Source organism: Ruditapes philippinarum, unplaced genomic scaffold (assembly GCF_026571515.1).
Source record: "Ruditapes philippinarum isolate M1 unplaced genomic scaffold, ASM2657151v2 ctg7914_1_1_1_1, whole genome shotgun sequence".
NCBI lineage: Eukaryota > Metazoa > Mollusca > Bivalvia > Venerida > Veneridae > Ruditapes > Ruditapes philippinarum.
In genome coordinates, this window is record NW_026857104.1 from 52740 (window position 1) to 124828 (window position 72089).

A 72089-nucleotide genomic window follows, 5' to 3' on the forward strand; every position below is an offset into this window, starting at 1 on the left:
ATAAGATTTTGAAGAGTTTTGAACTTGACCTCGAACCGACAAAACACCTCGCGACATATTTCCAGGATTTTCAGTCACTGCATCCACTAGAATCAGTTACTAATACTTTAATCTCTATTATATTCTTTCCTGTGACGCATATACGGTTAGATGATCTCAACTGCACCTTTATATACTAACAACAACAACGGGGGGGGAGGGAAATATATATATATATAGATTTAGAGTATTAGAAGTGGTCTTCCGGTCAAAACTAGGATCACAGAACGCTACAAAATAGTAAATTTTTTAACCTTTCTAGGGCTGCAGTTTGATACTATATCCTGGAAATATGTCAGTGAGGTGTTAATATGATGAGATATATAGATATATGGTCAAAACTTAGGTCACGGCTAAATCGATGGAACTTGTTAACACTTAGTGAATATATATTTTCTTCGACTCTCTCAGATGCTCTCTCTTCACTGACTTCTCATAGGACTTAGGTGTGGTATTTCATTGTACTTCAAATTTCTTATATAATAGAAGTTATATAATTTGCGAGAAATAAATTTATAATGAATTGTATAATACATTTTTATATTGCCCATATTCGGACATATATAATGTGATAACCTGATATCTGTCGATTCACTCCTCCTTCAACTCGACTCTACTGAATAGGGTTAGAGGGTCTTTAACACACAATGACGCACCTACCCACATAGAGTTCTCGTAACCAGAGTAGGGCACTTCGGCCCTTGTTAAACAATAGAAAAATAACAATTAGAACATGGCCCTTATTCAATTTGGCCGACATGTCCGATACTTTCGTAGATAACTTAAGTTCTTTGTGCCCACAGTATTACTAAGACTTCTCATATGATGATTGTCCTCATATTTAGGATTTAATATAGAGTCACAAGGAATCCATTACCCAAACTGAAATGGTTCTGATAAATATATAGGCCAATATTATTATATATATAATATGTGTTATCCTCATATTGGGTGATGGCACCCCTATTGATTTTGGGGTCACAAGTGTTAAGTCCGTCAAAGGATCACATTACTTAGAACTGATACTGGAGGCATAACTTTCAGTTATATTCAGCCCATGTTTTCAACTTCATAGCGATGTTTCGTCATCTGGGCAGACGATAAAGTTCCTATATATGGTCAAGGTATATATATCTTGATAAAGTTTCCGTAGCATAACTTAGTTCATAAACAGTGATTTCATATTTACATGGGATTAATTGAGTCCATATTGTGGTGTGAAGTACCCTATTGATATATTTGGGTCTACATCAATTACTGAAAACAGTTTTCTGGAGCTTAAACATATAGTTCCATTTCGCCCACAAACATATCAAGGTATGATATGTTCTATTAATATATTGTTAGTATATGTACCCTTATATATTGGAATTCTGGGTCTATAGGTATAATATATATAGAATACATTACAGTCGTTCAACATATTATAATAGAGGAGGATATAGTAGATAGACTCCTATCGTATTTTTGGGTTACATATATACAAATTACTAATAATTTAAAACTGAACACGTTCTCCGAACATTAACATTTACTTTCTATGGGCACATTATTCAAACCTTCATAGAGATTATTGTCCATATTCCGATAATAGGGCGCAAAAAGTGTCAGGTTACTGATTAATTACCTTATATATAAATATATCTGAAACAAGTTATATATAACAGAACATAACTTTAGTTCCATTTGCCACAGTGTAATAATATGAAAAATAGGGGCGACACCTATTGATTTGGGATCACAAGGTTTACTCATATTTAATTCAGCATAACTTAAGTTTTCTATCTGGCCCATATATTTTATTTAATCTTGCAATATGTTGAATATTGCCATTTGAAAGGAAATATCTTTATATATTCTCAGTCTTACAAAATGAAATCATCCTTATCTAAAACAAACACTTTCGGCTATATATCGCTCATAGAATAAAAGGTGTTGTCAAATACATGTGAGAAGATTTTTTGCAAATTATTTTACAGATATACTATTTGCTTCTTTAATATATGATTTTAATCATTACACAGCGCTTTGCGAAGATATATATAAACCTCTAATTTGGAATATATATTTATGTGTTTATACCTGTAGTCCAAGGGGTTACACTGTTTTGCGACGACGAGAGGCCTGGTATGTTCAATCTCTCGTTACAGGCATTCTTAAGATATTGTTATATATATTATTGTTTAAGACTCAAATAAACATTGAATTTGAATTCTATGTGTTGTAATATAGCCTGAAGAGATTATATACTCTCGCTCACTCCACACTGGAGAGGACACAGCATTCGTGGCAGCCATCCAAACAATTGGTTTATTATCTTACAACTCACTTCTCTTGGACCAGTCTGTAGACCCAAACAAATAAGCAAGCGCCTATCTTGCTTTGATTTTCGTAATTGACTTTGTTATTTATCATGGATTAACTCTATATTTAAAACATCCAATATCTTTTAAGGTCATGTATCTTTCATGTACATATATATGCTCAATATATATATGACTCATGTATGTATGTATGAAGGAAATTGTATATTTTATAATATATGATTATCAATATAATTGGCTGTTAACTTTGATAAATATCGAGAGATTACATTTTACTACTTGGCAAAACACCTTTTGACAGACATTCTATATATTAGACTGACCCTTATATATATATAGCATGTATGTCATAAGGTTCTATGTATATTTTGCTTAAGCTTGTCATAATTGTTATTTTATGTACTCCGGATTTTGATTATATTTCGGACAAATCAACACTTGTGACGCACCAGCAATCGTTCAGAAATTCTAGAAATTAACCTTGACCCTTTAAAATGGCTGAGCACTCACATGATTGAATTTTGGATTATATGTTTCTGAACTGTTATATATTTATTGAAGATTCATACGTTGGAATAAACACAAGTCGACTTTTTTATACATTAAAAAGACAGAACTGAATATTTTTTTTATTTTTTTATTTTTTGTTTATAAAGATGTTAGTTTAATATCTAGTTTATACTTGTTTGATTTTAGAAAAAAGTGAAAGAAGTTTAGTGTTGCCCCTGTCTGGCGGTGGCTCTTGTTGTGTCACCTGCTACACAGTAGCTGCAACTTGCTATTGACTTTCATTAGGCGACTGTGATGCCATTCTCCCATAATTGAAGCACTTTAATTTGGTTCACAAAAACTGAAAAATCTGACTTTAGTAAACAACGTTTTCTATGATTTGCTTTTAATGTTCAATACCTTGGACAGATTGTGTGGAAGTTTAACACACACCATTCGCTCCATTTGTATACTGAAAGCTTTTGAAGTTACGTAACTTGAATTACATTGTTACAGACATATATACGCACAGGAATTGCTTGAAAGTATTGTTTTTACTACATATTTTTAAATCATATATATAATACTCATTTAAAGAATCATGGCATTGTATAAGTGAAGACAATGGTTTGCCTTTAGCAAAAATTATTGCTTATATGCCAAATCCTTACCTTCTGATAAAACTTGTATATCGCTTTGTAATTTTGTAATATAATAAAGATTGAATTTAGTATTGCCAGACAGCAGAGCACACAAATACTGCTATAAAAGTAAGTGCTATATTTTGATGAGAAAAATAGAAGCGACAACGAAATATATAGCATATCTTTATATTAAATCGGTGTGAATAACACGTTATCCTATTACAAACTTCGGTCTGTGCAAGCAAATTTTACAATCAAAAACAAGTCCTTATGATCTGTTAGTTACTTGCGTGAGAGCATTAGGTGAATAATATATATATCAAACATCACGGAGTTATAGAGTGTACTCAAATTATTTTACACTCTATTAAAATACTTAAGAAGCTATTATTAAATTTGGATATCTTCACAAAAACATCATATATATGGACGACACTAGTATTAATTCAAATCACATCAACAGTATAATTTAGTGAGAAGTGCAGGAATAAGAATATTGTATTACGGACCTTGGTCTCATGGAAAATGATGAGCATCAGATGTATTTAGTTATTTCTGCAATAGTATATGTACTCTGAGTTTTGTCAGTCTATGTTTTTATTTCACTATTTATTTTGCCTTATTTTGCTACTCATTTTTATCACTCTCTAGAGGTTATGTTTTGTAATTGTTATATGTTAGCCATTGTAGTTTTCTACAGTCGCCGCGCTAGATCATACTAGCGCCTTAAACTCGCTGAGGGTCACTTTTGACTAAGAATTACCGAGACTACAATGACAAATCCCCAATAATGTTTACAACCAAAATTTGACCATCTTCCAGCACCAGATATAATCCTATGGGTTCACGACAGTAGCACCTTATTTAGGAAAATTGATAGGGTCTATAGAGTGAAGTCATTAACGATGTCCAACTGACACCCTGATACTTCTACATTTTCTTCACTAGAGCTTTTTCTTTATGAGTGGTGATGAATTGCAACTATTTTGTCGCTGAATTTGTATTTCTCTTTAAAATGAGTTTTGTTCTTTTCTCCTCTCTGCTTTTGTTCTATCTGTAGTAGTCAGTGTTTAATATGACAAGCCAATTTCTAAAAGTAAGAAGATAAAGTGTTATTTATATTATAAATTTATTAACCTTGATACATGACATGCGATGAATACTTAATACTCTCATAGATATCATGAAATTAATTATCTATATTATTATAACAAATATAAAGTGAATTATAACATCCAATATGTATTACTTCCATTACATTTAATATCTTTGTAATTGATATGATAATGCTAGTAAGTTCATAAGTCTTATATTTAGTATAATGTAAGTGACATAATGATACATTTTGGTATTTTTAATAGATAGTAAAAAAACTTTGAAAAAATCATGATCCTCAAACATGTATACTATAATTGTCTAATAGTTTCTGATGTGAACTAATATTCTCGATATATGTTTGTAACGGAAAGCTGCAGTTCCTTACAACAACGCAATACATTTATTTCCTAGTTATAGTACTTCTCAGTTATTGAGTGGGACACCTGCATTTCGTACTCATCTTTATAGATGTATAGAAACACTAACTGTAGGAACAGTTTGAGTTGATAAACAAGCTGGAATTCTGATTCATGTTATTTATCAGGATGCTGAGAATGAAGAGCGATGATAGAGATATTCCTCTGCCGTAAGCTAATTGTCCTTTGAGAAACATTTGATAAAAAACTCTGGTGACACACTTCTTGTGTTCTCACGCATATAGAAATATGTGTGTTCCATGTTTGAAACAACAAATCATTTCTATTTCAAATATACTTAACTTAACTTATAGGATAAAGTACATATATGAAACATCAGATTATGAGTTCTCAAAATAATTAATATTGTTCCGCGTAACAAATGTTTTAAACAGATAAAAAAAAAAAATATAGCATCAACTTGCCGACCTACATTGTTTGACTATCTTGGTTTGCTGAAAATTAATGCTTGCAACTCAATTTTTCATCAGTAAAAGTTATAGTTCTTCTTGTAAGTAACATAATAGTGAAAATATCGTTATCCAAATCAAAAACAGTGGTTGCCAAAAATAAAGTAGAAGTGATTGCCAATTACCTCCAGTTGCCCAATTGTATCATTAAAAGTCAATTAAAATGTTGCATGCATACACTCCTAGTGACGTATCATTTGGAGCGGTGATAGCAAAAAAGTCACACCGTCAATTGAAACCGTATACTGTACTGAAATTCGGGTGATCGTTTTGTTACGGAAAAATTAGTTGTTATGGAAACATAGTGAAATTAGAGACTTCTACGGATCACAGTTATCACATTTTTGTGCAAACCGACATCTCATTTTGGTTGTCTTTTCATTTAAAGAAATACAAAACAATATTTCAAAATTTTTATTTGATTGGTAGATTTCATGTATATTAAAAAGTATAAAACGCCCGGTTACTTGGAGGCATAGCATTTTAAACACGACATTTGAATTATTTACAATAAAGCGGGTTTGTGTTAAAATGTATCATCGCAGGAGTCTTATTTATCAATTTTATTTCAAATATAGTCTTCTTGATATTGTTTTGAGTACAAATTTTAAAAAGAATATAAACCTATATATCTCAAGATTGTACATTCCCAGTTTTAAAATCGTTACGGTACCATAGTTGCATTTCGGAGACGGCAGCATTTAAAGAAAAATCATGGAAAATAAGGGTTTCTATTTCTTGAACTTCTTATGTTATTGCCTGAATCAATTATTCAATACTGTATTGACTTTTTAGGCAAAAACTTGTTGGAAAACATGGAAATGGATTATCTTTTTCATCAATCTTTAACTTTAATATTGGTCAAGCGACAGCGATTTTTTTACAGTTACTATTGCAATTTTTCAGTTTAACACGAAAATGAAAAGCGACGAGGAGCATCCACGCTACAAAATTTACAGTTAAGCTGCTGAGAACATTCCAGTGGTACTTTTTTTAAATGTTTGTCACAAAATGTTTTAAAGCGTTGTCTGTACATTTTTTACTACGATTTTATAAGTGTGGAAGACAGGAATTATTAAAAAGTTGCTTTATAATGTATACATGGAGGAAATGAGCTGATTGTGACTTGAGATCACTCGTTGTCTAAAAAGAGAGATACGGCAGGGAGGTCCTTAATGACCTGCTATGGAAAGAAAATGTTGTCTTTTCAAATTATTGTCGGCAGTGTGACATTGATTAAATGACTAAGTATGATTCAGAGAAATGATAATTCCTTTTTAGGTAGTGCTATGAGTAGCTTAATTTAACTATTATTATACATTTGCTTTAATTATTGAAAAATATAGAAAAGAAGATACAGAGTCGAAACTTCGTTTGCTTGAAGTCAGAGGGCTTGTGCAAATTTGTTTGAGAGATTGGTATAAGTTCGAGCCAAACGAGGTTGAACTATCATTACATTGAACATAGGCCTAATAATTTATAATGTTTATTATGGGATAAATTTTATTTCAAACAAACAATGAATTAATAAAATATTTTATAAAAAAAAACAACATTTTACAGCAGCAGTTGTTATTAAAACCGTCCAGGTAAATGTCATTCTTTATTGACTTTTGCACTTCATATGTTTTTATATAAAGATATTATATATGATTTTTATAGCAGGAATGAATGAAATATTTGTATCTGCAGTTTATTTAATTTAGCCATATATTATGGTATTTGTTATTTCTTTTATTCCTTACCCATAAACGGCACAAAAAAAACAATTACATCATTCTCATACTTAAATGATCGGCTTAATAAAAACCTTGTTATTTTAAAGGTTCGCAATTAACTCAAATTGACTGTTTATACTCCTATACGATCACAGAAGATTGGTATATTAACTACATCTGTTGTGCCGGCTGACTGTCATGACTTAGTTAGATGAACCATCCACTCCAGCTACCTTATGTTGTCTGTTATAGTAGATTTAACCGTAAAGTAGGTTAATTCACTATAAATACATCCTGTGACGGACAAGCATGGCTATTCTGTCGGAATCTGAGTAGTCCGAGAGATGATTGTGTTCGAGCGATCCGAAGTAGAACAATATATATCATATGACACAGTGATGCCGACACTGGGCAATGAGTTCGAGCGAAGGGAGATATTCAAGACATCTGAGTTCAAGCGAATGAAGTTTAATTGTATTTATGAAAAATAACTGTAACAGTATTTTTAAATTTAATAAAGCTATGTAATTGTCTAAATTTTTTATCAAGTAAGAATACTTTTCTTTTGAATCAATTATAACATTATGGCCTTTGTACACACCTGACTTTGACCCCCATATTTACTAGATGGAAACTACTGCCTAATTGCAAAGCTCATCTGTAAAGAAACAAAAAATAGTCTATAGTTGAACTTCTATGAGTCGAAAAATAAAAGTCCCAATTTTTTACCCATATATTTCTTTTAAAAACCTATATATGAGTCGGAATTATGTGTCAATTTTTTTTTTGTGGTCTGTACTCAACAAATCAAGTACAATTTACCACAGATCAGTTGAATTCCTTTGAATATTTTGACACATTTTTCATGAGGCATTTTTCACACTTTTCCGCCATGAGGATGATTTCCGATCAACTTTTGTGAAAGGTGAAAATTACACAGCTGTGTGTTCTGACAGCCTTTGTATGCTTTAATAATTGATACAATTCACATTGTTCTAGTGTTATTTGAATGTAAACATTAAGAACAGCTTTCATTTTGAGAACTTGACAGCATTATATGATAATCACACAGTATATATATTTGCTATAAGCTTGTTCAGTTATCGCCCAATTCTTTGGTTACGCCTTTTATAACTTGCTTGTTAAAATCAATGGCTTGTAAATTTTGTCATTAAATTGAGAATGATTTATGAGTCGGAGTCCCAATGTGTCAAAGTTTTATGCAAGTCCTTCAACTTTGATTTACTTATGTTCTACTGTACCAGAGTGTCCTAATATTTAGTCTTATGTGGTTGCATAACATTTTGTCACAAATGCAATCTTGTTTTTTTATAGTGAGGAGAGTGCAAAGGCATTTCAAAACTGGACCAAGTATGATGATGCACAGGAGACTTTCTGTGAGATAGATGGTAATATTTTCATTCATATGATTTTTTACATTTCATTATATTCCCTGCCCTCTGCACAACAAAATTGATGCTTGCTGATTTGAATTTAATTGCTTAAACATTCTTTTATAAACCAAGCAAGTTCAAAGGGGAAGTAACAATGGTAAAAAACACTTATTTAGCAATTTATTAGGAGTTTATGACATCTCGACCCCTTGACACCTCGACCCCCAAGACATCTCAACCCCTGACACTTAGACCCCTAAGACACTTAGAACCCTTAAATATACCGAACATTTCGACCCCTTAATTAATGTATTGTTATATTTGGAAAGACCATGCGTTTTTTAAAATAAAACACAAAGTAATGAGGTTAGAACATTTTCAGCCGTTTATTAATAATTTATGTATATTATTTACAAAAACAGTAACACAAATAAATATACATGTACACACATTACATTTAAATAACAATACATAGAATACGCAGACACTATCACTATTTCTATATACATGCATGTAATTATTAGAATATTTACAATAAATACACTTTTTATACCCCCCACAACAAAGTTGTAAGGGGGGTATACTGGAATCAGCTTGTCCGTCTGGACGTCTGTCTGCACTACCGAAAAGGGATAGAGGGCCATCTAACTGTAAACAGAACAAAAGAGAACAATAGAGTTCATTCCGTAACAATAGAGTAAGGGGCCATTGGCCCTCTATTAAACAAAAGAAAATAACAAAAGAAATGGCCCTTTATTCCATTTGGCCCGGACGTCCGTCCGTCGGTTTTTCCTTGTCCGCCCAATAACTTGAGGTTCCTTTTGCTCACAGTCTTCATATTTGGCATGGAGGTCAGTCATGATTAGCAGATGACCCCTATTGATTTTGAGGTCACTGGGTTAAAGGTCAAGGTCACAGGGAGCTTGATTAAAAAAAGCTTGTCCGCCAAATAACTTGAGATTCCCTTGACCCACAGTCTTTATACTTGGCATGGAGGTTAGTCATGATTAGTAGATGACCCCTATTGATTTTGAAGTCACTGGTTCTAAGGTCAAGATCACAAGGACCTTGACTAAAAAAGCTTCTCCTCCCAATAACTTGAGATTCCTTTGACCCATAGTCTTCATATTTGGCATGAAGGTTAGTCATGATTAGTAGATGATCCCTATTGGTTTTGAGGTCACTGGGTCAAAGGTCAAGGTCACAGGGATTTTTAGCTCACCTGTCACAAAGTGACAGGGTGAGCTTTTGTGATCGCTTTTCGTCCGGCGTCTGTCCGTCCGTCCCTAAACTTTTACTTTAAATGACATCTCCTCATAAACCACTAAGCCAATTTCATCCAAACTTCACAGGAATGTTCCTTTGGTGGTCATCTTTAAAAATTGTTCAAAGAATTTAATTCCATGCAGAACTCTGGTTGCCATGGCAACCGCAAGAAAAAACTTCTTCTTTTAAAATACCATAAGAGCTAGAGCTTAGATATTTGGCATGAAACATCTTCTAGTGAGTGTCTACCAAGTTTGTTCAAATAAAAGCCCTGGGGTCAAAATTGGCCCCGCCCCAGGGGGTCATTGATTCTCATCGCCAAGAAAATTTTGGACTTGTGAGAGGCTGTAAATGACCCCAGATTGATCATAAGGTAACGTGTAACCAACGCTGAGAAGCATTTGACTCTATCTTAATCCATTGAGAAGTTGCAGCACTTTGAAATCAATTTTGATGGAAAAAATCAACGCAAAATAGTGATTTTTGGCAATTTTGAGATGTCCCCTCGTTGCCATGGTAACAGAAAATTTAAGCCTGAGCATGTTGTTGCAAGGGCAATGGTCCAGTCAACATTTGTGCCAAGTTTGATTAGTGTTGAAGCAGTTTTTAGCTCGACTATTCGAAGAATATGAGAGCTATTGTAGTCGCCCCGGCGTCGGCGTCCGCGTCGGCGTCTGCGTTGGTTAAAGTTTTTTGTAAAGTCAAATATCTCAATTATTACTTGAGATATTCAATTGAAACTTACAATACTTATTTATAGTAACAAGGTACATCAGATAGACAAGTTTGATAACTCTGCCTACAATATTGACAGAATTATGCCCCTTTTTAACTTAGAAATTTTGGTTAAAGTTTTTTTGTAAAAGTCAAATATCTCAATTATTGCTTGAGATATTCAATTGAAACTTACAATACTTATTTATAGTAACAAGGTACATCAGATTGGCAAGTTGGATAACTCTGCCTACAATATTGACAGAATTATGCCCCTTTTTAACTTAGAAATTTTGGTTAAAGTTTTTTGTAAAGTCAAATATCTCAATTATTCCTTGAGATATTCAATTGAAACTTACAATACTCATTTATAGTAACAAGGTACATCAGATTGACAAGTTTGATAACTCTGCCTACAATATTGACAGAATTTTGCCCCTTTGGAACTTAGAAATTTTGGTGAAAGTTTTTTTGTAAAGTCAAATATCTCAATTATTGCTTGAGATATTCAATTGAAAATTAAAATGCTTTTTTATAGTAACAATGTACATCAGTTTGCAAAATTGCATAACTCTGCCTGCAATATTTGCAGAATTATTTGCCCCTTTGAAACTTAGAAATTTTGGTTAAAGGTTAAAGGTCTTCAAAGATATTTACTTGAAACTTTACACATGCACTTAGGGTCATAATTGGAGGGTCATTATTGTATGTCACTGACCAAGTTCCATAACTCTATCTTGCATTAAGGCTGATTCATATCCCCTTTTCTACTTAGTCTCTTGGTTAATGTTTACATGCAAGTTTTACATATCTCCATTACTATTAAAGATATTTATTTAAAACTTCACATATGCATTTAGGGTCATAATTGTAGGTCACTGACAAAGATCCATAATTCTATCTTGCATTTAGGCTGATTTTTCTCCCCTTTTTCAACTTAGAAATTCATTTGTAAGCTGTTATCTCAATAACTACTGAAGGGTTTGTGCCTTTTTTGGGACAATTTTATGCATTCATAATAATAAAGCAGTGATTTACTTGATAAAACATCTTAATAACAAGCCTTTGTACCTTTTCTGTCAAATTTATGTATTCATAGGTAATTAGTATTATTATACTCAATAAAACACCCTTGTGACATTACCTTCCGAATAGTCAAGCCAATACTGTTTAATTAGACTCTCTCTAAGGCCTATAACAAGAATTTATAAAAAAAAATAGCCCTTTTGTAAACTTAAAAAATTTAACAATATCAAGGCTCTTTTACTATCAACACTTAGAATAGTCGAGCGTGCTGTCCTACAGACAGCTCTTGTTATAGTATTATAGCAATTTGAACTTGTAACGGGAGACTTTTCAATGAAAACAGCCATTTTTCACAAAATGCTCATGAAGTAATGGGTTAAAGAACCCAAAGAGCTAGAGCTAAGATATTTAGCATGAAACATGTTCTAATGGGTGTCTACCAAGTTTGTTCAAATAAAAGCCCTGGGGTCAAAATTGGCCCCGCCCCAGGGGTCATTGATTTTCCCTATATGCATATAGTAAAAACTTAAAAAATCTTCTTTTAAAGAACTCAAAGAGCTATGGCTAAGATATTGAGCATCAAACATGTTCTAATAGGTGTCTACCAAGTTTGTTCAAATAAAAGCCCTGGGGTCAAAATTGGCCCCGCCCCAGGGGGTCATTGATTGTCCCTATATGCATATAGTAAAAACTTAAAAAATCTTCTTTTAAAGAACCAAAAGAGTTAGAGCTAAGATATTTAGCATGAAACATGTTCTAATAAGTGTCTACCAAGTTTGTTCAAATAAAAGCCCTGGGGTCAAAATTGGCCCCGCCCCGGGGGTCATTGATTTTCCCTATATGCATATAGTAAAAACTTAAAAAATCTTCTTTTAAAGAACTCAAAGAGCTATGGCTAAGATATTTAGCATCAAACATGTTCTAATAGGTGTCTACCAAGTTTGTTCAAATAAAAGCCCTGGGGTCAAAATTGGCACCGCCCCGGGGGTCATTGATTTTCCTTATATGTGTATAGCAAAAACTTAAAATATCTTCTTTGAAAAAACCCAAATAGCTAGAGTTAAGATATTAAGCATGAAACATCTTTTAGTGAGTGGCTACAAAGTTTGTTCAAATAAAAGACCTGGGGTCAAAATTGGCCCCGCCCCGGGGGTCATTGCTTTTCTTTATATGTGTATAGCAAAAACTTAAAATCTTCTTTGAAAAAACCCAAATAGCTAGAGTTTAGATATTAAGCATGAAACATCTTCTAGTAAGTGTCTACAAAGTTTGTTCAAATAAAAGCCCTGGGGTCAAAACTGGCCCGGCCCCAGGGGTGTCATTGTTTTTAACTACATTTTGTATATGTGTATAGTAAAAACTGAAAAAAAATCTTCTTTTAAAAAGCCCAATGAGCTAGAGCTTAGATGTTTAGCATGAAACATCTTCTTATGGGTGTCTACCAAGTTTGTTCAAATAAAAGCCCTGGGGTCAAAATTGGCCCCGCCCCAGGGGGTCATTGATTTTCCCTGTATGCATATAGTAATTAAAAATCTTCTTTTAAAGAACTCAAAGAGCTAGAGCTAAGATATTTAGCATGAAACATGTTCTAATAGGTGTCTACCAAGTTTGTTCAAATAAAAGTCCTGGGGCCAAAATTGGCCCTGCCCCGGGGTCATTGATTTTCCTAATATGTGTATAGCAAAAACTTAAAAAATCTTCTTTGAAAAAACCCAAATAGCTAGAGTTTAGATATATAGCATGAAACATCTTCTAGTGAGTGTCTACAAAGTTTGATCAAATAAAAGCCCTGGGGTCAAAATTGGCCCTGCCCCTGGGTCATTGATTTTCCTTATATGTGTATAGCAAAAACTTAAAATCTTCTTTTAAAAAAACCCAAATAGCTAGAGTTTAGATCTTAATTATGAAACATCTTCTAGTAAGTGTCTACAAAGTCTGTTTAAATAAAAGCCCTGGGGTCAAAACTGGCCCCGCCCCAGGGGTGTCATTGTTTTTAACTATATGTGTATAGTAAAAACTTAAAAAAATCTTCTTTTAAAAAGCCCAATGAGCTAGAGCTTAGATGTTTAGCATGAAACATCTTCTTATGGGTGTGTGGTGTGTGGGGGGGGGGGGGGCTATATACAGGTGAGGGCCATCATGGCCCTCAGGGCCATCATGGCCCTCTTGTTTTGTTTTTATGAGCTTATTTTGCTTATGGACGTTGGTCCAGGTGGTGTTTATGATCTGATTTGCCTCATAAACATCAAAAGTTGGTACGTCCCGAAATCTTGTGAATGCAACTCCTCTTAAACCGGATGGCAGATTTTGCTTAAACTTACATGGATGAACAACCTTAATGTGTAGATGTTAGTAAAGGAAGGAATTTTCGCTGCAACCAAATTTAACAGAATTATGGCCCTTTGTTGATTTTTTCATTATATACTATGTAGAAATTTTGTGAATGCAACTCCTCTTAAACCGGATGGCAGATTTTGCTTAAACTTCCAGTGATTAACAACCTTAATGTGTAGTTGGTAGTAAAGGAAGGAATTTTTGCTGCGACCAAATTTAACAGAATTATGGCCCTTTGTTGATTTTTAGTTTTCAACTTGTGGCACATGTAGTCCAAAAAATATTTGACCTAGAGTCATAAGATTGACACAACATTGGCGTGTGGGGGCATCCGTGTCCTATGGACACATTTCTAGTTCTTCAAACAATTTATGCCATAAATATGTCCTGTCTATCTTATCGAAGCATTTCTAATAATCTATAAAAATGCAATACAGTTTATCACCAGAGTTAAGTACTTTTGATATTACAGAATGTAAGATAAATATGCAGTCTACAATAGATTTTCCTTTCTGACAACCATATTGGTTCTTGCAGATCTGACCACTTGACATGAGCCTATTTAGTAGGATTTGGGAATATATTTTTGCCAAGATATTTATAACTATAATGCCGCGGTAGTTTTAAAACACTAAGCCAGTTAAAATTTATTAGTATGTATTTACAAAATTAAATTGGTCGCGCGGCTGCGCCGTGTCTGACCAATTTAATTTTGTAAATATGTACTAATAAACTTTAACCTATACTAAAGTCATGTTTTTATTGATAATACATGTATTATTCTAAAGACTGATAATTTAATTAGCATCGGCAGGTGCTGCCGATGTTAATCCTATTATGTGTCACTGAATAAACACATACATAGAGGATATTCAAGTTTTTTCTATAAATACATGATTTATTTTCATCGAGTGGTATGAAAATAAATATTTCATGAGTGGCGGTAGCCACGAGTGAAATATGGTAATTTTCATGCCACAAGATGAAAATAAATCATGTATTTATAGAAAAAAACTTGAATTTTCTGTTTATTATATACATTTTTCCCTTTCTGGACATTAAAATTTCCTTTCCCTAAAATTTTGAGTACTGGCAGAATTTAAAAGAAAGTAGTCCGGCAAGACACCAGTGAAAATACGGAAAATATGTTTCACTGCAGTGAAAAATAAATTTTTACAGTGAAAATACGGAAAATGAAAATACGCATTTTATTTCATCAATATTTCTCAATATTTCATTTAAAAGTATATAATAAATAGAGGATATTCAAGTTTTTTCTATAAATACATGATTTATTTTCATCGAGTGGTATGAAAATAAATATTTCATGAGTGGCGGTAGCCACGAGTGAAATATGGTAATTTTCATGACACAAGATGAAAATAAATCATGTATTTATAGAAAAAACTTGAATTTTCTGTTTATTATATACATTTTTATCTTTTTTGACATTAAAATTTGAAAGACTTTCCCTTAAAGTATGTGTACTGGCAGAATTTAAAAGAAAGTAGTCCGGCAAGACACCAGTGAAAATACGGAAAATATGTTTCACTGCAGTGAAAAATAAATTTTTACAGTGAAAATACGGAAAATGAAAATACGCATTTTATTTCATCAATATTTCTCAATATTTCATTTATAAGTATATAATAAATGTATTTATGTATTGATTATTTTACAGCACGCACCGGTGTTTATCCTATTACATGTCACTGATTAAACACATACATGTATGACGTTAAACCAGCATATGGGAGATGTATGATGATAACTTACTAAAGTCATTTTCATTGTTTAAGTCAAAATTTGTATGAAAGTGATTAAATGTGTATCAAAAATAAATCCTTTATTATTATATTTTTATGCCACCGCAGCATCTGCGATGCGGTGGCATATAGCGATTCACCTGTGTGTGTGTGTGTGTGTGTGTTTGTTTGTTTGTGTGTGTGTGTGTTATATAGATTATATAGTGAACTTAAAAAATCTTCTTGTGAAAAACCACTTGTCCAATTTCAACCAAACTTGGCAGGATTGTTCCTTGGGTGAAGGGCTTCCAAAGTTGTTCAAAGAATTTCATTCCATGCAGAAATCTGGTTGCCATGGCAACCAAAAGGAATTATAAGAATAAATTTAAAAAATCTTCTTGTAAAGACCCAAAAGGCCTAGAGCTTAGATATTTTGCATAAGGCATTGTCTGGTAGACCTCTAACAAGATTGTTCAAATTTTAGCCCTGGGGTCAAAATTGGCCCCGCCCCGGGGGTCATTGATTTTCACTATGTACATATAGTAAAAACTTAAAATACCGTCTTGTAAAAACCCAAAAGGCCTAGAGCTTAGATATTTTGCATAAGGCATCATCTGGTAGACCCTTACCAAGATTGTTCAAATTATAGCCCTTGGGTCAAAATCGGGCCCGCCCCGGGGTCATTTGATTTTCGCTATATGTACATATAGTAAAAACTAAAAACACCTTCTTGTAAAGACCCAAAAGGCCTAGAGCTTAGATATTTTGCATAAGGCATTGTCTGGTAGACCTCTACCCAGATTGTTCAAATCATAGCCCTGGGGTCAAAATCAACCCCGTCCCAGGGGTCATTGGTTTTCCTTATATGTATATAGTAAAAACTTAAAAAAAATTCTTCTAGCAATTGACAAATGCTAGAGGTTAGATATTCTGCATGAAACATTGTGTTGTAAACCTCTAGCAAGATTGTTCAAATTATAGCCCTGGGTCAAAATTACCCCCGCCCTGGGGGTCATTGATTTCAATATATACATATAGTGAAAAATAAAAAAAATCTTATTGTCTGAAGGTACAAGGCTTAGATCTAGCTTTAATATTTGTTAAATAATATCATCATATGAAAGGTACTCTACCAAAGATGTTCAAATTTTGCCTCTTGTGTCAAAATAAGCCCCGCCCCTGGGAGCCATAGGTTCATCTTATATGTATATAGTTAAAACTTAAAAAATCATCTTCTCTAAATTGACAAAGGATAAAGTTAAGATATTTTGCATGAAACATTATGTAGTGAACCTCTAGCAAGATTGTTCAAATTTTAGCCCTGGGGTCAAAATTGGTTCCGCCCTGGGGGTCATTGATTTTCATTATGTACATATAGTGAAAAAAAAAAATTTGTCTGAAGTCCAAGGCATAGAGCTTTGATGTTTGATATATAATATCATCTATAGGTCCTCTACCAAAGTTTTTTTCAAATGTCAAAAATTGGCCCTGCCCGGGGGCAGTGATTCTCATTATGTACACGTAGTAAAAACAGAAAATAAAACAAATGTTTTCTGAATGGGAGAAAGCTATAGCTTAGATATTTGACTTGAAATGTTGTTTGGTGGACCTGTATCAAGATTGTTATTAAACCCTTGGGTCAAAATTATGCCTTGCCCAAGGGGACAGTGACCTACTTTCTTGTCCTTTGATGTACAGCAATGACATTTTGACCATGTGCACAGTTTTAGTTGTAAAATTGAACTTTGACCTAGATTTTGATGATGTGACCTACTTTCTTGTCCTTTGATGTAAATTTGAACCATGCGGTGGCATAGCATTTTTCTCAAATGCAATCTTGTTTTTTTTTGATATATACAGTTTGAAGCACGCTCATTCTAATTTTCACCGTTGCAAAAACAAATTTTAATTGTTTTTGTAGTAAGTCATATATATTTTTAGCTCACCTGTCACAAAGTGACAGGGTGAGCTTTTGTGATTGCTTTTCGTCCGGCGTCCAGCCGGCGTCGTCCATCAGTCGTCCAGCGTCCGTAAACTTTTACTATAAATGACATCTCCTCATAAACCACTAATTAAGCCAATTTCATCCAAACTTCACAGGAATGTTCCCTTGGTGGTCACCTTTGAAACTTGTTCAAAGAATTTAATTCCATGCAGAACTCTGGTTGCCATGGCAACCAAAAGAAAAAACTTTAAATATCTTCTTCTAAAAAGCCCAAAGAGCTAGAGCTTAGATATTTGGCATGAAACATCTTCTAGTGAGTGACTACCAAGTTTGTTCAAATAAAAGCCCTGGGGTCAAAATTGGCCCCGCCCAAGGCGGTCATTGATTTTCCCTATATGCATATAGTAAAAACTTAAAAATCTTCTTTTTTAGAACCTAAAGAGCTAGAGCTAAGATATTTGGCATGAAACATCTTCTAATGGGTGTCTACCAAGTTTGCTCAAATAAAAGCCCTGGGGTCAAAATTGGCCCCGCCACAGGGGGGTCATTGATTTTCCCTATATGCATATAGTAAAAACTTAAAAATCTTCTTTTAAAGAACCCAAAGAGCTAGAGCTAAGATATTTAGCACGAAATATCTTCTAATGGATGTCTACCAAGTTTGTTCAAATAAGAGGTCTGGGGTCAAAATTGGCCCCGCCCCAGGGGTTATTGATTTTCCTTTTATGTGTATAGCAAAAACTTAAAAAATCTTTTTTGAAAAAACCCAAATAGCTAGAGTTTAGATACTAAGCATGAAACATCTTCTAGTGAGTGTCTACAAAGTTTGTTCAAATAAAAGCCCTGGGGTCAAAATTGGCCCGCCATGTGTATAGCAAAAACTTAAAAATCTTCTTTGAAAAACCCGAATAGCTAGAGTTTAGATATAAAGCAAGAAAAAATTTCTAGTAAGTGTCTACAAAGATTGTTCAAATAAAAGCCCTGGGGTCAAAACTGGCCCTGCCCCAGGTGAGTCATTGTTTTTAACTATGTGTGTAAAGAAAAAACTTGAAAAAAATCTTCTTTTAAAAAACCCAACGAGCTAGACCTTAGATGTTTAGCATGAAACATCTTCTAATGGGTGTCTACCAAGTTTGTTCAAATAAAAGCCTGGGGGTTTAAACTGGCCCCGGGGGCCTATATACAGGTGAGCGACTTCAGGGCCATCATTGCCCTCTTGTTTGTAAATATCTGACAGACCAAGTCAATAAATATATCTTCAACTATATCATTAACCTATAATTACTGATAGTTTTTTAGCTCGACTTTTTTTTGAAAAAAAAAGTAGAGGTATTGTTATAGTCTCAGCGGCGTTGCCGTTGCCGTCCGCAAACTTGTACCTGGATCATAACTTTTTTATTTCTTGGTGTATTGTCTTCATACTTGGCCACAACAACCCTTGGGACAAGACCTTTCAGTAGACCACACTAACCTTGACCTTCAACCATAAATGACATTGACCTTCAAGGTCAAAAGTTGCATATATTGGCCATGACTAAGTAAGTTATGAATGGAGGACACAACAATTCTATGGATAAGATAAAACAAAGATTAATCACTCTTATTTCACCTTTACACTTAAGGTCAAATTAATGAATTTTGCTACATTTGTCTGTTACTTTGATTTGATTTATACTTGGACAAAAGAACACTTGTAACAAAACTGACATGTTGGGTAATAATTATTATTATTATGCCCCTCTTCAAAGAAGTGGAGGTATATTGCTTTGCATTTGTCTGTTTCTCGGTCCATCATTCTATAGACCAAATGGTTTCTGATCAATAACTAAAGACCTCTTAGGCCTAGGAACTTCAAACTTGGTATGAGGATTGTTCATGACCAGTAGATGACCCCTATGGATTTTGGGGTCAATTGGTCAAAGGTCAAGGACAGATTTCTGATCAATAACTAAGAACTCTTAGGCCTAGGAACTTCAAACTTGGTATGGAGATTGGTCTTGGCAAGTAGATGACCCCTATTTATTTTGGTGTCAAGGGTCAAGGTCGAGTTCACATTGACCTTACAGGTAAAAACAGTTTCCAATCAATATTTTGACAACCCATGGGCTGTTGGCCCTCAAACTTTGTAGGTACCTTGGTCTTGGCAAGCAGATGATCCCTTTTTATTTTGGGGTCAATGAATCAAAGGTTAAGGTCACATTGACCTTGTAGGTAAATAGGTTTCCAATTAATAATATGACAACCCATCGGCTGTTGGCCCTCAAACTTCGTAGGTGGATAATGGTCCTGGCCAGTAAATGATCCCTATTGATTTTGGGGTCAATGGTCAAGGTCACATTGACCTTGTAGTTTAAAATGGATTCCAATCAATAACTTGACAACCCATGGGCCCTGGCCCTCAAGCTTCATAGGTGCATTGGTCTTTAAAACTGGTAAACTTTAGGAAAAGATATCAATTACGTTTCATTCATACAAAAGGAAATTAAAAACAGGTTGTTCTCAATACAAACAAAGAAATTTTCTGAGTAACGCTTTGATTTGCGACAATAAATAGCTACCACTATACGATTTATGTGACAATGATTATGCAAGGTCATGCCCCGTGGCGTGTATTAGATTGATACCGAGCACATATTACACATGTATGTTGACATGTTGCCTTGTTCCGGTCAGACCCCTTATTTCAGACTTATGGTCTTTGATTAGTTATGCAGTATGCATATAGAGCAATAATCGTTTCCGTGCTATTTCTCTGCAGATCAATAAAACATTATGGAAACAATCAATACTTAAAGGAGATGCACATATTGTCCTCTTGTTTCGGTCAGACCCTTTAACTTACAGTAATGGCCCTTGATTTGTTATGCAGTAGGCATATAGAGCAATAATCATTTCTGTGCCATTTCTTTTCAAGTACTGGCTGGAATTCAACGAAACTTAATAGGAACCATCAATACTAAGAGGAGAAGCACATACCATCGCCTTGTTCTGGTCAGACTCATAAGACGAATTATGGCCCTTGATTAGTTATGTAGTATGCATATTGAGCAATAGTCATTTCCACACTTTTTCTCATGGCAACAACTGGCTGAAACTCAACTAAACTTTTTTTTTTTTTTTTTTGAGGCCCCAACTGGGTAACCCGGTTTATTCACCCCGTAATAGGTATGACAGGCTCAGGGTCATCCCCCACATACCTTACATTATTTATACATGTACATTGTATATCACATTGTAATATTTACAAACAAAATATCATAATATACCTTAAATTTTATCATATTAACATTATAATTAAAGCATACAAATAGTCTATTTTACACATGTATGTAAGTTATTTAAAAAACGAAAAACAAAAGAGAACCTAACATAAATATAGACTGTCAGTGTAATTTATTCGATTAACAATCTTACAATTTGCCATCTTTTAATTTCAGTGTCAGTCAAAATGGTATTTTTGTAAATAGTCAAGGCTAATTTAAGGCTATTTTTTAAGCCATTACATGCGGGTAACATTTTTTTTCTCTTAGACAAATATAATAATTATGTATTTTTTCAATTCTAAAAACAATATATCATATTTGAAGTCCTTATCTTCAGACCCTAAAATAAAAGATTTACAGTTGAAAATATTGTCAAAATTATGTATGTTACTTTGCAAATATTGAAATAGAAACTGAATTTTTTGACATACAGCCATCGCCCATGATTCCTGTCGGTAAGCGCTTATAATTCAAGCGCTGTGTATGGTGTTACGTCATTAAATTGTTTAAATGAGGAATCAACAGGAATCACAAAATCCTGAGTTGATTTACGCTCAAGTTGAAATTGTAATGTTATCACATTCAGAAATGTTAAATTCTTCCCAATTTTCTTCTGATAGAAATTTATTTAGGAATGTGAAATATATTATTCATAAGATTGCGTATTCAGTAACTTATGAAAGAACATGAACTATGCCATTTTCTCGTGCAATTGTTTGCCTACAATAAGGCCAAATAGATTGAATAAGATATATTTGGATATTCCTATGAAATTGTCGAAGAAAAAAGTTGTTTTCGCATATTTAATCTTCACCTTAAACAAAGAAAACTATCTGTGGTCTAAGTCAGATAGATCGCCAGTTGGATGCAGAGCTGCATTACTGGTACTGGTACTGCAGTACGTACTGCAGCGATTTTGCAAGTACTGGTACTGAATACTGAATTAACTCTTACAAAATTTTGCTACTACTGGTACTGCATTACTGTCTTAAAAAGTGGTACTGCTACTGCATTACCCAGTACTTTTTGTTTTGATAAAAATTTAAAAATAACATCAATTTTTCTTCATAAAATAAAAGCTGTAAATTACATTAACTATATTTTATTTTTGTGAAAAAGAAAGTTATCAAATTTAAAGATAAATTTGGCTGCAATGTTCCTTTAAATGTTAACATAGTATTCATCATAAAAAAGCACCAAAGACTTTTTAAGTAAATTTAAATTAAGATAAACAGACTCAAATAACTCTTTACCCTAAAATATCCTTATTAAAATCTTTTATTACTTCGTATTTACTAGTAAAAGAGCAAAATAAACACTAATTAATTTCTTCTATTCTATAAAATCCCATTTGAAGTGAAAAAAGTGATATTGTTAGCACCATAAAAAGTTGTTATTTACTTTGGTATAAATTGAACAGAGGTGTCAAGGTGTGAAAGGCAACAAAAGACTGTTGTGTTTTAAATGAAAGATGTTTGCATTGTATTTATACAGTTGACTGGTTACTAAACAATTAGATATGACAAGTCAAGTCAAGTCAAGTAAATTTTATTTATAAGTCGGATACATCAACAATAAACATAAGCTCTGATGAGCTTTTTACACCGACTACAATAATATAAAACACGTGTTTAAGATATGATAAATGACAAAAATGGTTATGATAAAATAAGACAAATAGCATTGCATTAACAAATAGAGTATACAAACAGCACTGTACTAGCATTCATCAATAGCATACAAAAGTAAGAGGTAATACATATTAGATCTAATAAAAAAACCATTAATATACATACTAAAAGTTAAGATCACACATCACAGCTTATATAAGACACATAAACATTTAAGCAGAGGAACATCAGGCATACATACACACAATAAAATGCATTGCATTGACAAACCAACTTATAAAAAGAGCAAATTATATATAAATAAATAAAACATGGTTTGGACTAAGCAATAGAAAGACAAGGTTAAAATATGCATAATGAACATCAATCCTGACATTAACATACACACAAACATTCAAGTTATACCTGTATATAAAAGATGATACATAGCACATAAAAATAGAAAGATAAATCTATTACATAAAAGCACACGTTATGTAAAAGCACACAAAAGCAGTCATATCAAGCACAGTGATAAAACAAATGCAAGCAAAAGTAACTAAAAAATTGAAACATCCAGCATGTCGCTGCCAACATTTTTTTTTTTTCTTTTTGATGAGTACAGGAGCAGTTCTCCCCTTGCCAAGTATTTATCAATGATCTAAAATGGTTAAAAGATGAAGTTTGTCTAAAATTATCTGGAAGTTGATTCCAAAGTTTGGCAGCGGCATACCGGAAAGATTTCTTACCATATCTGTCAGTTCTTGGTAAGGTACCTCAACAATATTGGTGTGTCTAAAATTATATTTCGAATTGTTTAAGATGTAGTAAAATCATTTAAATAAACAGGAGACATATCATTTAGAATTTTATATGTTTCTAAAGCAATTGCCTTTAATCTCCTAACTTTCAAAGAAATAAGGCCAGACTTTTCAAGTAGTTGATCATAGTTACTGTTAAAATCATCATAAATAAATCTCAAAGCTCTTTCCTGAATTTTTTCTATTTTCCTAGTGTTTGATTCATTGGTAAAATGCCAAGTAAGAGGACAATAATTAAAGTTTGACATGACAAAAGAGTAGTATATTGTGAGTCTGCTTAACCTATTAAGATGTTTACCAATTCTCTTTAGTACATTCAGTTGTTTAGAGGCTTTCCTACATATATTTGACACATGTGAATTAAAATTTAACATAAAATCTAAGTTTACACCAAGCAGCTTTACTTCATCATCACATGATATTTCTATATTTTTGAATTTAAAATTAATTTTCTGCTGGTGGGTTTTCTTCCCAAGAGCTATTGCCTGGAACTTCTCAGGGTTAGCCTTCATTTGATTTTTTGAGAACCAGTCTATCAAAGTTAAACTATCTTTTTCTAAAGTGCTAACCAAGTCTGTTTTACAAGTGCTTGAGTAAGAAAGAGTGTTATCATCCGCATAATTATACAGTTGACTTTTATTTATGAAAAAGAAAATGTCGTTTATAAAAATTATTAAACAAAATCGGTCCAAGTATTGAGCCTTGTGGGACGCCTTTAATTATGTTTTGATAATCACTACATATATTTCCTATCTTAACACATTGTTGCCTATTAGACAGATAACTTTTAATAAGATTGAGTGATTGTTCAGACATACCATAAAATTTCATTTTAAGTAATAATAAATCATGAGGCAAGCAGTCGAAGGCTTTTGAGAGATCCATTAGGATAGCTGCCAGATACTGGTTTTTATCCAAGAAATACTTCCAGTCTTCAACAATTTTTAAAAGAGCTGTATTGCAACCATAACCAGGTCTAAAAGCACTAAGAAAGGGATTAAAAATGTTATCAAAATGTGACATCAATTGTTCATAAATGGCTCTCTCAAAAACCTTAGACATTACAGGTAAAAGACTGACTGGTCTGTAATTGCTCTTGTCTAAAATACTATTTTTCTTATGAATGGGTACAACTTGAGCTTTTTTCATATTATCTGGAAATAACGATACTTGTATGCATCTATTTATCATATCTGTTAGTGGTTGGGTAATAACAGGAGAGGCAATTTTTAACATTTTAACTGAAATACTATCATAGCCTGTAGCCTTTTTGATACTCATATTTCCTATTTGTTTTTTGACAAAATTTTCAGAAACAGGTTTAAAAACTAGTTCATCAGATATATTAGATGTTTCCTTGATTTTACTTACACTTACATGACTATCATTACAAGGTACATTGCTATCACCAATATTTTTTGCAACATTTATATAAAAATCATTAAAAACATTACTAATTTCTTCCTGATCAGATAAAAGAACATCATTTTCACATAGTACAAAGTTTTTTTGGCAAGTAGTACCTTTGTTGGTTAAAAACGGTTTTATAGTCTTCCAAAAATCAGACTGTTTACATCCTCCAGAGCATCTGTCCAAAAAATAATTTTTAATTGATTGTTTCTTGATTTTAGTGACTAGGTTTCTTGATTGTCTGTAATTTTCCCAGTTAACACTATTTCTATTTCTAAGATACTTATTAAACAACATTTTCTTTTTATAAATAGATTTTCTCAAAGTAGAGTTCATGTAAGGGGCAGGCTGTAGAGGCTTTTTTCTTTGTTTAATTAAAGAGCATGTTTGTCAAAGGTTTTTGTCATTAACAATGAAAATTTTTCAGAAACTTGATCTAGATTTTCCTCTGTATTTATAAAAGATAGATCTGAATTTCTAAAATCATTTAAAAAGTCATCTTCATTAAAATTCTTAAAACTTCTATAGCTAATCCATCTAGCTTTATAGGTGGGTACAGTCAAATTTAAAGTAAAACCTATCAAATTGTGGCAGTCACTTATGCCGCAGTTAAAATTCATAATATTAGAACATTTGTTTGGCATATTGGTAAATATAACATCTAGTAAACTAGGAGCATGATTTGCAGGATAGCATGTAGGTGATTTTATCATATTTGTTAAATCAAAACTGTCACAAAGTTCAGTTATATTTGTACATTTATCTACATGAATATATGTTGTAAATATTGTTGGTAAAAAGTATGTTAAAACTATAAAGTTGTAAATATGTTATGTTAACTTTAAAGCAGCACGCCGCCAGATTCATCCTAATTTTCATGAAAATTTTGAAAATGTATTTAAAGGTAAAATATTGTTAAATGAACAAAGAAAGTACTTGACACATTACAATCGGCACTTAAAATCCACGTAAATTACCAAAAAGAGGTCAAAACATGCATAAATATGGTGATAAATACTACAAAATACAGTCATTTATTGCACATAAGATATAAATTATCACTTGAATCTTTAATTTGTTTACTTTTCTCAAAGTTTTAGTAATTTTTTTCCAAGTTTAATTTTCTTGGAATATTTTGGGTCATCTGGAGGCATGCAGCTTTAAAGTAGATTATGATTTTATTTCTTTGCTGAATAATATTTGCAATTATTTGATTGACTCTGTATCTATTCAAACTTTGATGAATATATAAAAGTAATGGTACTGATACTTAATTACTTCACCAAAAAAAGTACTGGTACTGCAGTACCAAGCTAAAATCTAGTACTGGTACTGGTAATGGTACTGCATAATTTGCCAAGTACTGGTACTGGTACTTAAGTACTACACCCTTAGTACTGATGCAGCTCTGGTTGGATGTGAGATTTATCAACTGGTACTCATGATCTATCCTATACATAATCTAGTATTTTCACCAATGTACCTATTTTTAATGAAACCAGTTTGATCTTTTGACACTAAAATATCTAAAACACTTAAGTCTGTTTGCTATACTACCTGAGGCTAATTTATATATAATACATTTAATAAAGTAATCGGTCTCCAGTTTTTAGCTCACCTGACCACAAATAGGTCAAGGTGAGGTATAGTGATGGGGCTATGTCTGGCGTCTGTCGTCCTGCGTCTTTCGACGTCAACAATTTGGTTGTTAACAGTCTAGCAGTCACAGTTTTGATTGGATCATTGTCAAACTTTGACAGAATGTTTGTCTCAATGAAATACAGATCGAGTTCGAAGATGGGTCATCTCCAGTCAAAAACTAGGTCACAGGACCTAAAAATAGAAAAAGCTTGTTAACACTCTACTTGCTGCAGTTTTGATCCAAATATTCTGGAAATTTGTCAGGAACGTTGTTTTGATGATTTCTAGGTCAAGTTCGAAGATGGGTCATCTCCGGTCAAAAACTAGGTCACAGGAGCTAAAAATAGAAAAAGCTTGTTAACACTCTAGTGGCTGCAGTTTGATCAAAATATTCTAGAAATTTGTCAGGAAGGTTATTTTAATGATTTCTAGGTCAAGTTCGAAGATGGGTCATCTCCGGTTAAAAACTAGGTCACAGGAGCTAAAAATAGAAAAAGTTTGTTAACACTCTAGTGGCTGCAGTTTTGATCCAAATATCCTGGAAATTTGTCAAGAAGGTTGTTTGAATGATTTCTGGGTCAAGTTCCAAAATGGGTTATCTCCTGTGAAAAACTAGGTCACAGGAGCTAAAAATAGAAAAAGCTTGTTAACACTCTAGTAGGTGCAGTTTTGATCCAGATATTCTGGAAATTTGTCAGGAAGGTTGTTTTGATGATTTCTAGATCAAGTTCGAAGATGGGTCATCTCCGGTCAAAAACTAGGTCACAGGAGCTAAAAATAAAAAAAAGCTTGTTAACACTCTTGTGTCTGCAGTTTTGATCCAAATATTCTGGAAATTTGTCAAGAAGGTTGTTTTGATCATTTCTAGGTCACGTTTGAAGATGGGTCATCTCCAGTCAAAAATAAGGTCACAGGAGCTAAAAATAGAAAAAGCTTGTTAACACTCCAGTGGCTGAAGTTTTGATCCAAATATCCTGGAAATTTGTCAGAAAGGTTGTTTTGATAATTTCTAGGTCAAGTTCGAAGATTGGTTATCTCCGGTCAAAAACTAGGTCACAAGAGCTAAAAATAGAAAAAGCTTGTTAACACTCTAGTAGCTGCAGTTTTGATCCAGATATTCTGGAAATTTGTCAGGAAGGTTGTTTTGATGATTTCTAGATCAAGTTCAAAGATGGGTCATCTACGGTCAAAAACTAGGTCACAGGAGCTAAAAATAGATAAAGCTTGTTAACATTCTACTGGCTGCAGTTTTGATTCAAATATTCTGAAAAGGACTAGATTCGCTTATGCATGAAATATGCCTAAATATTTTGTATTTTATAAAACTTCAAATTTTCAAGAAATGAAACAATTTTCTGGAAGAACACCTTTAGCTTGTTGATATAAATGAAAAACAGTAAAGATAATACGTCTGTTCCGTGCAATAAAATACGCTTGAAGTAAGGGCTAAAAGCCGTTTTCCGGTATTTTGTATCAGTTTTCGACGATAAATTGAAAAATTTGAATAGGGCACAGGTCTCGACCAAAAAACAAAATAAGTCATTGTCATTGTGAGTATTTATAATTTACAAAAACGTATCAATAATTTTGGTCGAGGCCTGTGCCCTTTACGAAAATTTATATTTTCCTTCCCTTGGTGTCTGTGCAAAAGCAAATCGAATGCATAGAAGATCAAAGATTTAAGCTGTATTTTTATAAATTTTTACTTGTTTTTGCGGTCAAGCATTGAGATCGAAAGCAATTATCATTAGTCAAATAAAATATGTCTTCTTTTCTGTCATGTTTTGTTAACTTATTGAATGAAAAGTGAAAATCCAGGCGATGATGACAACGACGACGACAACAACAACAAAGCCATTGTTTACACTTTACCTAGTAAATCTATACTACTGTAACGCTGACAGGGTTTAAAACAGTCAAACGTTTGTTTGTTTATTTTGTGAGCATTTATTCTCGGATCTAGGAATGTATTCCAGTCCAGATATGACTTTGTGATAACCGTGACAGGGAGTTTCCAAGTAAGTATAATTTTATCCATGAAATTGTCGAAATCAATTGTGTTTCGTCTGCATAATTTATAAAGTCGAACATTATCCAAGTAGAACTCAGTATTAAATAGTTATAAAAAAGTGTGAAGGTAATGTATATATTTATCAGGTAATTGCCAGAATAACAAACTGAAATATGTGTCGAAAGAGATAGAATACTTAATTTAAAGCATCCAATCCGTTTACTTTTATTTAGTCACGTATCGACTTTAAGTAGTAATTGTAAAACATTTTGATTTCAGTTGTGGTGATGGCGTAGTGGTCTAAGTGCCGGGCGCATGCATGTTTTATATGACTGATCAGATCCGGCTAGTGGTTCGACCCCTGAACAAGGTACATTTTTTTTCGTAATTATTAAATGACAGATTATTATTTAAATAATTGTTTATTAAATAAGTGAAAAAAATTATTAAGTATTAAATGAGAGTTTATTATTTAAATCATTATTTATTTCATGAGTGAAAAAAATAATTAAATTAAAAGTTTAATTATTGTTAGTTAATAAAACCAAAATACAAGAGGAAATATTTTTATTTTTTCTGTCAAATCATTGATGTACTAAGTATTTTTTTCAGGATGCCTGGATCGGGTCCAAAGTTTTATGCCTGTGCAGTGTGCAAGAAAAGAACTAAACCAAAAGAAAGAAGACACATAAGGAAACCTATAAGAAAATATCTTCAAAAACGGTTATTTGTTGATGTTAAAGACAATGAAATAATTTGTAACAAATGTAGACATAAATACTATGCATTAGAATCATCATCTTTTACAAGAAAAGACAGCAACCATTCAGATCCAGATTATGTTCCATCTGTTTCAACTTCTCAATTAAAAGGAACCAAAACACCGACTAGTCCACCATCGGTATCATTAAATATAAAAACTACCAGTAAAACACATTCAAGATGTTTAGTCTGCAAGAGACCAGGGCCAAAATTAGTTGTTCTGTCTTCAGAGGCCAGATTCAATGTGTTTATACAACAGAACGTACTCATACCTGCTGGTTCTAGGTGCTGTCCAGTACACATACATGAAGGCCTGCTTTGTTCAGATTCCTTAGAGAATGTGCCGATAATAGAAACAGCATTTCTAAACAGGACATCTGTCCTAAAACTTATAAAACATTTAAGAGAAATATGCTGCTGCAAACAAAACAAATTGAATTTTGATGTCTTAAACGACGTAGAATATGGAAACTTAACAGGGCTTTCACGTTCTCAGTTTGATGATGTGTTTCGTCATGTTGCCGACAAAATTTATAACTCTCCATCACGTTCTTCCAGAACAACTCTAGGAATTTTTCTCCTGAAGATGAAATCGGCTTGTCTAATAAGCTATTGTCTACTCTATTTGGAATTAGCAAGTCAAGTGTACGGAGAGCGATTGTTGCCACAAAACATGCGATGATGAGAGGATTTGTGCCGTTATATCTTGGTTTTGAAAGCATAACAAGGGAAGATATTATCAACCATCACACTAGACCGTTAGCCAAGTCCCTTTTTGATGCAAATGATGGGAAAGTTATTTTAGTTCTTGATGGAACTTATGTTTATATTCAGAAAAGTAATAATTTTAGCTTTCAAAGACGTTCATATTCAATGCACAAAGGTCGTCCATTAGTGAAGCCCATGGTTATTGTTACAACAACCGGATACTTTGTTACAGTGATGGGCCCTTATTTTGCTGATTCAAAGAACAATGATGCTTCTATCCTGAATCATATGTTGAAAACAAATACTGAAGAGATAAGGGACTTTATTCAGGAGGATGATATTTTTGTTGTCGATAGAGGTTTCCGTGATTCTCTTGAACTTTTACAAGATTTAGGCATTAGGGTGGAAATGCCTTCATTTCTATCCAAGGGACAAAAACAGATGACTTGTGATGATGCAAACAATAGTAGATTTGTAACCAAGGTATTCTGTTTTGAAAATAAATGTACTTTATAAATGTATTTTATCTTCAGATTTATAAGTAAAGACTGTATTATATTAGATCTACATAGATAACACAGTTTATCTTAAGTCTTAATGTTTAATAAAAACAATGACTGCTTACCAAGTTATTATGTGATAATCGTTTAAGATTGATTTCCATTAATATCTATTAATATAACTAGATATTAAAAATGGTGTTGGTTCTACTGAAGTGAATGTATTTTGACATTTTAAAGCAATACTTTGGTTCTATGCTTTTAAGAATTTCACATATATGCGCACTGATATCAAACTGAATATACAGTTATGTTATTTGTTGTTCTTCGTCTTTTACAGATTCGCTGGGTTGTAGAATCGGCAAATGCCCGGATTAAAAGTTGGAAATATTTTAATCATGTTCTCCCAACTAATCAAATTCCATACATTGGTGACTACATAAGAATAGTTTGCGCAATATGCAACAAGTATTTTAAACCACTTTGCAATGCTGATAGTGATGACGATTCACGTTTGGCCTCAAAGATGCGTGCATTATCATCAAACGCAAACATATTAAAATCTTATGTTGAAGATAATAATCTTGAAAGAAGATCAGCTTTATGGAAACCTGTGGACGACTCATCATTGCAAAGTTTTCCAAGGTTTAACGAAGAACAGTTGAGATCGTTGACGTGTGGCGTATATCAACTTAAAATGTCATCAAGTTATATACAGGAACATTTAGATGGAAACTGTGAAATCCATGTCCACAATGATGATTCTGATTTGATCCGGGTACGGATCCAAAGTCGGCACACGTCATCCAGGAAATATCTGTTATGGATAAGATTTTCTGCTGCAGATATTGAAGCTTGGTATTGCAAATGTCGTGCTGGAGAACGTGTTGTTGGTATGTGCTCACATATTGCCTCTGTTGTGTGGTATTTAAGTTATGCAAGGCATTTACAATGTCAGAAGTTTGGTGTACACAACTGGGGAGAGTATCTTGCAGATGCTGGCAAAATACCAGAGACAATAGATGAAACTGACTCTGATACAGACGTCAGTGTTATAGAAGAATAGTGGACTTTGAACACTTTGTTGTTTACATTCTGCTTATTTCGCAGGGCTCTGCAACAATTAAACTGCAGTGAAGTAATAATTGTAAGATTTTTCTTTCACAAATGGATTGTTATAACAGTGGAAGTACAATTAATCCTTGTAATAATTAATTGTAATTTACTTACGTTATTGATTTAAACATATTTTATTGCTCTTTTTGTACACATTTATAACGTTATATTATCATAATATAAACACAAAAGTAGCAAAACGGTTGAAACACGAGTTCTTACAACATCAGCAAACGGTTTTCCCTGATATATTGAATTATCTTATAATAATAATAATGATAATAATAATAAGACAGTTACAAACCAAATCGAATGATAGTACTTGTGTTATTGATGTAATGTATTTACATATAATTATATTGTATTTATATATATGTATTTAAGAAAATAGTATACAACAATGACGGCTTCATAACATTATAGTGACCAATCTGACTGAAGCGGAAGGCTAATGTCCGTGCTAATGTCTGTTTGATGTTTCGGGCTGACTGGGAGGTCAGTAAAATGCTAAGAGTTGTTTTGAGTTATTTCTTATTTAATATAACTTCATTGTAAAAGTTGGAAATCATATTGTTTAAATCACAAACAATCTTTTAAAATGCAATGAAAATTATTGGCATTCAGCTTATATTACGTGCGCTTTTTTTTATTTTTCACACCGTAACACATTATAATACTCCTCGCTCAGACGGTAATTTTTTTTTCAGACCGATGACGTCATCGTGAATAAAGGCCCCTTTATGTACCCGAAATGCAATACTTTCATTTTTATTTCTCAAAATATTTTTTAGTTTCAAACAAGTTACTCATTGGTCTTCTTCTTCTGTTACTTTTAGGCAATAAGTACATATATAATAACTTAGTAATTTGTAAGGAAGTCAAAATATTACTTGTTTTCATTACGTTGTTTTCATTGCTAAATTAATGACATATTAGTACATTTACCAGTCTTTTGTTTAGGTAACAAGCATCAAATATGCTCAAACCATTATTTAAAACGTATACAAACATCTTTGATCTTTTTAAAAAAGGTAAATATTATTCATTTCTGAGTCATACTGTGCCTTTTAAAAGCCGCTGACGTAAGGCATGATATTGATAAGATAAAATCGATAGAATAATACCATAGATACCCTAGACAGGTGAAATACTTTATATATTGACAATCGCTTAACATAATATTGATTTGTTAGTGTTTCATTTCCACAATACATAGTATTCTTTTTTTGAAACATAAGGCTAGTCATTAGTTATTATGAAAATTATCGAGGTTGTTGCTGTATTTAAGAAGAGATTAGAGATTAGACAAGTTTAGATTTTTAAATGTTATGATGAATGAGATTGTAATAAAATATTGGTTGTGTCCTAAACATGCTGTAATTTTTTATTTGATATTTTTCTAGATATTTGAATATTGATAGTTTTAAGTGGCAAAATGCAATGATTTTGTTACTGCGTTATTTAGAATGTCTTGAATGATATAAAATATGTTTAACTTTTTACTCTAACTTTTCGGCCTTTTCCGTCATTCTTCGGATAAGACTACGTGTATTTATGAAACATTGTCGACATGTTCCGATTGATGTAATATCTGTGTCTGCATCTAAAGTGATTCTATGTTTGCTTAAAAAGAAGTTTAAGCTAATTGTGTATTTATTATATTTTAGTTGTACTGACTATATATTTAAAAAAAACACATCAAAGTTTATTGCCGTAAACTATTTATATGCAGAAGACTTATACATGTAAATTCTATTGCATATTTTTGAAAATCTTTGTGGTCGTTAAATGTAAATTGATTTTCTTCAGAATAAAAGATGGACACTATCCATGCAATAGTTTCATGCAGCAGTAATTTGAATGTCACACCTGTTATAAAGTATGCTAGATTGTTTATTTTGTATGACCGGCATTTTTGTTTCGTTTCGTTTATAGTTCTGTATTCAATTTGTTAGATGATGAAACATGTCAGTTTACGTAGCTGTTATACTAAGTAAATGATTCAGCGTGTAACATAACTTTATCACATAACACATGCCGCTTTTGCTGTTACATTAAAATAGTATTGCACGACAGGGCGTATATTTTGATGTGACATCCTTTGCGTTATACGATCATAGCGTAAAGACGCATGAAATGATAGCGTTACACTATAAGTGCGTCAATGAAAAAGTATTACTCTTTTTACTGTAAACAATTTTTATCTTTGACATGTGATAATTTAAATAGATTATTATGACATAAACATGTAAATAAAATTATTCATTTAATACCTCCAGTCATTGAAATATATTACGTAAACTGGACGAGTTTGTTTTCATTTATGTTTCACTCATTTTAAAGTGAATATTGTGTTTTTATAATATTGTAGTAAATAAAAGAAGCAATTCTTTTTTATCTCCATAACTAAAAAGAGATTTGTGAGTCATATACCAGCGTTTCATATTACAAATATTAATATGACGTTACGGCGTCGTTGATTGACGTTGCAATTTTGACGTCAAAATACGTTACAATGGGGTCAAGTATAGAGCCTAAAAAATTGACAAATTGGAAAAAATTATACAAAAATCAACAAAAACCTACTTGGGACATATTTTTATGTCATATGCTCAAGTTTTATCGAAATTAAAAATTAGGCCGATTTTCACTATATTTGAACATACTCCTTTGTCAGGAAGGTAACGTTTTGATGAATTCTAGGTCAAGTTCGAAGATGGATCATCTCAGGTAAAAAACTAGGTCACAGGAGCTAAAAATAGAAAAAGCTTGTTAACACTCTACTTATTGCAGTTTTGATCCAAATATTCTGGAAATTTGTCAGGAAGGTTGTTTTGATGATTTCTAGGTCAAGTTCGAAGATGGGTCATCTCCGGTCAAAAACTAGGTCACAGGAGCTAAAAGTAGAAAAAGCTTGTTAACACTCTAGTGGCTGCAGTTTTGATCCAAGTATTCTGGAAATTTGTCAGGAAGGTTGTTTTGATGATTTCTAGGTCAAGTTCGAAGATGGGTCATCTCCGGTCAAAAACTAGGTCACAGAAGCTAAAAATAGAAAAATCTTTATAATACTGTAGTGGCTCCAGTTTTGATCCAAATATTCTGGAAATTTGTCAGAAAGGTTGTTGTGTCAAGTTCGAATATTGGTCATCTCCATTCAAAAATTAGGTCGCATTGCCCAAAAATGGAAAGCCTTTTTAACATACTAGAGGTCACATTTTTGACTCAATTGTCATCAAACTTGGTCAGGATGCTTGTCTAAGACATTGCTTTGATGCGGTTGATGGGTCAGGGGAGCGATCCAGGGGCATCATGGCCTTCTTGTTTAAAAAATGTTAAGGTTTATTTTGTTTTGGAATGCATGTTATTGTTCCTAATTTTTGATTTCTAGAAAATGAATTAACCTTATATGCATAATTAATAGCTTTCACCACAAAATGTCCAATTCTATTCCAAAAAGTTTTGAAGAAAATTACTGTAAATCCATCACACCCAGGGCTTTTATCACTTTTCAAATTTTTTAATGTAAAGGAGACTTTATCAAATGAAAGGAGACCTTCAAGCTTGAGTGGAGTGATTTACTATCAGACAGCATATTAATATCACAATCTCTCAATTCTCTATCAATATTACAATCATTCAAAGTTACATTTTTGTATAAGTTTTCATAATAAGCACTAGTTATACCCCCAAAAACGAAGTTTGGGGGGGTATATAGGAGTCACCCGGTGGTCGGTCGGTCGGTCGGTCCAGACGTCCGTTGCATTTTCCTTGTCCGGAGCATAACTTGAAAACTAATGATTGGAATTCAATATAACTACACACAATGATCAAGCACATTGAGAGGAAGTGCAGTGCACAAGAACCATAACTCTATCTTGACTAATTACAGAGTTATTGCCCTTTGTTACTTTTCCTTGTCCGGGGCATAACTTGAAAACTACTGGTTGGAATTCAAAACAACTTCATACAATTGTCAAACACAATAAGGGGAAGTGCAGTGCACAAGAACCATAACTCTATCTAAATTAATTACAGAGTTATTGCCCTTTGTTACTTTTCCATTCCTTTCTTTTGTCCGGACCATAACTTGAAGACTAACGGTTGGAATTCAATATTACTACATACAATGGTCAAGCACATTGAGAGGAAGTGCAGTGCACAAGAACCATAACTCTATCTTGACTAATTACAGAGTTATTGCCCTTTGTTTATTTTCCTTGTCCGGGGCATAACTTGAAAATTACAAGATGGAATTCAAAACAACTTCATACAATTGTCAAACACAATAAGGGGAAGTGCAGTGCACAAGAACCATAACTCTATCTAAAGTAATTACAGAGTTATTGCCCTTTGTTACTTTTCCATTGTTTTCTTTTGTCCGGAGCATAACTTGAAGACTAATTGTAGGAATTCATTATAACTTAATACAATGGTCAAGCACATTGAGAGGAAGTGCAGTGCACAAGAACCACAACTCCATCTTGACTTATTACAGAGTTATTGCCCTTTGTTACTTTTCTGTGTCCGGGGGATAACTTGAAAACTACTGGTTGGAATTTAAAAACAACTTCATACAATTGTCAAACACAACAAGGGGAAGTGAAGTGCACAAGAACCATAACTCTATCTAAAGTAATTACAGAGTTATTGCCCTTTGTTACTTTTCTTGTCCGGGGCATAACTTGAAAACTACTGGATGGAATTCAAAAACAACTTCATACAATTGTCAAACACAATAAGGGGAAGTGCAGTGCACAAGAACCATAACTCTATCTAAAGTAATTACATAGTTTTTGCCCTTTGTTACTTTTCTATTGCTTTCTTTTGTCCGGACCAAACTTGTAGACTAATTGATGGAATTCATTATAACTTAATACAATGGTCAAGCACATTGAGAGGAAGTGCAGTGCACAAGAACCATAACTCTATCTTGACTAATTACAGAGTTATTGCCCTTTGTTTATTTTCCTTGTCCGGGGCATAACTTGAAAATTACAAGATGGAATTCAAAACAACTTCATACAATTGTCAAACACAATAAGGGGAAGTGCAGTGCACAAGAACCATAACTCTATCTAAAGTAATTACAGAGTTATTGCCCTTTGTTACTTTTCCATTGTTTTCTTTTGTCCGGAGCATAACTTGAAGACTAATTGTAGGAATTCATTATAACTTAATACAATGGTCAAGCACATTGAGAGGAAGTGCAGTGCACAAGAACCACAACTCCATCTTGACTTATTACAGAGTTATTGCCCTTTGTTACTTTTCTGTGTCGGGGGGATAACTTGAAAACTACTGGTTGGAATTTAAAACAACTTCATACAATTGTCAAACACAACAAGGGGAAGTGAAGTGCACAAGAACCATAACTCTATCTAAAGTAATTACAGAGTTATTGCCCTTTGTTACTTTTCTTGTCCGGGGCATAACTTGAAAACTACTGGATGGAATTCAAAACAACTTCATACAATTGTCAAACACAATAAGGGGAAGTGCAGTGCACAAGAACCATAACTCTATCTAAAGTAATTACATAGTTTTTGCCCTTTGTTACTTTTCTATTGCTTTCTTTTGTCCGGACCAAACTTGTAGACTAATTGATGGAATTCATTATAACTTAATACAATGGTCAAGCACATTGAGAGGAAGTGCAGTGCACAAGAACTATAACTCCATCTTGACTTATTACAGAGTTACTGCCTTTTGTTACTTTTCCTTGTCCAGAGCATAATTTGAAAACTACTGTTCGAAATTCAATACAACTTCATACAGTTGTCAAGGACATTAAAAGGAAGTGCAGTGCACAAGAGCCATAACTCCATTTTGACAAAATAAAGAGTTACTGCCCTTTGATACTTTTCCTTGTCCGGAGCATAACTTAAAACATACTGGTTGGAATTCAAAACAACTTCATACAATGGTCAAGCACAATAAGAGGAAGTGCAGTGCACAAGAACTATAACTCCATCTTCAGTATTTATAGAGTTATTGCCCTTTGTTTCTTTTCCTTGTCTTTCTGGACTTATTACAGAGTAATTCAATAAATCTTCATCAATGGCCAACCACATTGAAAGGAAATGCAACATACAAGAACCACAACCATCTTTAATTGCCCACAACCATAACTCTATATTTCAATTCTTTTACAAGGTATTCTGTTACTAGTAACATCCTCATTTTTTAAGTACATTTTAAGTACATCCTTTTGATCATAAATAAAAGTTCCATCATCAAGTTCCAGAAAAGGTATTGTCTTAGCTGAACAATGTGATTTCTCTAAATTTAAAAAGTAATTAGAAGGTTTTTCTCCAGATTCAATCCATTGTGACCTTGACCTAATCATAGCACCCTTTATTTTATTGTTTCTTAATTCAGTCAATTCGTTTTGTAAATGTAGAAAGTTGTCTTTATTATCCTTTGTCAAGTTTTGTTCTAGAAAAATAATTTCTTTAAATAATTTTTTTCATATGTATTTCTTTCTTTAGCCTTAAAAGAGCTATAAGAAATGGATTTACCTCTAATTTCCATTAAAAGTGTCTCTAAAAATAGTTCATCATTAATAACAAAGTCTATATCTCTATTGTTTATAATCAAAACATAATCTACATTGTATACAGGTAAACAATATTGCGATTTTATTTCATCTATTTTCTTATTAATGATATCAAGGAATTCATTGTGTCGTGTAAAAGAGCATTATTAAAGTTCCATAAACCTTTTCCATGATTAACCGGAATAAAACAAAAATCCAAATATATCATTGAATGATCACATCTATAACTAGCATCAATGTCACATTTACGTACAAACTGATATAAATTTTTTGTTATAAGAAAAAAATCTAATCTACCTTGCTGTATTGGGTTGGTGCGTCTCCATGTATATTTTTTTATATCACCATGTAACTCTCTAAAAGGATCAGTACATTGTTGTTTGTTTATTGTAAGTTAGAGTAAGACTCTTCAATAATACTGAGTAAAAAATTTCTAGCCTTCACATTATTATTTTTTGATTTACAATTATAGTAGTCCAGGTCTTGATTTTGAACAAGATTATAATCTCCACAAATTATTAGAGAGTCAATTTCGTCAGAACAATTTAATATATCAAAAATATTTCTAAAGAAACTAGGACTATCTGTATTTGGTGCATATATATTAACTAATGTAAAATTTATGGAATCCAATGAAATACCTAACGTAGAGTCATCAGTTTTAACAAAATTTATTTTAAAATCTAAATCTTTTCTACATAAAATGGCCACACCTTTTGCATTAGATTTACAATAACTAAAATAACATAAGCCATTCCATTCAGAATAAATTTTCGTTTCAAATTCTTTAATAAAATGTGTTTCTTGCAGACAAAGTAATTATCAGCATATTTTGTATGAAATAGATTAAAAACATCACGCCTCTTGATGCTGTCATTTAAATCACGGCAATTTTAAGAGAAAATTTTAAGATTACTCATTATTTTACAAAAAAACATTCATCATTATATCTACGATACATATAAACATTACACTTGACTAAGTTAAATATATATACCCAGTGGGACAGTTTAAACAAACATACAGACCTCAAAAACATAGTGTAATATGGTGGCATATAAAAATTAATTACACTTACTGCAAAAAATAAGAAAAAAAAAGATAGTAAAAGCTGTGTTAAGGTATTACCATCCTTATGCATTACCTCCGCTTTGAAGAGTATTCAAATAGGCTAGAACTACTGTTAACTACATTGAAAATGAGGGCCGTGGGTTCAATCCCCGGAAGGGTCAACTTTTTTTTTTCTTTCTTTTTTTCTTTTAACATTATTTATGTATCTCTCATGTCCCATTTGGAAAGAAAAGTGTTTAATTTTGATTTTTTAATTTATATAGGTATTTATTGGCTAAATTATGCTAAATCTAGTAATAAATATGGTACCTGATATTTTCAAAGTGTAATAAAATTAAAACTAGACGGTAAAAGTATTTCATATTTTACAAGACCAACAATATACTTCTTTAAAAATTTAGGGAAACTTTGAAAACAGGCACTCATTTGGGTAAATTTTAAGGATTTTTTAAATTAGGCTCCCTAAGTAGGAAAATTGTCAGACACGTGGTAAAAATGGGTGGGGTAGGGTAACATTTTTATACAGATTTCATAAATTTTAAGTAGAAACCATAATTTTGCTTATTTGGATTGTTAGCTGAATGGTACTATTTGTTTCTTACCAAAAATTAATGGGAAAACATTTTTCATTAGAATGTTATTGCAGATTATTTAAAGGTTCCTCATTTCCAAAACAAGGCCCTCATAAGAAAGTGGCTATAACTTGATTTCCGTACGGTAAACTTTGGTTAAATTTTGCATACACTTGTACTTTAAGGTATATATCTGACCTATGATGTCAATTTTTTAGTTCCTTATAGTGCCCATTAGGGTGGTAATACCTTAAATATAAATGAATGGTGCAAAAATATGTTACTGTATTTTCTTTTCATTTATATCAATATTTTTTTCTCACTTTTTTTAATAATAAATGTGCCGGAAACCATAAGCATTCACCGTGATGAATTAAATTGCATCTTTCAGTATTTTTTTATTACAATAATAAAATAAACTAAATAACCACCGGACTGGGAATGGGGCCCTGAAATCAAGCAGAGCACCTCCCTGGCAACGTAAAATGCAAGCACTTTTCCTCTCTGCCAAAGAAGGGCGCCCCCAGGGTGCCAGGGACAATACTAGCCACCCTCTTAATCAGTATATTGATAAGATAGGAGGCTGGAGATGTCCCTGACCCCATATCCAGCAAAGGATGTGATAATAGAGTAATCAGTTTAAGGCACTTTTAATACAGGGAAAAAAATAAAATACAACAAAAAAAAAACAACCAAAAGACAAAAAAAACAACAATAAAGCATACAAAAAGATGTGTGTCAATGAAAAGTTCCAAGATAATGGCAAGAAAAAGTAATTATCTAATAATAATCATTGTAAGGGAGGCAATTGAAATTGCTGTATGACCATTGCAATTATTTAAGATAAGTAACTGTATGCTTACATAAAATGCATATACAAACATATTATATTGTTTAAACATTATTTATATTCTTTATTTCTACTTTTATCATTTATTAATAAACATATTATATTAACAAGTTATTATACATAAACAGCTTTACTACGCCATAAAACAAAATAGTTACACAGTAACAAAAGAAAACAATACAAACAATATTATACTTTCCAAAATCATTCACCAAACATTATAACATAACAACATTAACACATATCCACCACATAAAGATAATGCACCACAGTAACACACTTCCATACTTAACACAGTACTACAATACCAACACATACACAATAGTATACTCTCCCATACTTATACAAACTAATTAACATATACAGTAATTATCCACAATGGCGATTCACACATATTAAAATATATAAAATTCTAGATCAGAGTAGACAATAAATTCCTACATTACAGTAAAGTAATAGTCTAAGTAAATCTGAAATGGTTCAAGGGAGGAAACTTTTGTTATGAAATGAAGAATATTATATTCTTTTTATGTCCCTTGAACTTTGATTGGTATCACATAAAAATTGTAAACATTTGACTGTAATTGAAGGATCAATTATAATTCAAGTATTATTATAATAAATATGTTACTAATTATAGTTTCAATATATTTTCTTAGGTATGTCATCAGCCATCAGAGCTTATGGCTAATGTAAATCATTTCTCATTTCTATATATATCAAATGCAAAAATAATATAAGGTACAATCCAATAATTGATCATTTTAATTATATATATAATAATATATATATTATGGATCAGAACAGTTTATGCATTGGAAAGTTTCTCAAAAAAAATCACTTAAGCTAATGCATTAGATCTTTATGAATCTTTCACAAGTAATCTTTATGAATCTTTCACGAGTAATCTTTATGAATCTTTCACAAGTAAGCTTATTTACTCAACTAAACTTTATGGGAACCATCAGTACCAAGAGAGATGTACATGTTGACTTGTGCCGCTCAGACTCAACACAGATGGCCCTTGATTAGTTATGCAGTATGCATATAGAGCAATAATCATTTCCGTGCTCCTTCTCTGCAACTACTGGCTGGAATTCAGTGAAACTTTATTGGAACAATAAATACCAAGAGATGTGCATCATTGCCTTGTTCCTGTCAGAGCCTTCAAAACAGAGTTATGGCCCTTCATAAGTTTTTCAGTATGCATAGAGAGCAATATTGCTATTTCTTTTCATCTTCTGGATTGTTTTCAACAAGACTTTATGGGAATCATTAATAAGAAAAGGAAATTTGCATGCCATGATAAATTTACATAAATAAAGCCTTATGTCTCCAGTTGTTGTGTTAGTAATAACCACTACTCGGCAGGGGATATAAATTCAACGAATTTGCTTGTTATACCCCCGCACAACAAAGTTGTAAGGGGGGTATACTGGAATCAGCTTGTCCGTCCGTCCGGCCGTCCGTCCGTCCGTCGGTTTTTTCTTGTCCGCCCAATAACTTAAGATTCCTTTGACCCTTAGTCTTCATATTTGGCATGGAGGTTAGTCATGATTAGTAGATGACCCCTATTGATTTTGAGGTCACTAGGTCAAAGGTCAAGGTCACAGGGGCCTTGACTTCAAAAAGCTTGTTCGCCCAATAACTTAAGATTCCTTTGACCCTTAGTCTTCATATTTGGCATGGAGGTTAGTCATGATTAGTAGATGACCCCTATTGATTTTGAGGTCACTAGGTCAAAGGTCAAGGTCACAGGGGCCTTGACTTCAAAAAGCTTGTCCGCCCATTAACTTAAGATTCCTTTGACCCTTAGTCTTCATATTTGGCATGGAGGTTAGTCATGATTAGTAGATGACCCCTATTGATTTTGAGGTCACTAGGTCAAAGGTCAAGGTCACAGGGGCCTTGACTTCAAAAAGCTTGTCCGCCCAATAACTTAAGATTCCTTTGACCTACAGTCGTCATATTTGGCATGGAGGTTAGTCATGATTAGTAGATGACCCCTATTGATTTTGAGGTCACCAGGTCAAAGGTCAAGGTCACAGGGGCCTTGACTTCAAAAAGCTTGTCCGCCCAATAACTTAAGATTCCTTTGACCCACAGTCTTCATATTTGACATGGATGTTGATCATGATTAGTAGATGACCCCTTTTGATTTTGAGGTCACCAGGTCAAAGGTCAAGGTCACAGGGACTTTTACTTCAAAAACTTTGTCTGCCCAATAACTTTAGATTCCTTTGACCCACAGTCTTCATATTTGACATGGATGTTGATCATGATTAGTAGATGACCCCTTTTGATTTTGAGGTCACTGGATCAAAGGTCAAGGTCATAGGGACTTTGACTTCAAAAAGTTTGTCCACCCATTAACTTAAGATTCCTTTGACCCACAGTCTTCATATTTGGTATGGATGTTGATCATGACTATAAGGTGAACCCTATTGATTTTGAGGTCACTGGGTCAAAGGTCAAGGTCACAGGGACCTTGACAAAAAAAAAAGCTTTTCTTCTCAATTGCTAAAGAATGTCCTGTCCGCAATGTATTGATTTTGACATTTTTCACATTTGAAGCATGTAGAATACATAACTTAGCAATGCACTGGCTTAGTAACCTCAGATTTGGCAGGGAGGTTGTCCTTGAGCTCTAAATGGCCACTGTTGATTCTGACAAAGTGGTATGCGGGGGTATTCACGCCATGATAGTGGCAGTTCTAGTTAATTTGAGTACAAACATGCTTTTATTACAGTTGAATTGAAAGATTGTTATTCTTATATTAAACAGATTTTAAATGAAAAAACCAAATAACATTAAAAATGTCAAAATAATATCATAATGTCATTATACCTCAAAGGGGATGTCTTTTTTTTTACTTGATTTTTTGATAACTTTGTATCATAATAATGATGTAAGATATATGTAAAACTGATTAGCTTAAATCAAGTCATTAATATCATTCAGCTGGAATATTGGTTAAATAAATTTGCTTTATTTCAGATGACACTTCTCCAGATATGAAGTATGTAGATTTATTGTTGAACCCTGAAAGGTATACAGGTTATAAAGGGGACTCACCTCATCGTATATGGAACAGTATTTACAATGAAAATTGCTTCAAGTAAGTACACTTACCTTTGTGTTAAAAATAAAAGTTTACACTACATTGTCATATCCAGATATTGATTTTTTGGTCACAAAACTTTTGTTTTCCCTTCTTTGCTTCTCTTTTGGAAGAACAGTCAAGCTATTGTATTTACTTGTCAGCAAAAATAGAATTAAAGTTTTACATACAACATCACAATATTGTCAACCACTAAAATATTTGCTTGTAACACCAAACATGTCTTTGAGAATATAATGGGGGCAATTTGTCTTAAGTATGATTTTGACAGGCCCTTTTTTAAATTCTCAGTTTTTTCGTGTACCTTTCATCTTCATTTTAACTATTGAAGGTATTCACATTAAACTTAATACATGTCTTGGGATCATAATTGGAGGCCACTATAAATTATTGTGGACCATATTTATTGGTTTTTATGACACAGCAGCAATGCGGTGGCATGTAGTGATTTGTCTCTGTGTTGCATGCGTGCAAAAGGAATTATAAGGAAAACAACAGCCCGGTTTGAGCCGGGTGATGCTCCCCGAAAAGGTTTTGGACACAGGAAAGTACACCTCTTGTTCCTCTTGTAGTTTCAGAGTTATGTCCCTGGAAAAAGTTCAAAGTGCAATAATTCCAAATTTAGGAAAGGCAGAGTTACTGTTCTTTCCACTGCACTTCTAATCACTGTTATCTATCAACTTACAAAGTTTCTTGTTGATATCTCTTATGGTTTCCGAGTTATGTTCCGGACAACTTCAAAAAGTAAAAATAAACAAATGGCAATAACTCCAAAATTAGTCAAGTTACAGTTCTTGTGCACTGTATATCAACCAGATGAGATCTATCTACCTACAAAGTTTCATGTTGATACCTTTTCAGAGTTATGTCCCGGACAAGAAAAGCGGTGAAAAAGCGGTGACTATATGCTCACCCTTCGGGGAGCATAAAAATCTTGGTAGAGGTCGGCAAGACAGAACCTAGTGCAAAATGTCTAAGCTTTAGGCCTTGTAGGTAAAAAGATCTCATTAAATAGAAGTGCAGTGTTCTTGTTTTAATTATAGCCCTGGGGTCAAAATTGGCCCTGCCCAAGGGGTATTTTTTTTTGTTTTATGTATATAGTAAAATTTAAAAAAAATCTATTTCTTCAAAACTACAAGGGCTAAGGCTTAGATAATTGACATGAAACATTGTCTAGTGAACCTCTATTAAGATTATTCAAACTAAAGCTTTAGGGTCAAAATTGGCCCTGCCCTAGGCAATTTTCTTAAAATCACAATTAAATATTGAAAGGGAAATAACTCATGCGTGTGTGCAATCATTTGATGCAATTTTTCTAAAAACAGATTCAATAGCTAGGAGTTTGTCTAAAGTTCATGACCTCTAGCAAGTTAGATTTTTGCTTTTCAGAAATACTTATGAGAGGTTGTAGGTCATGATCTCTAGCAAGCTTTGCAGGGATATTTATGAAATGATTTTAGCACATAATAAGGACATCACACCATGTATATAATTATGATTATAAAGCAGAAATGTTTTTTTATGTTTTCATAAATTATGCATTTTTGAAATGATAGTATATAAAAACTGTAACTGTATTTCAAAGTTAAACACACAAAAACTGTAACTGTATTTTAAAGTTAAATACACTTACCCCCGTTCACACATAGACGCCGCTTCTTCTACGATCCAAACGTGCCCAAAAACGTGGCCGATCGTGGCAAATCACGAGAGAAACGTAGTGGAGTCTACATAAGTGCAGTATGATCACGGTAGCGTCTTCATGATCGAAAAGCTCTACGCTTTATTTTGAACGTGCTCAAAACAAGCGTAGCGGGATCGTAGCCAACAAGAATCGGGGTAAATGCGTAAAAAGAGCATGGTAGAAGCGCCGTAATCGTACAAGCAGCGCGTAAGCATCATGGATAGTTCTTCATGATCGTAGTAAAAGCGCAGTAAAAGCGTAGTACAGTCGAGACATACCGAGTACGCTTCTACAACGTTCCCACTATGTTCTTACTACGTTCCCACTACGATCTCTCTACGTTTATGACGATCCTACGAAGACCTACTATGACCTTACGACGATGATACCACGACCTGTCAGGTAGCAGTTTGTTTTTATAGCTTTGCTATTTGACCAATCATAATCTGACAACTACATATATAGGGCGACACTTTACTTGATCATTTGCAGCTGAGACTTCGAACATAGCACATCTGCAACAGTTTGAAAAAAAAAAAATGCCCCGTAAACCATGTTGTAAAGGCCTTACCCAGTATCTTCTTGGCCTCCTTCTGCGCCTCCTCCTGTTAACAATCTGTGCAATTTCAATTTCAACCAATATTTGTTCTTGCTGAAGTAAAGTCAGATGAATCAGATCAGCATTAATAAGTCCGTTCATGTTTGAAGTTTGGAAGTAAATGAAAAATAATTTCTGAAATCCAAGATATATATATCATCGCCATAATCGTACCAGAAGCGTAATACAAGCGTGATATGATCGGCACTGTCGTAGCGATCTTGTCGTACAGTCTTCTAGGTCTGCGTAGCGTCGTAGTGCGAGCTTGATTGTCGTAGCGGCAGTGTAGTATAAACGCAATAAACTCGGCCGCTGGTCGGCATCGGTCAGCGTAACATTGTAGTAGAAGCGTGTCAGCAGCGCGTTTTACGTGGGAAACATCATAGTACAGTCGTAATGAAGAAAATTTGCTAAATTGTTCAATTTCAACGCCGATCGGCCCCGATCAAATACTTTTTCAGATCGTGGCTTGATCGGCATGATCGTTCTGAAGTCGCAGCTCTGTGTGAACGGGGGGTTATGTAATGCAGTAAATACCTTAATTTTTATCAAGTAAGAATAATTTTATTTTGAATCAATTATTATACTATGGCCTTTGTATGTGAACATTTAAAACATCTGCACATTGTCTGTTATTTGACATAGTGAAATATTACCTTGACCCCTAAAGTCACTAGAGACTACTGCATTATTGCAAAGTTCAGTTGTGTAGAAACAACTTCTGCTTCTATTTAGTTTTGTATTAATGCGGTGGCATAGCATTTTTCACAAATGCAATCTTGTTATGTGAATATAATAATGTTTAAAATTTTTGGGAGACATATTGTTTTTGCCTTTGCCGTCTGTCTGTCCATCTGTCTGCATCACCAAATATGGATAGGTAGCCATCTTCTGTACACAGAGCTAAAGAGAACAATAGAGTTTATTTGGTAACAATAGAGGAAGGAGCCAATGGGCCTCGATTTAAATAAATAATATAAATGGCCCTATATCCCTATTCAGTGGCATGTCGGTCTGTTTGTCAGTGCTATTTAAGAGAAGTAGGCCAAGTAACTGTAAACAGAATAAAAGAGAACAATTATTATTATAGAGTCCATTCAGTAACAATAGAATGAGGGGACATGTCCCACTATTAAACAAAAGAAAATAACAAAAGAAATATCCCCATAGTGAATAGTCTATTTAAATGGCATGTCTGTCCATCTTGTTGTCTGTCCTTCCACAAAAAGCTTGTTTGGCTTTAACAGGTTCAATACAGGGGGGGGGGGTAGATGTCAAGCAAATTTCACAGGAGTGATCAGTACCATCCCAAGTTGTGCATATCGCTGGCCATGATTGCCAATATTTTTAGAAGAAAACCCCTTTTGATTTTTGGGTCTCAAGGTAAAAAGTGAAGGTCACTATTACCTGAAAACTGAAAACAGTTTTAGCTTAATAACTTAAGTATTAATCAACCTACAGCTGTAAAATTTTATAGGATGAACAACCATGTCCAATACTTCACCCTTATTGATTTTAGGGTCATAAGATCAAAGGTCAGGGTCACAATGACCTGAACACTGATAATTTTGCTTTCTGGAGCATAACACAAGTTCCATTTGGCTTACAATGTTCAAACTTAATAGGGATAATTGCCTATATTGAATAAAAGATCCATATCTATATTGGGGTCACAAGGTCAAAGGTCAATATCAAATGACCTCAATGTTGTTAGGATGATCACTTATATTGAGTACATTAATTATACATGTATGCCCTAAAAAATTTGCTTATATTAAGTAAAACCCCTGGCGTCTTTCCGTCCATCTGTCATAGCATTTTTACTTACAAGATAATAACTTGATGACAGCAACTGTTCAATATGAAGGTTCTTCAACTATAAAGGAAGATTGCTTTTTGAATACCCTAGGGTCAAAGTAACTGTTACTTAAGAATAGAAAATCAGTTTCTAGTCAATATTTGTGAATATAATATATGTTTACATCATTGAATGGTTTTAGAAAAAGATAATGTCGATATTTATTGAACAGTAAGTAAAAAAAATCAGCGTTATATTTATACATGTGGTGGGTGGAGTAATGCGGTAATTTCGCAATGAGCGTTCTAATGAGAGCCTTGTTAGAACGCTGTGTTGAGACATTGGACCCCAACATGAGCGTTTTAATGAGGCTGAAGTGTATATGATATCATCTATAGGTCCTCTTCCAAAGTTGTTCAAATTATGCCTCTGGTGTCAAAATTAGCCTCGCCCGGGGGTCATAGGTTTTCCATATATGTATATAGTAAAATCTTAAAAAACCTTCTTCTCTGAATTGACAAAGGCTAGAAGTTAGATATTTGGCATGAAATGTTGTGTAGTGGACCTCTACCAAGATTGTACAAATTATAGACCTTGGGTCAAAATTGGCCCTGCCCTGGCAGATCATTGATATTCATCATGTACATTTAGTAAAAACTTAGAATTATCTTGTCTGAAAGTACAAGGCTTAGAGCTTTGATATTTTGTATATAATATCATCTATAGGTCCTCTACTAAAGTTGTTCAAATTTTTCCCCTAAGTGTCAAAATTGCCCAGCCCCTGTGTCATAGGTTTTCCTTATGTTTATATAATTCAAACTTAAACTTCTCGGAATTGACAGAGGCTAGAGATTAGATATTTGGCAAGAAACATTATGTAATGGACCTTTACCAAGATTGTTCAGATTATTACCGCCCCTGGGCCAAAACTGGCCCTGCCCTTGGGGAGGTGTCATTTATCTTCATTATGTATATGTAGTAAAAACTTTAAAAACCAGTTCTTGTATGAAATGAAACAACTTACATTGGAATGTCAAATACATGTTATGCAATTTTTTGGTAATATGAATAGGTCTAAAGGTCATGATTTTCAGAGATATTTATGAAGTGATTCAGGTCATGAACGAATTAATTTAACATTATAAGGACATTATGATTCACACCATGTATATAACAAGAAAAGCATTGATGCAAAGCATCAAAGGGCGTCCAAACAAGAAATGCAGCAAGTGAAGATGAACTAGTAGACATCTGATGACCAGATATTCTTATAAACATTTCAATGGTTAATTGGTTTCTACCAGAATTGTATAATACATTTTGTATTTATGAATGGCCGGACAAAGTCATACTATATTTGCATTTCATTTCCTGCAAAATTCTACAGCTCATTATTTATTACCATAGCCTGACACGAAAGACCATTTCGTTTAACTAAAACTACTTCTATGAATAGATTTGGACATTCACAAAGTCATCATTCTGTTTATAGGTACAGCAATACGTAATAACCCACTGTGTACTAATAAAAATCCAAGAAGATTAATTGACGGATAAGATAATTTAATTGAATATGTTTGCATTGCGAAATTCTCCAGTTTGCTATTCATTGTACGTATCGGGAAATTTCATTTTTGATAATCAAACACCCTCATACCAATTGGAATGATTGGCTAATATGACCAACGAAATGGCCCGAGAAGTTGCAATTACCCTGATTTCATTCCATAAGGGGCGTCGCGCTTTTGCGCGGACGCCAATAATGATTATGTTTATAGAAATTGGTTATGTTTAATTGAAAAGATAGTAATTAAGTAAAAGTTTCTGTAATTGCATTTCAAAGTTTCATACAGCTAATGTATATTACTGCGAATTCACTTATATTCGTGGGCATGAAATTTCGTGGTTTTATCATAACGGGCATTTTTGTGGGTTCTTAAATTCGTGGATTTTCATTTTCTTATAAAGAAATTAAGTAACCTAATGCAAAGTAATCTAAAACGTAATAGCAGAACATTTTTACTTACAGCATGTACATATCTTTGCGTGTCACACAGCGCTTGCCAATAAATTTAATCCTTGCCTCTGGGCATAACTCTAATATAGCAAGTTACTGCCGATAATTGATAGCAATTAACACATTTATGTGACATGATAATTATGCACCTCCATTGGATATATTATGATCCATATTTTTACATTATGAATGATTGTGATAGTTTACATCACAATCAATTTATTTTTAAAATAGATATTTTCATATTTTATATCAAAATCTTTGTTTTTAAATGTAGATTTCAAATATAATAGTTTTATTTCGGTAATTTTAAAATAGTTACAATTTTACTTAAAAATAGTGTTTTTCATTTAAGTTTTATTTTATGTAAGCTGTCCAACAAAGACTTGCTAAAGTAACTTTATATCAAGCTTTAAAGCCAAGCTACATTAAGTGACAATTAGCAATTAAACAAACAAGTCTTGATAAGTGGTCAGCTTACTCCTTTCTTTTTCCATTCTTATCTAAATGCCTTAATATATAGTTAAACAAAAATAGTAACTTTTGCAGGAAATCATCCTAATGTTTCCTTCTTAGGACATTTTATACATTAATGTTTATTTGCATATGGTTTAACAGAGTTGAACAAAACTTCCAGCTTCAACTGTCCCAGTATCATTCGAAAATTGGACGTTGAAGTAATAAACTGGATTTTTAATATATAAAGTGTTAACTCTGTTATTCCAGGTATGTACTTTTATTATATTTCATAATTCATTAAAGTTTACAAAATCTATTCTAAATATGTAAATTGATATAATTTGTTAGGTACTATGTAATAGTAATATTATAATTATTTGAATTGTTAAAATGGTACCTCTTACGCAAAGTGAGTTATTTAAAGCTAATTTCCCCATATTTGTTAATTAAAAGATCAAACTATTGTTAATTCAAATATTGTATTCTTATAATGATTTATTTTATTATGTTGCAAAATGTACTTATGTTATCATTCGAAAATTGGACGTTGAAGTAATAAACTGGATTTTTAATATATAAAGTGTTAACACTGTTATTCCAGGGTTTCGTCTTAAAGGACTTAAACACAGTCTGCCCATGAGTAATTAACTGTCGTGGGAACATAAAAGATACACTGCCCCTGTAACTCGCTGATGTAAAACATCACATAATTTATACGACACCTGACACGTTTTAACCAGCCAGCTAAAAAAGTTTACACCCTGAATTGGTACTACACGCAACTGTGTAAATTTACATGCATATAAATTAATCTGAGTAAATAACACGAGTTAATGTGGATCTAGTAAAAGTCGGTGGCGTCTTTGATGTTTATGGAATAGCATTCGCATAAATACAGATTAAAATTCATTTAAACAGGATCATTTAAAAACGGGAAAAAAACGTACAATTCATTTGTTTTAGCAATCGTATTTTTTATAGTTTTGTGTACTTACGACATTAATATCAAAAACGTTTTTTTTAAAAATTAATAAGAGCAAAATGACAATTTGTATATGCACGAATTATTGCATTGCCTGGGTTCCCATATTTACTTGATTATGTCAAGTATTCCTGTTTACACAAACAAGAAGCCTACAATGATCAAGTGTGTATGTGCAACCGACATTTGTGACAGTAAATTGAGGACATATTTAGTCGAGTTTTCTTTCAAGTTTCTTAATTTTTTCAAACGGATTTAAAATCTGTCACCTGATTATGATCGTATATAGTCCATTTCACGTAAATCGGCCGGAAAAAGAGCCGACGCATGTTGTAATATATAGAACAGAGACGGTAAGAAGTATTTTGCCTGGATACAATTTTGTCGGATCTTAAATTTGTGGGATTGACCTTGAACCCACGGGAAAACCACTAAATTGTTTCCACGAATAATAATGATTTTACAGTATATCATTTTAAATTACCTTTTTTTTTAACCCAGGTTTTCAACAAAAAACCGGGTTTTGTAATGCCGAAGTCGGCGGGCAGGCAGGTTTGGGGCCGGGGCCGTCAACTTTTGGTTTCCGCTCAATAACTTTAGTTTGCTTTGGCCTATTGACACCAAACTTGGTGTGTAGGTAGCTTATATCAAGAGGCAGCTTGGGATTGCTACCCAGGTGTCTGTGATCAAGGTCAAGATCACTGTTGCTAAAAATAGAAATTCAGTTTCCGCTCAATAACTTTAGTTTGCTTTGGGCTATTGACACCAAACTTGGTGTGTAGGTAGCTTATATCAAGAGGCAGCTTGGGATTGCTACCCAGGTGCCAGTGATCAAGGTCAAGGTCACTGTTGCTAAAAATAGAAATTCAGTTTCCGCTCAATAACTTGAGTTTGCTTTGGCCTATTGACACCAAACTTGGTGTGTAGGTAGCTTATATCAAAAGGCAGCTTGGGATTGCTACACAGGTGTCTGTGATCAAGGTCAAGGTCACTGTTACTAAAAATATAAATTCAGTTTCTGCTTAATAACTTTAGTTTGCTTTGACCTATTGACACTAAACTTGGTGTATGGATAGCTTATATCAAAGGTAGCTTGGGTTGCTACCCAGGTGTCTGTGATCAAGGTCAAGGTCACTGTTTTTTAAAATAGAAATTCAGTTTCTGCTCAATAACTTGAGTTTGCTTTGGCCTATTGACATTAAACTTGGTGTATGGATAGCTTATATCAAGAGGCAGGTTGGGATTGCTACCCAGATGTCTGTGATCAAGGTCAAGGTCACTGTTTACTAAAAATAGAAAAATTAAGTTTCCGCTCAATTAACTTGAGTTTGCTTTGGCTTATTGACACCAAAACTTGGTGTATGGAAGCTTATATTAAGAGGCAGCTTGGGATTGCTATCCAGGTGTCTGTGATCAAGGTAAAGGTCACCGTTACTAAAAATAGAAATTGAGTTTCCGCCCAATAACTTGAGTTTGCTATGGCTTATTGACACCTAACATGGTGTATGGATAGCTTATATCAAGAGGCAGCTTTGGAGTGCTACCCAGGTGTCTGTTATCAAGGTCAAGGTCACTGTTACTAAAAAATAGAAATTCAGTTTCAGCTCAATAACTTGAGTTTGCTTTGGCCTATTGACACCAAACTTGGTGTATGGATAGCTTATATCAAGAGGCAGCTTGGATTGCTATCCAGGTGTCTGTGATCAAGGTCACTGTTACTAAAAATAGAAATTCAGTTTCTGCTCAATAACTTTAGTTTGCTTTGGCCTATTGACACCAAACTTGATGAATGGATAGCTTATATCAAGAGGCAGCTTTGGATTGCTACCCAGGTGTCTGTTATCAAGGTTAATGTATTTAGTTTTCATGTTATAACTTGAGTTAATGCTTTGACCTTTTGTCACCAAACTTGCTGAGTGGCAGCTTTGGATTGCCACTTAGATATCTGGGAGCAAGTTCAAGTCATTTGCTTACAATAGAATTTTTTAGCTTTTTCTTTAAAAATTTAGTGCACTTTTACCCATTATTTTTCCATCAAAAATTGATCGTTTTAAAACTGGTTTTCGTCGCATTGCCGCCTTTTTTTAAAAAAAAAATCTTTTAATTTTTTAATAGTTTTTGCACATGGCCTTTAGGGACTTAAATCAATAAGTTCTAATATTTTACATGCGGAATTGACCTTCCCCCAAAATTTGTAGAACTATCTTATACAATTTTAATTTGTATATAAAAAAAAATTACTTTTTATATTAATGCGTGGGAAGCATTTTTTCACAACTTCTTTTTATGTCAGAATTAAAAGGCACACATTTGGGATAAAGCAGACTAACCCAAATTCTTTTTGAAATGTAATCTAATTTCTAAGGAAATTTGAAGATTTTTCCAAATTACAAACAGCTGTTTCTAAAAGACTGCTCCCTTCTGGGTACTTAGAGGGTTTTAACTTAAAACTATTATTTAAAATTTTTAAAGTTAACAATAACAAAATAAATTTTTTAATTTTTTCCAAAAATAATTTTGGGAAATTTTATTAATGAAAACAAGGCCATATCTCAATAAAGAAAACTTCATTATATAAACTTTGGAAAGCTGTTCAAGGCCATCATTATTAAGTGAAGCCCTCTTGTTTAACATGTATGTTGCATTGATATTTCCTCTTAAACAAAGTGACCTGCTTTTGAAAATTTTTAGTTTCAATGCCAAGTTAAATTAAATTTTCTTATGCATGTTGGTATCTCCAAAATTACTGAAGAGAATGATTTAAAGCTTCACTTTTTTTTTGAGAGCATAATAGGGGAAACTATCTTAGGCCAGTAAATCTTCATTATCTGGGCTGTTGTTTTACTTTAAAGCACAGACAATAAGACTAGCACTCTGACTGACTGACAGCTGTTGTTTGTTGTAATTTAATCGAGATTAACCCATTACTTCATGAGCATTTTGTGAAAAATGGCTGTTTTCATTGAAAAGTCTCCCGTTACAAGTTCAAATTTCTATAAAACCATAAAAACTGCCTGCTTCAATACTAATCAAACTTAGCACAAATGTTGACTGGACCATTGCCTTTGCAACAACATGCTCAGGCTTAAATTTCCTGTTTAATACCATGGCAACGAGGGGACATCTCAAAATTGCCAAAAATCACTATTTTGCGTTGTTTTTGTGCATCAAAATTGACTTCAAAGTGCTGCAACTTCTCAATGGATTGAGATAGAGTCAAATGCTTTTCAGCGTTGGTTACACGTTACCTTATGATCGATCTGGGTCATTTTTAGCCTCTCACAAGTCCAAATTTTTCTTGGTGATGAGGGGGACTCCGCCGCCCTTCAAACCCCCCAAACAGAAGGGGGCACATCCCCCTTCTGGCAACACCCTGATGTCTAGCATTCTGACTGACTGACAGCTCTTGTTTGTTGTAATTTAATCGAGATTAACCCATTACTTCATGAGCATTTTGTGAAAAATGGCTGTTTTCATTGAAAAGTCTCCCGTTACAAGTTCAAATTTCTATAAAACCATAAAAACTGCCTGCTTCAATACTAATCAAACTTAGCACAAATGTTGACTGGACCATTGCCTTTGCAACAACATGCTCAGGCTGAAATTTCCTGTTTAATACCATGGCAATGAGGGGACATCTCAAAATTGCCAAAAATCACTATTTTGCGTTGTTTTTGTCCATCAAAATTGACTTCAAAGTGCTGCAACTTCTCAATGGATTGAGATAGAGTCAAATGCTTTTCAGCGTTGGTTACACGTTACCTTATGATCGATCTGGGGTCATTTTTAGCCTCTCACAAGTCCAAATTTTTCTTGGTGATGAGGGGGACTCCGCCGCCCTTCAAACCCCCCAAACAGAAGGGGGCACATCCCCCTTCTGGCAACACCCTGATGTCTAGCATTCTGACTGACTGACAGCTCTTGTTTGTTGTAATTTAATCGAGATTAACCCATTACTTCATGAGCATTTTGTGAAAAATGGCTGTTTTCATTGAAAAGTCTCCCGTTACAAGTTCAAATTTCTATAAAACCATAAAAACTGCCTGCTTCAATACTAATCAAACTTAGCACAAATGTTGACTGGACCATTGCCTTTGCAACAACATGCTCAGGCTTAAATTTCCTGTTTAATACCATGGCAACGAGGGGACATCTCAAAATTGCCAAAAATCACTATTTTGCGTTGTTTTTGTGCATCAAAATTGACTTCAAAGTGCTGCAACTTCTCAATGGATTGAGATAGAGTCAAATGCTTTTCAGCGTTGGTTACACGTTACCTTATGATCGATCTGGGGTCATATTTAGGGTCATTTTTAGCCTCTCACAAGTCCAAATTTTCTTTTACTTTACCTACATAGGACTACATTTCTTTTGGGAAAGGGGTTTGTTATGAAATTTAAATTGTAAAAAAGTCTTTCCCCTTGAATAAAAGCCATAAGTTTTTAAGATAAGCAATCTAAAACCCATCATTATAGCAATGAAAATTTTTTCATATCATTTCAGGAATCGAACAAAAATTTAAAATAACAGGCTTTATAAAGGTAAAACATGCTTACTTTTTAAAAAAAATTTAAAAGGCGTGAATTTTTAAAGAATGTTTTAAAAAACTTAAATGTTTGTATTTCTATGAATCATTCCCAACGGGCTACTGAAATTTTAAGGGAAATTGTTCTTCTTTTTCGGGTTTTTTTAATTCATTATAAAAATGTCTGACATGTTACAGGGCCATGACTGTATAAATAGTAAAAATAACAATATAACCCTTGCCTAGCAATTCAGGTTATATAAGCCTACAACTATTTATACTATTAGTTATACTGGATATATGGGAGAACTAACCTGAATGAGATAAATATGAATAAGGTGCCAGTTTAGGATTATATTTATCTCATTCAGGCTATAATTTCTCCCATAATTCTTGTCAGTATCTTGGTTTGTAAGCTTACAAAACAAATTTATGATGAAAATATTGTTACTGACGAAAGTTCATAAGAAAACCAGCAACTTTTAAGACTGTTTTCAAAGAAGCTCATTATATACATTTTTTTTTGGTTTAAAGTGTTTCAGTCATTAGAAAAAGAGAGAATTTCAATTTGCATTATTTAAAAAATCTCTAAAACCTTCCAACATCTTAAATAATTATGAATAGATGTCATAAAAATTATATAATAATATTAACAGATTAGCTTGAAACTAATTATTACATAATTATGCAATCAAACTTGTTGGCAAAGATCAGTCAGAAGGATGTGTCAAATAGCCTTTGTATACAAGTGACCTTTTTATCTCACCTGTTACAACATGGCAAGGTGAGCTTTTGTGATCGCTTTTCATCCTGCGTCTGTCCTCCATCTGTAAACTTTTACTTTAAATGACATCTCCTCATAAACCACTAAAATAGAGTGAAATAAGAATCCCTAAAGAAAGCCAAACGCGGCAAAATTGAAAATGTTGCAGGCTCGGTTTGATTGAGCCTGTTCATGGACGGTACTGTCAAGTGCAAACTACCGTCCACGCCCCCTAACACCGGCTTAAGCAGAATTCAACATTTAACATGAACTGGTAAAATTTAGAATTTTGAAACATCCGCAGATGTGTTCATATAGCGGTTATCATGGAACCTTCAATGTGACACTTTAGTGCCATTCCATGAAAAGCGGCATATGGTCCCCAAGTAAAAAAATGCGTGTGCCCTTAACGAGAAAACAATGGGCGCAACTAAATAAAATGGAAGCCAATTGCAGCAAAACTTAACAGGAATGTCCCTTTGGTGGTCATCTTTAAAAATTGTTCAAAGAATTTAATTTCATGTAGAACTCTTGGTTGCCATGCCAACCGAAAGAAAAAACTTAAAAAATGTTCTTTTAAAAAACCCAAAGAGCTCTAGAGCTTAGATATTAAGCATGGAACATCTTCGAAGAGAGTGTCTACCAAGTTTGTTCAAAATAAAAGCTCTTGGGTCAAAATTGTCCTGGCCCCAGAGTTTTATTGATTTTCCTTATATATATTAAAAACTTAAAAGTCTTCTTTAAAAAAATTACAAAGAGCTAGAGCTTAAATATTAAGCATAAAACATCTTCTAGTGTGTGTTTACCAAGTTTGTTTCAATTAAAAGCCCTGGGGCAAAATTGGCCCAGCCCCAGGGGTCATTGCTTATCATTATATGTATTTTAAGTAACAAAGAAAAAAATCTGTATGTAAAAAAACGAAAGAGCTAGAGTTTAGATATATAGAAGGAAACATGTTTAGTGGGTGTCTACCAAGTTTATCCAAATAAAAGCCCTGGGATCAAAATCTGCTTTAGGGTCACAAATTTAACATTGACTACATGAATAGACATATATAGCCAATTACACTGCATTATCCATTCTTGCTTAATTATCTCTCTTTGATAAGATAAAGTAAAGTTTTGCATTCATACAAGGAAAATAAATAGATTTTCTAATTATCTTTTTTAGCTCGACTATTCGAAGAATAATGAGAGCTATTGTAGTCGCCCCGGCGTCGGCATCCGTGTCGGCGTTGGTTAAAGTTTTTTGTAAAGTCAAATATCTCAATTATTGCTTGAGATATTCAATTGAAACTTACAATATTTATTTATAGTAACAACAAGACGGATAACTCTGCCTACAATATTTACAGAATTATACCCCTTTTTAACTAAGAAATGTTGGTTAAAGTTTTTAGCTCACCTGACCACAAAGTGGTCAAGGTGAGGTATAGTGATGGGGCTATATCCGGCGTCGTGCGTCGTCAACAATTGGGTTGTTAACAGTCTAGCAGTCACAGTTTTGATTGGATGATCATCGAACTTTGTCAGAATGTTTGTCTCAATGAAATACAGATCGAGTTCAAAGATGGGTTATCTCCTGTCAAAAACTAGGTCACAGGAGCTAAAAATAGAAAAAGCTTGTTAACATTCTAGAGGCTGCAGTTTTCATCCAAATATTCTAGAAATTTGTCAGGAAGGTTGTTTTAATGATATCTAGGTCAAGTTCGAAGATGGGTCATCTCCGATCAAAAACTAGGTCACAGGAGTTAAAAATAGAAAAAGCTTGTTAACACTCTAACAATTGGATTGTTAACAGTCTAGCAGTCACAGTTTTGATTGGATCATCATCAAACTTTGTCAGAATGTTTGTATCAATGAAATACAGATTGAGTTCGAAGATGGGTTATCTCTGGTCAAAAACTAAGTCACAGGAGCTAAAAATAGAAAAAGCTTGTTAACACTCTAGAGGCTGCAGTTTTCATCCAAATATTCTGGAAATTTGTCAGGAAGGTTGTTTTAATGATATCTAGGTCAAGTTCGAAGATGGGTCATCTCCGGTCAAAAACAAGGTCACAGGAGCTAAAAATAGAAAAAGCTTGTTAACACTCTAGTGGCTGCAGTTTTCATCCAAATATTCTGGAAATTTGTCAGGAAAGTTGTTTTGATGCTTTCTAGGTCAAGTTTGAAGATGGGTCATCTGCGGTCAAAAACTAGGTCACAGGAGCTAAAAATAGAAAAAGCTTGTTCAAACTCTAGTTGCTGCAGTTTTCATCTAAATATTCTGGAAATTCGTCAGGAAGGTTGTTTTGATGATATCTAGATCAAGTTCGAAGATGGGTCATCTCTGGTCAAAAACTAGGTCACAGGAGCTAAAATTAGAAAAGCTTGTTTACACATTAGGGGCTGCAGTTTTCATCCAAATATTCTGGAAATTTTGTCAGGAAGGTTGTTTTGATGATTTCTAGGTCAAGGTTGAAGATGAGTCATCTCCGGTCAAAAACTAGGTCACAGGAGCTAAAATTAGAAAAGCTTGTTTACACATTAGGGGCTGCAGTTTTCATCCAAATATTCTGGAAATTTGTCAGGAAGGTTGTTTTGATGATTTCTAGGTCAAGTTCGAAGATGGGTTATCTTTGGTCAAAAACTAGGTCACAGGAGCTAAAATTAGAAAAAGCTTGTAAACACTCTAGTGGCTGCAGTATTTATTCAAATATTCTGGAAATTTGTCAGGAAGGTTGTTTTGATGATTTCTAGGTCAAGTTCGAAGATGGGTTATCTCCGGTCAAAAACTAGGTCACAGGAGCTAAAAATAGAAAAAGCTTGTAAACACTCTAGTGGCTGCAGTATTGATTCAAATATTCTGGAAATTTGTCAGGAAGGTTGTTTTGATGATCTGGGTCATGTTCGAAGATGGGTCACCTCAGGTCAAAAACTAGGTCACAGGAGCTAAAAATAGAAAAAGCTTGTTAACACTCTACTGGCTGCAGTTTTGATTGAAATATTCTGGAAATTTGTCAGGAAGGTAAAAATGTTTAGATGATTTCTGGGTCAAATGCTAAGATTGCTCATATCCGGTCAAAAACTAGGTCACAGGAGCTAAAAATAGAAATAAATCTTTTTAACACTCTAGTGGCTGCAGTTTTGATCCAAGTTTCCTGGAAATTGGTCAGGAAGGTTGTTTTGATGATTTCTAGGTCAAGTTTGAATATGGGTCGTGTCCAGTCAAAAACTAGGTCACATTGCCCAAATATGGAAAAATCTTTATAACACACTAGAGGTCACATGTTTGACTCAGTTGTCATCAAACTTGGCCATGATGCTTGTTTAAGACATTGCTTGGATGCGGTTGTGTCAGGTTAGCGATCCAGGGCCATCATGGCCCTCTTGTTTTGTAAAGTCAAATATCTCAATCATGGCTTGAGATATTCAATTGAAACTTACAATACTTATTTATAGTAACAATGTACATCAGATTAACAAGTTTGATAACTCTGCCTACAAAATTAACAGAATTATGCCCCTTTTTTACTTAGAAATTTTTGTTAAAGTTTTTTGTGAAGTCAAATATCTCAATTATTGCTTGAGATATTCAATTGAAATTTGAAATACTTTTTGTATTGATGTATCTGATGTACATCAGTTTGCAAAGTTGCATAACTCTGCATGCAATATTTGCAGAATTATTTGCCCCTTTGAAACTTAGAAATTTTGGTTAAAGGTTAAAGGTCTTCAAAGATATTTACTTGAAACTTTACACATGTACTTAAGGTCATATTTGAAGGTCACATCTCAAGATTCATTACTCTGCCATGTATTTTGACTGAATTATGCTCCCTTTTGTACTAAAAAAATCTTCTTTTCTTTGGTTAAGTTAAAACATGCAAGTTTTTGCATATCTCTGAAACTATGAAAGATACAAACTTGAAACTTCACATGTATATTTGTTGTCATATTTAATGATCACTGAACAGCACTCATATCAGTGTCATGTATTAAGGGTGATTTATCTTCCCCCTTCTTACTTAGTCTCTTAGTTAATGTTTACATGTAAGTTTTACAAATCTCAATAACTATAAAAGATTTTATTTAAAACTTCATATATGCATTTAGGGTCATAATTGTAGGTCACTGACCAAGATCCATAATTCTATCTTGCATTTAGGCTGATTTTTCTTCCCTTTTTCAACTTAGAAATTCATGGTAAAGTTTTGTTTGTAAGCTGTTATTTCTGTCCATAACTACTGAAGAGTTTGTGCCTTTTTTGGGACAATTTATGCATTCATAATAATAAAGCAGTGATTTACTTGATAAAACATCTTAATAACAAGCCTTTGTACCTTTTCGGTCAATTTTATGTATTCATAGGTAAGCATTATTATACTCAATAAAACACCCTTTTGACAACTTTTTATACCCCCGCACAACAAAGTTGTAAGGGGGGTATACTGGAATCAGCTTGTCCGTCCGGCCGTCCGTCCGTCCGTCGGTTTTTTCTTGTCCGCCCAATAACTTAAGATTCCTTTGACCCTTAGTCTTCATATTTGGCATGGAGGTTAGTCATGATTAGTAGATGACCCCTATTGATTTTGAGGTCACTAGATCAAAGGTCAAGGTCACAGGGGCCTTGACTTCAAAAAGCTTGTTCGCCCAATAACTTAAGATTCCTTTGACCCTTAGTCTTCATATTTGGCATGGAGGTTAGTCATGATTAGTAGATGACCCCTATTGATTTTGAGGTCACTAGGTCAAAGGTCAAGGTCACAGGGGCCTTGACTTCAAAAAGCTTGTCCGCCCAATAACTTAAGATTCCTTTGACCCTTAGTCTTCATATTTGGCATGGAGGTTAGTCATGATTAGTAGATGACCCCTATTGATTTTGAGGTCACCAGGTCAAAGGTCAAGGTCACAGGGGCCTTGACTTCAAAAAGCTTGTCCACCCAATAACTTAAGATTCCTTTGACCTACAGTCGTCATATTTGGCATGGAGGTTAGTCATGATTAGTAGATGACCCCTATTGATTTTGAGGTCACCAGGTCAAAGGTCAGGGTCACAGGGGCCTTGACTTCAAAAAGCTTGTCCGCCCAATAACTTAAGATTCCTTTGACCCACAGTCTTCATATTTGACATGGATGTTGATCATGATTAGTAGATGACCCCTTTTGATTTTGAGGTCACCAGGTCAAAGGTCAAGGTCACAGGGACTTTGACTTCAAAAACTTTGTCTGCCCAATAACTTTAGATTCCTTTGACCCACAGTCTTCATATTTGACATGGATGTTGATCATGATTAGTAGATGACCCCTTTTGATTTTGAGGTCACTGGATCAAAGGTCAAGGTCATAGGGACTTTGAACTTCAAAAAGTTTGTCCACCTATTAAACTTAAGATTCCTTTGACCCACAGTCTTCATATTTGGTATGGATGTTGATTCATGGACTTATAAGGTGACCCCTATTGATTTTGAGGTCACTGGGTCAAAGGTCAAGGTCACAGGGACCTTGACAAAAAAAAGCTTTTCTTCTCAATTGCTAAAGAATGTCCTGTCCGCAATGTATTGATTTTGACATTTTCACATTTGAAGCATGTAGAATACATAACTTAGCAATGCACTGGCTTAGTAACCTCAGATTTGGCAGGGAGGTTGTCCTTGAGCTCTAAATGGCCACTGTTGATTCTGACAAAGTGGTATGCGGGGGTATTCACGCCATGATAGTCGCAGTTCTAGTTCTAATAGTCGAGCTTTACTGTCCTCCGACAGTTCTTGTTAAATTTATGGTTAATTAAGATTTGAAAAAAAAAATTATGTAATAAATAATAAATTTATTAATCTAACTTATCAAAATTGTCTTACAAATAACTGCAATATATAGCAATAAAATATTGAAAAATGCAAAGCGCGTTTTCTATGGCTCCAATAATCTGCCTACATGTTATTAAAGTAAATTCTCCTAATGTTAGCACCATCCCGTTTAAATTGGCAATTATTGTTTGAGTATCTGAAATGGTCATCCGAAATTTATTTATTTCCGGTAACTGCGGGTATTTATAAATTGGTAACCGATTCTGTGTTGTAAATAATCGGCACATCATTTCGTCGTTCTACAATCAGTCACGGTATGTGACATGTACAGTCTGGGTAAACGAGCGATTTGTGCTTGCAGACGCTTTTCTCACAATGGCAAACACACCACAAAAGATAGTGGCTTTAGTCAGAGACACAGATAACAATGTTATCTACATCTCTGCTTTAGTGGCCAAAATATCAGAGTTTCTGCAATAAACAGACGTCTGACAGGTTAAATGTTGTAATCAACTAATGCAAATAAGCCTTGGTTCTTCCTTAAAAGATTTTTCGTTAGCAACCACAAAAAGTGAAAATTGAAGTTAATATGTGAAAACAAACAGTTCTGAGATTTACTTTTGTAGTTATTACTTTTTTATAAAGTTGACCCTTAATAATTTCATATGCCACCCATATTTTTATACAGAGGGTCACAAATGACCCCCCCCCCCCCCAAAAAAAAAAAAAAAAAAAAAAATCTAGTCTGGCAGAAACACTGCATAGCATCCATTGACTTTAAAGAACTGTAAAATTACATAGCAACCAGTGACTTCCATAGCAAACATTATCTTATCAATATCTACAGGCACTGACTTTCAAGGAAACCATTTATTTTGCACAGCAACCAGTGACTTTTTATGTACTGTTGCAGCAATAGCAACCAGTAATGCTTTTACATGTGCACTATTTCAGATACAAACATGAACTTTGTGATATCAGTTTTAGATTTGGATTTTATATCTGCTTTTTAAGGTTACAATATTACCTGTTCCTTGTCATGGAAAGTGTTAATATTCAGGTGAGCGATATTAAATGGCCATTATGGCTCTCTTGTTTTTATGTTGATGTATTTCATGTTAAATATGGACATACCTAGGAAGTTTCTGTTTCTTGGTGTGTAGGGTCATTTGGGTCAAGGTCAAGAAGTAGATTTTTGTACTCAAACATGTACAGTCTTTATTTTTTGTCAGATATCTTTTATATTTGGTAGGGGTAAACCTTTTGTGACAATTTTTTACTGACAAGAATATTGGCCGGTGGGAATTGGTGTTTACCAAACATGTTCTAGTTTTAAATTTATTGTAAATCAGGAGAAGCTTGTTTAAACACTGCCTTGATTGTATATAAAAAATATTTTCATGCCAGTCATTTTTATGGGGTATTTCATTTGAATTACAGGATTTTTTTACGCTAAAGGTAACGTTGATAAACCCAAATGTAATATTCCAATTATACTATGAATATATTATTTATTTTGTCAATAAAATATTGTTAACTGTACAAGGAAATGTATCTGCTTTTTACAAAGTATTGCAAGTTCTATTTATTTTCCCCCCACAAACAAAGTTTAGCGGGGTATATAGGAGTCAGCTTGTTGGGCATTTGGTCGGTTTGTCTGTCCAACAGTTGGTCGATCGGTCCACCTCATAGTTTCTGGACCATAACTAAAGTTCGGAATGAGGTATTGTAATCAAACTTGGTATATACGAGGGTTGTCCAAAAAATTCGTGCATTGCAGTTATTGTCGTGAGAGTAATTGATAAAAAACATGTATAATATATCACTGTAAGGGGAAATCTATCTCAAATAAGAAAACAAAAAAAAAAGCTGTGTAACCGGCATGTCGTGAAGACGAATCGTCATACAGTTACCCTGGTAACGTAATACCGGCGCACAACAAAAAGTTGGGTTAGTCCATTACTTTTATGCATCACAGTATCCTTTAAACACTACATATAAATGTCAAAATTAAGGGAAAAATGTGTGTACAGATTCCTGACGTCACTAGAAAATATGACGTTATTAGCCCTATTGTAATGGTCGTAAACAAACATTTATTTGTGGTCGTCAATACTGTCATTACGTGAAAATTTCAGTCACTAAACGTCTGGAAATACGGACGATCATTAAATTTTGTGCAAGTACTGGTAAAACACTGACAGATACCTACAAAGAACTTAAAAGGGCAAGAGGGACCAGTTCAGTGTCACGAAGGCTGATTTTTAAATGGCACAAACGCTTTGTAGAGGGTAGAGAGTCGGTAGACGATGACAACCGGTCAGACCGATGTCCGTCCGTAATGCTGGCGCATGTGACGAGGGTTGTCCAATATATTTGTCCACTGGTGAAATATGTTTGATGTACTTTGCATAAGAACAATATAAACTACAAAACACTTTGCATCAAACATTCCTCTATTGACAGTAAAATAAATTATGAAATAAATAGCAAATGCCACTTTACAAGCAACAAAAAATTATTCCAATAACAGTAATGAACTAACCCAATTTTCGCCGTGCGCCGTAATTACTTTACTAAGGTAACTAACTGTATGGCAATTCTTTTTCACGACATGCCAGTTTCAGGACTTTTTCTTTTGTTTTCTGAAAGATTTCCCCTTCAAGTTTTATATAATTCATGTATTTTTATCAATAACTCTCTCGACAATAACTGCAGTGCACAAACTTTTTGGACAACCCCCGCCCCCCTCGGACCAAGGTCAAGGTCACTGTTACTAAAAATAGAAAAATTGTTTCCGAAATAATAAGTAGAGTTAGGCATGAGATATTGTAATCAAACTTATTGTATAAGAAGCTTATATGAAGACCCCCGTTGTTATATTGCATTTGAACCCCCTGGGGTTAAGGTAAAGGTTACCATTACTTAATATAGAAAAATGGTTTCCAGACAATAACAAGAGTTAGAATGAGATATTGTAATTAAACTTGATGTATAGCAAGCTTATATGAAGACCCAGATTGGTATAGCATTTGGACCCTCTGGGGTCAAGGTCAAGGTCACTGTTACTAAAAATAGAAAAAAAAATTCTGGACAATAACTAGAGTTAGGAATGGATTTTGTAATCAAACTTATACACCAAGTTTGATTACAAAATCCATTCTTTAGCTTATATGAAAATCATGGTTTGGATTAAGGTCAATGTTTCTAAAAATAGAAAAATGGTTTCCGGGGAATGAGATATAATTGTAATCAAACTTGGTGTATAGCAAGCCGATATGAGAATCCTGGTTGGAATTGCAATAAATTTAAATAATTTTTTGTACACAGTTGATACTTTATAACTATAGGTCCACTTATTTTTCAAAAGTCAAAGTTGCTGGCAGGGCTATTAATCACCTTCAGTGATAGGTCTAGTTTTTATTTATTTCTATTATGATCTAATTACTAAATAAATAAATGATATTTTGCTTGAAAAGTGACTTTGGTTAAGGTGGTGTTCCGTGGACTTTTATGCAACTCATCTGTCATGTGTTGTGGTTTAGATCGGCAGGTACCTGACAGACAAATATTCCCATTTGAACCAGAAACAAATGTCAGATATTTTTATACCCAATTTTAGGTTAAGTGTGTGTGTGTGTGTGTGGGGGAGTGGGGCGAGGGGGGTGGTAATTTGTGCATTCTTATGTTGTGTCATACAGGAATGTTGAACAGCATGACTGTGATGTTAAGCACCTGGGCTTTTGCTTTCAGTTTTATCAGACTTATTGCCCTTGATTTAGTAAAAATTTGTAATTTTGCTATGGCAACAAATAGACTTAAAATATAGCAAATGTGACAATATTTGTGAGAACTCAAAAAGTAAAATATTTTTATGCAACTTGAAATATATAAAGATGGCAGTATGGATATTATGCACAGCATTTAAAGCTCGACTATAGGGAGTTTTTTGAGAGCATTCCTACTCGCACAGCATTGGCAACCGCGTCCATATTTCTGATTAAAGTTTTAACACAGTGAGATGTTTTGCACGCTCAGTTCTTCATTTCTTTGTTTTAACACAGTAAAGAATTTTTCACTATCAGTTCTTTATTTCTTAAGGCATTTACCTTCAAATATGTTTCTGATCACCAACCACATCACATGTGAACAAGGTTTACAACACAAAATCATCAGAATGAGCCCCCTTGAACTTAAAATTTTAATGAAAAGTTTTTTTATGCCCCCACAAAGTGGGGGGCATATAGCGTTGCACTTGTCCGTCCATCTGTCCGTCTGTCTGTACGTCCCGAAATCTTGTGAACGCAACTCCTCTTAAACCGGATGGCATATTTTGCTTAAACTTCCAGGGATGAACAACCTTAATGTGTAGATGGAAGTAAAGGAAGGAATTTTCGCTGCGACCAAATTTAACAGAATTATGGCCCTTTGTTGATTTTTGCCCGTGTTGCACTGGTGCAAACCCGGGTTATAGTATGGTGAATGTTGGGCAGCGGGCGGGCGGGGGAAATAACTTTCGTAACAGTTTTCTCAGCAACTACTTATCACAGCCTTTTGATATTTGGTATACAGCATCAACACATGGTCCCTTACTGTGGGATTCGATTTCAGGTCTGTCGCTCATCTACTTCCTGTTTGCCAACTTAGTTAAATTTTCAACATTAATGGTCAATAGTAGGAAATTTTCGTAACAGTTTTCTCAGCAACTACTTACCACAGCCTTTTGATATTTGGTATACAGCATCAACACATGGTCCCATACTGTGGGATTCCATTTCGGGTATGCTGCTCATCCACTTCCTGTTTGCCGACTTATTTAAATTTTCTACATTAATGGTCAATGGTAGGAAATTTTCGTAACAGTTTTCTCAGTAACTACTTATCACAGCCTCTTGATATTTGGCTTACAGCATTAACATATGGTCCCATACCGTGGGATTTGATTTCAGGTCTGTCACTCATCAACTTCCTGTTTGCCGACTTAGTTAAATTTTCAACATTAATGGCCAATAGTAAGAAATTTTCTTAACAGTTTTCTCAATAACTACTTATCACAGCCTTTTGATATTTGGTATACAGCATCAACACATTATCTCATATCATGGGATTCGATTTCAGGGCTGTAGCTCATCAACTTCCTGTTTGCCAACTTACTTAAATTTTCTACATTAATGATCAATGGTAGGAAATTTTTGTAACAGTTTTCTTCACATTTACTACTAAATATCACAGCCTTTTGATATTTGGTATACAGCATCAACACATGGTCCCATACTGTTGGATTCGATTTCAGGTCTGTCGCTCATCCACTTACTGTTTGCCGACTTACTTAGATTTTGACATTAATGGTTAATGGTTGGAAATTTTCGTAACAGTTTACGAAGCAACTTCGTATCACAGCCTTTTGATATTTGGTATACAGCATTATCACGTGGTCCCATACCGTGGGATTTGATTTCAGGTCTGTAGCTCATCCACTTCCTGTTTGCCGACTTAGTTAAATTTTGACATAATTAATGATCAATAGATAGTAGGAAATTTTCGTAACAGTTTTCTCAGCAACTACTTACCACAGCCTCTTGATATGTGGTTCACAGCAATGACATGACTGTGGTCCCATATTGTGGGATTCCATTTCAGGTCTGATGCTCATAATCTTTTCAGGTTCACCAACTAAGTTAAATTTTCAACATCAATGGTCAGACAGTGGTAGAAAATTTAAGTAACATCACAGCCTTATGATATTTTGTATACATATGCAACCCGGCCTTTTCTGTCTTTGACCCATTTTTTCACTATATACCATATAGAAATTTTGTGAACGCAACTCTTCTTCAACCGAATGGCAGATTTTGCTTAAACTTCCAGGGATGAACAACCTTCATGTGTAGATGGTACTAAAGGAAGGAATTTTCGCTGCGACCAAATTTAACAGAATTATGGCCCTTTGTTGATTTTTTCACTTATAATATACCATATTATATGTTGTCAGTTGGGGCATCCATGTCCTTTAGACACAGTTGTAGTTTTATTATTTATTTCTTATGTCCTCAAATGTATTTTATTTATTATCACTCAGATCATGTGTGAGAGGATTCGATACTTTAGAACATGGACTATTTCCAATATTATGTCCCTCTTGAACTTTTTATGCCCGCGAAGGGAGGCATATTAGAATTGCACCGTCTGTCTGTCCATCTGTCTGTCTGTGCTTCCCCACTTCATTCGTGTCTGGACTGTAACTTTGTCATACATTAAGGGATTTTAAAATAACTTGGCACAAATGTCTACCACATCAAGACGATGTGTTGCATCTAAGAACCACGTCCCTAGCTTAAAGGTCAAGGTCTCACTACTATTATGAAGTTCACTTTGTTTCCAGACTGTAACTTTGTCATGCATGGAAGGATTTTAAAATAACTTAGCACAAATGTCTACCACATCAAGACAATGTGTCATGGCTAAGGCTCATGTCCGTCTGTCCGTAAGTCCATCCCCACTTACACAACAATCATATCCAGACTGTAACTTTGTCATGCATTGAGGGATTTTGAAATAACTTGGCACAAATGTCTATCTCATGACAACGTTGTGTCCTGTCCAAAAACCACATCCCTTCTTCAAAGGTTAAGGTCACACTTAAATTTTGAAGGTTCATGCTATCGCAATTAGAGGTTATAGGTGCCCACATTCATGTACGGACTATAACTTTGTCATGCATAGAAGAGTTTTTAGACAAGTTGCCACAAATGTCTCCCAAAAATCAAGTTTAAGGGTTTGTTGTAAGCCCCAGGGTTCCTACCCCCAAAGGGGTAAAAGGCCCACTCTAATATTTGGAAGGTAACTTAGGGTTTCATAAAAAGAGTTTGAAGGTACCATTATTTACAAATTTGTAACATTGTACCATTGAAGGTTTTTAAATAAAATTTGGGAAAAATTTTTAAAACCAATCAGGATGATCAATAGCCTTAATTATCCCCCCGCACAACAAATTTTTGTAACGGGGGGGGGTATCCCTTGAATCCCTTGCCCCGGGGGGAAAAGGTTTTGGTTTTTTTACTTTTTGGCCCCCCGGACCCTTCCATCTGTTTTTTTTTCCTTGCCCTGCCATTAATTAAGTTTCCCCTTTGACCCCAGCCTTCATATTTGGTTTTTAAAGATTGGTCATGATTAGTAGAGGGGGCCCCAAATTGTTTTTTGAGGCCCACCAAAGGTCAAAGGGTAATGGTAAAACGGGCCTTGACTAAAAAAGCTTGTCTGACCAATATCTTAAGATTCCTATGACCCACGGTCTTCATATTTGGCATGGAGGTTGGCCATGGCCATTTGATGACCCCTACTGATTTTGAGATCAAAGGTCAAGGTCACAGGTCACATGACTAAAAAAAGCTTTTAGAGTCCTTTGACCAACAGTCTTCATATTTGGCATGGAGGTTAATCATGATTAGTAGATGACCCCTATTGATTTTGAGGTCACTGGGTCAAGGTCACATGGGCCTTGACTCAGAGAAACTTGTTCGACCAATAACTTATGATTTCTTTGACCAACAGTTTTCATGTTTGGCATGGAGGTTGATCATGATTAGTAGATGACCCTTTTTGATTTTGAGGTCCCTGGATCAAAGGTCAAGGTCACAGGGGCCTTGACTAAAAAAAGCTTGTCCGCCCAATACCTTTTAGAGTCCTTTGACCAACAGTCCTCATATTTGGCATGGAGGTTAATCATGATTAGTAGATGACCCCTATTGATTTTGAGGTCACTGGGTCAAGGTAACAGGGAGGTTGATCATGAATTAGTAGATTGACCCCTATTGATTTTGAGGGTCACTGGATCAATGGTCAAGGTCAACATGGGCTTTGACCTAAAAAAGCTTTTCTGCTTCAAATTATTAAGAATGCTTTGGTCAACAGTCTTCTTAATATGGTATTGAGGTTGTTTTATGACCCTTAATTGATTTTTGCAACGGACGGCAGCCCTCAGACGAGTTCAGAGCTAAGTCATCTACACATGGGATTTCGTCTGCTTTTCCACATCGCGCAAAGTGTCCTCAACCGAATAACAGCCCCATGAAATAGCACATGAATTTGATCCTTTAAAACTCACATTTGTCGGGATATCTTAAAAATCTTCCATATTTAGCCTTTTCAATTCAAATTAAGACTTGTCCAAGTTAAAATATGAACGTATTTGGATTGATAAAAAACGTTTGTAGTCCCGTAGTATTATTGCGCAATATGCAAATTACTGCCGAAAGGATTTACAGCTGTCGAAAAGTAGGACAGCAAATTATACTATAATAAAGGTGTAAAGCTCTGAGTTTCCAAGAAATTATTAGTAGGAAATAAATATTTCTACATTATACAAAACATTATTATTAACAAATCAAAAAGTTTTTCGTGACTCTAGAATAACTCGCGCGCATCATAATAAAAGAAGAACTATTTTCGTGACTCATACCGCGGGTTAAGCTGAATATTCAGCAGTTATTAATAAATTAGATACAGTATAATGGTTAGTATAAATATCTATTTTTGAAAATGCATGTAACAAGAGAAGTTTTTTTCAACACTTTACCACCATGTAGTCTTTCATGGTAATCTTTATTGAAGGAAGTTGTAATATCAGTTCTACTTCCGATTCTTGTGGTTTGTTTTACATATTTTTCTAGGTCACGATATGAGTTTAACATTCGCTATTCTAAAAAATAGATTCTGCTTTTCACCTGCAGGCGATTAGGGAGTACACATTATACATGTAATAAACCAGCGGATACTTACTTTGCTTACATGCAATACTTACAATTGTAAGAAGCAAACAAGTTGAAAATGGAATTTAGTGTGAAATTAAAAAAGGACAGCTTAAGTGACATTTAAATTAAAATAAAAACGATGTGCTCTGGCCTCTTACATCTTTACCTTGTAAATAAAAAAATTCTAAAAATACACTTTAAATTGCTGATGATTTTAACCAAAAATATTTTTAATGAGACATATCCAAGAGAAATAAAAATACAAATGACTTATATTTTATTGTCTATATGCCCACTATGATACAACACGAAGCAATTCTAAATAACATTCTCACATGTATAATGTATTATGCTTGAAGTTAATTTGCATGGTTTTATTTTAGAAATATTTCGTTGACAGTTGTTTTTCTATTTACATATCATTCCTTGGAATAAATCGATAAGGACACTGATTTACAAGTTTGACCAGAGTTTTTAGGCATAAATTTCATTCTGTATAAGTAGAAAATCTGAATTATATCAGATTGGGACACATAAAATATATTGCTCTACAAATCTCGAACTTGTATGGAACAAATTTTCTCTGTTATATCTTTTGTGTTTTGTTGTTTTTTTTTTCTAAAAAAAAGCCTTAATGTCTCTCCGGTTGCATGTCCGTCGCATTCAGTGCTGCAGCACTTTGATTAGGTGACTGTGTTAATGGTCAAGGTCACAGGAATTTTTACTTTAATAAGCTTGTCTGCTCAAATTCTTAAGAATACCTGTCCACAGTGTTTTGATTTTGACAGTTTCAAATTTGAAGCATGTAGAATACATAACTTGCAATGCACTGGCTTAGTAACCTCAGTTTGGCAGGAGGTTGTCCTAGATCTCTAAATGGCCACTGTTGATTCTGACAAAGTGGTATGGGGGGGGGGGGGTATTCACACCATGACAGTGGCAGTTTTAGTTTTACAAGTACAATATTAAGCAATTAGTTACTTTCATTCTCTTTTCTTTTCACCTTGTGGTGAGCTCAACTTTGGCTTATAGTTTGGTGAATGTGTGTCAGCCTGTCTGTCTGTCCGCCCTTCTGTGTCTCTGAATTTGCAGT

The 72089-nt window shown here is 33.8% G+C and overlaps 1 protein-coding gene and 1 long non-coding RNA gene across 2 annotated transcripts; both read left to right on the plus strand.

Annotated features, from left to right (window-relative positions):
* The first annotated feature begins 8336 nt into the window (after positions 1 to 8336).
* On the plus strand, positions 8337 to 47812 carry LOC132748784 (uncharacterized). The gene is made up of 3 exons (XR_009628319.1): positions 8337 to 8607; positions 43512 to 43632; positions 44497 to 47812. It is a non-coding gene; the product is annotated as an uncharacterized LOC132748784 (long non-coding RNA).
* LOC132748783 (uncharacterized) lies at positions 29816 to 32323 on the plus strand. The gene is made up of 2 exons (XM_060738421.1): positions 29816 to 30331; positions 30689 to 32323. Exons 1-2 carry the CDS (start codon positions 29819 to 29821, stop codon positions 31412 to 31414), a joined length of 1239 nt encoding a protein of 412 aa, XP_060594404.1. The 5' UTR covers positions 29816 to 29818; the 3' UTR covers positions 31415 to 32323.
* Positions 47813 to 72089: the final 24277 nt, after the last annotated feature.

Bases quoted from the DNA above. Each gene is read 5' to 3' on its own strand.
- LOC132748783 (XM_060738421.1), top strand. From the start codon at position 29,819: ATGATGAGAGGATTTGTGCCGTTATATCTTGGTTTTGAAAGCATAACA. The intron at 30,332-30,688 runs GTATTCTGTTTT...CGTCTTTTACAG, and splicing joins ATAGTAGATTTGTAACCAAG to ATTCGCTGGGTTGTAGAATC.